The sequence below is a fragment of the Triticum aestivum genome, chromosome 7A (assembly GCF_018294505.1).
Source record: "Triticum aestivum cultivar Chinese Spring chromosome 7A, IWGSC CS RefSeq v2.1, whole genome shotgun sequence".
NCBI lineage: Eukaryota > Viridiplantae > Streptophyta > Magnoliopsida > Poales > Poaceae > Triticum > Triticum aestivum.
Genome location: NC_057812.1, coordinates 743,195,226 through 743,267,314, shown reverse-complemented (window position 1 = coordinate 743,267,314; position 72,089 = coordinate 743,195,226). Strand labels below are relative to the sequence as shown.

The window sequence follows — 72,089 nt, the reverse complement described above, 5'->3', positions numbered from 1 at the left end:
GATTCTGTCAATGACCGCGTCATCCGGGAGATTAACTCCCAGCTGAGTCAAGCGGTTATGCAACCCAGACATAGTGAGTATGTGCTCACTGACAAAACTGTTTTCCTCCATCTTACAGCTGAAGAACTTGTCGGAGACTTGATATCTCTCGACTCGGGCATGAGCTTGGAAAACCATTTTCAGCTCTTCGAACATCTCATATGCTCCGTGTCTCTCAAAACGCTTTTGGAGCCCCGCCTCTAAGCTGTAAAGCATGCCGCACTGAACGAGGGAGTAGTCATCGGTACGTGCCTGCCAAGCGTTCATAACGTCTTGTTCTGCAGGGAGAACAGGTGCGTCACCTAGCGGTGCTTGTAGGACATAATCTTTCTTGGCAGCTATGAGGATGATCCTCAGGTTCCGGACCCAGTCCGTGTAGTTGCTGCCATCGTCTTTCAGCTTGGTTTTCTCTAGGAACGCGTTGAAGTTGAGGACTACGTTGGCCATTTGATCTACAAGACATATTGTAAAAAATTTAGACTAAGTTCATGATAATTAAGTTCATCTAATCAAATTATTCAATGAACTCCCACTTATATACACATCCCTCCAGTAATCTAAGTATAACATGATCCGAGTTAACTAGGCCGTGTCCGATCATCACGTGAGACGGACTAGTCAACATCGGTGAACATCTTCATGTTGATCGTATCTTCTATACGACTCATGCTCGACCTTTCGATCTTCTGTGTTCCGAGGCCATGTCTGTACATGCTAGGCTCGTCAAGTCAACCTAAGTGTTTGCATGTGTAAATCTGTCTTACACCCGTTGTATGTGAACGTTGGAATCTAACACCCGATCATCATGTGGTGCTTCGAAACAACGAACTGTCGCAACGGTGCACAGTTAGGGGGAACACTTTCTTGAAATTATTATGAGGGATCATCTTATTTACTACCGTCGTTCTAAGTAAACAAGATGCAGAAACATGATAAACATCACATGCAATCAAATAATAATAGTGACATGATATGGCCAATATCACATCGCTCCTTTGATCTCCATCTTGGGGCTCCATGATCATCTTGTCACCGACATGACACCATGATCTCCATCATCATGATCTCCATCATCGTGTCTCCATGAAGTTGCTCGCCAACTATTACTTCTAATACTATGGCTAACACGTTTAGCAAGAAAGTAAAGTAATTTACATGGCGTTTCTCAATGACACGCGGGTCATACAAAAAATAAAGACAACTCCTATGGCTCCTGCCGGTTGTCATACTCATCGACATGCAAGTCGTGATTCCTATTACAATAGCATGAACATCTCATACATCACATATATATCATTCATCATTCATCACAACTTTGGCCATATCATATCACAAAGCACTTGCTGCAAAAACAAGTTAGACGTCCTCTAATTGTTGTTGCAAGTTTTACGGCACGTCCGAGTTTTAGCACACGTTCAGCTCGATGACGATCCCCGGACTCCGATCCAGCAAAGTGTCGGGGAAGAGTTCCGTCAGCACGACGGCGTGGTGACGATCTTGATGCACTACTGCTGCAGGGCTTCGCCTAAGCACCACTACAATATTATCGAGGACTATGGTGGCAGGGGGCGCCGCACACGGCTAAGGAATAGATCACGTGGATCAACTTGTGTGTCTCTAGGGTGCCTCTGCCTCAGTATATAAAGGACTAGAGGGGGGAGGCGGCCGGCCAAGGAGGGCGCGCCAGGAGAGTCCTACTCCCTCTGGGAGTAGGATTCCCCCCCCCCCAATCCTAGTTGGAATAGGATTCGCGGAGGGGGGGAAAGAGAGAGAGGGGCCAGCCCCCTCTCCTTGTCCTATTCAGACCAAGGGAGGGAAGCGGCGCGCGGCCCATGTAGGGCCGCCTCTTCTCTTTTCCACTAAGGCCCATCATGGCCCATTTAGCTCCCGGGGGGTTCCGGTAACCTCCCGGTACTCCGGTAAAATCCCGATTTCACCCGGAACACTTCCGGTATCCAAACATAGGCTTCCAATATAGCAATCTTTATGTCTCGACCATTTCGAGACTCCTCGTCATGTCCGTGATCACATCCGGGACTCCGAACAAACTTCGGTACATCAAAATGCATAAACTCATAATATAACTGTCATCGTAACCTTAAGCGTGCGGACCCTACGGGTTCGAGAACAATGCAAACATGACCGAGACATGTCTCCGGTCAATAACCAATAGCGGGACCTGGATGCCCATATTGGCTCCTACATATTCTACGAAGATCTTTATCGGTCAGACCGCATTAACAACATACGTTGTTCCCTTTGTCATCGGTATGTTACTTGCCCGAGATTTGATCGTCGGTATTCCAATACCTAGTTCAATCTCGTTACTGGCAAGTCTCTTTACTCGTTCTGTAATACATCATCCCGCAACTAACTTATTAGTTGCAATGCTTGCAAGGCTTTAAGTGATGTGCATTACCGAGAGGGCCCAGAGATACCTCTCCGACAATCGGAGTGACAAAACCTAATCTCGAAATACGCCAACCCAACATGTACCTTTGGAGACACCTGTAGTACTCCTTTATAATCACCCAGTTACGTTGTGACGTTTGGTAGTACCCAAAGTGTTCCTCCGGTAAACGGGAGTTGCATAATCTCATAGTTATAGGAACATGTATAAGTCATGAAGAAAGCAATAGCAACATACTAAATGATCGGGTGCTAAGCTAATGGAATGGGTCATGTCAATCAGATCATTCTCTTAATGATGTGATCCCGTTAATCAAATAACAACTCATTGTTCATGGTTAGGAAACATAACCATCTTTGATTAACGAGCTAGTCAAGTAGAGGCATACTAGTGACACTTTGTTTGTCTATGTATTCACACGTGTATTATGTTTCCGGTTAATACAATTCTAGCATGAATAATAAACATTTATCATGATTATAAGGAAATAAATAATAACTTTATTATTGCTTCTAGGGCATATTTCCTTCAGTCTCCCACTTGCACTAGAGTCAATAATCTAGATTACACAGTAATGATTCTAACACCCATGGAGCCTTGGTGCTGATCATATTTTGCTCGTGGAAGAGGCTTAGTCAACGGGTCTGCAATATTCAGATCCGTATGTATCTTGCAAATCTCTATGTCTCCCACCTGGACTAGATCCCGGATGGAATTGAAGTGTCTCTTGATGTGCTTGGTTCTCTTGTGAAATCTGGATTCCTTTGCCAAGGCAATTGCACCAGTATTGTCACAAAAGATTTTCATTGGACCCGATGCACTAGGTATGACACCTAGATCGGATATGAACTCCTTCATCCAGACCCCTTCATTTGCTGCTTCTGAAGCAGCTATGTACTCCGCTTCACATGTAGATCCCGCTATAACGCTTTGTTTAGAACTGCACCAACTGACAGCTCCACCGTTTAATGTAAACACATATCTGGTTTGCGATTTAGAATCGTCCGGATCAGTGTCAAAGCTTGCATCAACGTAACCTTTTACGATGAGTTCTTTGTCACCTCCATATATGAGAAACATATCCTTAGTCCTTTTCAGGTATTTCAGGATGTTCTTGACCGCTGTCCAGTGATCCACTCCTGGATTACTTTGGTACCTCCCTGCTAGACTTATAGCAAGGCACACATCAGGTCTGGTACACAGCATTGCATACATGATAGATCCTATGGCTGATGCATAGGGAACATCTTTCATATTCTCTCTATCTTCTGCATTGGTCGGGCATTGAGTCTTACTCAACTTCACACCTTGTAACACAGGCAAGAACCCTTTCTTTGCTTGATCCATTTTGAACTTCTTCAAAACTTTGTCAAGGTATGTGGTTTGTGAAAGTCCAATTAAGCGTCTTGACCTATCTCTATAGATCTTAATGCCTAATATGTAAGCAGCTTCACCGAGGTCTTTCATTGAAAAACTTTTATTCAAGTATCCCTTTATGCTATCCAGAAATTCTACAGAGCTCGCACTCACTTTCTTGTAAATACAGGCTTCTCCAAAAGTCTGTATAAAACCAAATGCTTTGATCACACTATCAAAACGTTTATTCCAACTCTGAGAGGCTTGCACCAGTCCATAAATGGATCGCTGGAGCTTGCACACTTTGTTAGCTCCCTTTGGATCGACAAAACCTTCTGGTTGCATCATATACAACTCTTCTTCCAAAAATCCATTCAGGAATGCAGTTTTGACATCCATCTGCCAAATTTCATAATCATAAAATGCAGCAATTGCTAACATGATTCGGACAGACTTAAGCATCGCTACGGGTGAGAAGGTCTCATCGTAGTCAATCCCTTGAACTTGCCAAAAACCTTTTGCGACAAGTCGAGCTTTGTAGACAGTAATATTACCATCAGCGTCAGTCTTCTTCTTGAAGATCCATTTATTCTCAATTGCTTGCCGATCATCGGGCAAGTCAACCAAAGTCCATACTTTGTTCTCATACATGGATCCCATCTCAGATTTCATGGCTTCAAGCCACTTTGCGGAATCTGGGCTCACCATCGCTTCTTCATAGTTTGTAGGTTCATCATGATCTATTAGCATGACTTCCAGAACAGGATTACCGTACCACTCTGGCGCGGATCTTACTCTGGTTGATCTACGAGGTTCAGTAGTATCTTGTTCTGAAGTTTCATGATCATTATCATTAACTTTCTCACTAACTGGTGTAGGTGTCACAGAAACAGTGTTCTGTGATGCACTACTTTCCAATAAGGGAGCAGGTACAGTTACCTCGTCAAGTTCTACTTTCCTTCCACTCACTTCTTTCGAGAGAAACTCCTTCTCCAGAAAGTTTCCAAATTTAGCAACAAAAGTCTTGCCTTCGGATCTGTGATAGAAGGTGTATCCAATAGTTTCCTTTGGATATCCTAAGAAGACACATTTCTCCGATTTGGGTTCGAGCTTATCAGGTTGAAGCTTTTTCACATAAGCATCGCAGCCCCAAACTTTTAGAAACGACAACTTTGGTTTCTTGCCAAACCACAGTTCATAAGGCGTCGTCTCAACGGATTTTAATGGTGCCCTATTTAACGTGAATGCGGCCGTCTCTAAAGCATAGCCCCAAAAAGATAGCGGCAAATCAGTAAGAGACATCATAGATCGCACCATATCTAGTAAAGTACGATTACGACGTTCGGACACACCATTACGCTATGGTGTTCCGGGTAGCGTAAGTTGCGAAACTATTCCACAATTTTTCAAATGTACACCAAACTCGTAACTCAAATATTCTCCTCCACGATCAAATCGTAGAAACTTTATTTTCTTGTTACGATGATTTTCAACTTCACTCTGAAATTCTTTGAACTTTTCAAATGTTTCAGACTTATGTTTCATTAAGTAGATATACCCATATCCGCTCAAATCATCTGTGAAGGTGAGAAAATAACGATATCCGCCATGAGCCTCAATATTCATCGGACCACATACATCTATATGTATGATTTCCAACAAATCTGTTGCTCTCTCCATAGTACCGGAGAACGGCGTTTTGGTCATCTTGCCCATGAGGCACGGTTCGCAAGTACCAAGTGATTCATAATCAAGTGGTTCCAAAAGTCCATCAGTATGGAGTTTCTTCATGCGCTTTACACCGATATGACGTAAACGGCAGTGCCACAAATAAGTTGCACTATCATTATCAACTCTGCATCTTTTGGCTTCAACATTATGAATATGTGTGTTACTACTATCGAGATTCAACAAGAATAGACCACTCTTCAAGGGTGCATGACCATAAAAAATATTACTCATATAAATAGAACAACCATTATTCTCTGATTTAAATGAATAACCGTCTCGCATCAAACAAGATCCAGATATAATGTTCATGCTTAACGCTGGCACCAAATAACAATTATTTAGGTCTAATATTAATCCCGAAGGTAGATGTAGAGGTAGCGTGCCGACTGCGATCACATCGACTTTGGAACCGTTTCCCACGTGCATCGTCACCTCGTCCTTATCCAATCTTCGCTTGATCCATAGTCCCTGTTTCGAGTTGCAAATATTAGCAATAGAACCAGTATCAAATACCCAGGTGCTACTGCGAGCATTGGTAAGGTACACATCAATAACTTGTATATCACATATACCTTTGTTCACCTTGCCATCCTTCTTATCCGCCAAATACTTGGGGCAGTTCCGCTTCCAGTGACCAGTCCGCTTGCAATAGAAGCACTCAGTTTCAGGCTTAGGTCCAGGTTTGGGTTTCTTCTCTTGAGTAGCAACTTGCTTGCCGTTCTTTTTGAAGTTCCCCTTCTTCTTCCCTTTGCCCTTTTTCTTGAAACTAGTGGTCTTGTTGACCATCAACACTTGATGCTCCTTCTTGATTTCTACTGCCGCAACTTTTAGCATTGCGAAGAGCTTGGGAATAGTCTTGTTCATCCCTTGCATATTATAGTTCATCACGAAGCTCTTGTAGCTTGGTGGCAGTGATTGGAGAATTCTGTCAATGACGCAATCATCTGGAAGATTAACTCCCGATTGAATCAAGTGATTATTATACCCAGACTTTTTGAGTATATGCTCACTAACAGAACTGTTCTCCTCCATCTTGCAGCTATAGAACTTATTGGAGACTTCATATCTCTCAATCCGGGCATTTGCTTGAAATATTAACTTCAACTCCTGGAACATCTCATATGCTCCATGACGTTCAAAACGTCGTTGAAGTCCCGATTCTAAACCGTAAAGCATGGCACACTGAACTATCGAGTAGTCATCAGCTTTGCTCTGCCAAACGTTCATAACATCCGGCGTTGCTCCTGGAGCAGGCCTGGCACCCAGCGGTGCTTCCAGGACGTAATTCTTCTGTGCAGCAATGAGGATAATCCTCAAGTTACGGACCCAGTCCGTGTAATTGCTACCATCATCTTTCAACTTTGCTTTCTCAAGGAACGCATTAAAATTCAACAGAACAACAGCACGAGCCATCTATCTACAAACAAGCATAAATGAGCAAGATACTTATCAGGTACTAAGTTTCACGATAAATTTAAGTTCAGTTAATTTACTTAAAGAACTCCCACTTAGATAGATATCCCTCTAATCCTCTAAGTGATTACGTGATCCAAATCAACTAAACCATGTCCGATCATCACGTGAGATGGAGTAGTTTCATTGGTGAACATCATTATGTTGATCATATCTACTATATGATTCACGCTCGACCTTTCGTTCTCCGTGTTCCGAGGCCATATCTGTATATGCTTGGCTCGTCAAGTATAACCTGAGTATTCCGCGTGTGCAACTGTTTTGCACCCGTTGTATTTGAACGTAGAACCTATCACACCCGATCATCACGTGGTGTCTCAGCACGAAGAACTTTTGCAACGGTGCATACTCAGGGAGAACACTTCTTGATAATTAGTGAGAGATCATCTTATAATGCTACCGTCAATCAAAGCAAGATAAGATGCATAAAATATAAACATCACATGCAATCAATATAAGTGATATGATATGACCATCATCATCTTGTGCTTGTGATCTCCATCTCCAAAGCACCGTCGTGATCACCATCGTCACCGGTGTGACACCTTGATCTCCATCGTAGCATCGTTGTCGTCTCTCCAAGCTTGTGCTTCTACGACTATCGCTACCGTTTAGTGATAAAGTAAAGCATTACATCGCGATTGCATTGCATACAATAAAGCGACAACCATATGGCTCCTGCCAGTTGCCGATAACTCGGTTACAAAACATGATCATCTCATACAATAAAAATCAGCATCATGTCTTGACCATATCACATCACAACATGCCCTGCAAAAACAAGTTAGACGTCCTCTACTTTGTTGTTGCAAGTTTTACGTGGCTGCTACGGGCTTAAGCAAGAGCCAATCTTATCTACGCATCAAAACCACAACGATAGTTTGTCAAGTTGGTGCTGTTTTAACCTTCGCAAGGATCGGGCATAGCCACACTCAGTTCAACTAAAGTTGGAGAAACTGTCACCCACAAGCCACTTCTGTGCAAAGCACGTCGGGAGAACCGGTCTCGCGTAAGCGTACGCGTAATGTTGGTCTGGGCCACTTCATCCAACAATACCGCCGAACCAAAGTATGACATGCTGGTAAGCAGTATGACTTATATCGCCCACAACTCACTTGTGTTCTACTCGTGCATATAACATCAACATATAAAACCTAGGCTCGGATGCCACCGTCGGGGAACGTAGTAATTTCAAAAAAATTCCTACGCACATGCAAGATCATGTGACGCATAGCAACGAGGGGGGGGGAGTCTGATCTACATACCTAGTAGATCGACAACGGAAGCGTTTGGTTGATGTAGTCGTACGTCTTCACGGCCCGACCGATCAAGCACCGAAACTACGGCACCTCCGAGTTTTAGCACACATTCAGCTCAATGACGATCCCCAGACTCCGATCCAGCAAAGTGTCGGGGAAGAGTTCCGTCAGCACGACGGCGTGGTGACGATCTTGATGCACTACTGCTGCAGGGCTTCGCCTAAGCACCGCTACAATATTATCGAGGACTATGGTGGCAGGGGGCGCCGCACACGGCTAAGGAATAGATCACGTGGATCAACTTGTGTGTCTCTAGGGTGCCTCTGCCTCAGTATATAAAGGACTAGAGGGGGGGAGGCGGCCGGCCAAGGAGGGCGCGCCAGGAGAGTCCTACTCCCTCTGGGAGTAGGATTCCCCCCCCCCCCCAATCCTAGTTGGAATAGGATTCGCGGAGGGGGGGAAAGAGAGAGAGGGGCCGGCCCCCTCTCCTTGTCCTATTCAGACCAAGGGAGGGAAGCGGCGCGCGGCCCATGTAGGGCCGCCTCTTCTCTTTTCCACTAAGGCCCATCATGGCCCATTTAGCTCCCGGGGGGTTCCGGTAACCTCCCGGTACTCCGGTAAAATCCCGATTTCACCCGGAACACTTCCGGTATCCAAACATAGGCTTCCAATATAGCAATCTTTATGTCTCGACCATTTCGAGACTCCTCGTCATGTCCGTGATCACATCCGGGACTCCGAACAAACTTCGGTACATCAAAATGCATAAACTCATAATATAACTGTCATCGTAACCTTAAGCGTGCGGACCCTACGGGTTCGAGAACAATGCAGACATGACCGAGACATGTCTCCGGTCAATAACCAATAGCGGGACCTGGATGCCCATATTGGCTCCTACATATTCTATGAAGATCTTTATCGGTCAGACCGCATTAACAACATACGTTGTTCCCTTTGTCATCGGTATGTTACTTGCCCGAGATTTGATCGTCGGTATTCCAATACCTAGTTCAATCTCGTTACTGGCAAGTCTCTTTACTCGTTCTGTAATACATCATCCCGCAACTAACTTATTAGTTGCAATGCTTGCAAGGCTTTAAGTGATGTGCATTACCGAGAGGGCCCAGAGATACCTCTCCGACAATCGGAGTGACAAAACCTAATCTCGAAATACGCCAACCCAACATGTACCTTTGGAGACACCTGTAGTACTCCTTTATAATCACCCAGTTACGTTGTGACGTTTGGTAGTACCGAAAGTGTTCCTCCGGTAAACGGGAGTTGCATAATCTCATAGTTATAGGAACATGTATAAGTCATGAAGAAAGCAATAGCAACATACTAAATGATCGGGTGCTAAGCTAATGGAATGGGTCATGTCAATCAGATCATTCTCTTAATGATGTGATCCCGTTAATCAAATAACAACTCATTGTTCATGGTTAGGAAACATAACCATCTTTGATTAACGAGCTAGTCAAGTAGAGGCATACTAGTGACACTTTGTTTGTCTATGTATTCACACGTGTATTATGTTTCCGGTTAATACAATTCTAGCATGAATAATAAACATTTATCATGATTATAAGGAAATAAATAATAACCGGGACTTCGAACAAACTTCCTAGAGGCAATAATAAAGTTACTATTTATAAATAATAATCGGGACTTCGAGGAGTTCCCAAATGGTCCGGAGGTAAAGATTTATATATGGGAAGTCTTGTTTTGGTCGCCGAAAAAGTTTCGCGCATTATCGGTATTGTACCGGGAGTGCCGAAAGGGGTCCGGGGTCCACCAAAGGGGTCCACCTGCCCCGGGGGGCCACATGGGCTGTAGGGGTGTGCGCCTTGGCCTATATGGGCCAAGGGCACCAGCCCCAAGAGGCCCATGCGCCAAGAGATAAGGGAAAGGAAGAGTCCTAAAGGGGGAAGGCACCTCCTAGGTGCCTTGGGGAGGATGGACTCCTCCCTGGTCGCACCCTTCCTTGGAGGAAGGGCCAAGGCTGCGCCCCCCCCCCCCTCTCCCTTGGCCCTATATATAGTGGGGGGAAGGAAGGGCAGCCGCACCTAAGCCCTGGCGCCTCCCTCTCCCTCTCCAACACCTCCTCCTCCTCCGTAGAGCTTGGCGAAGCCCTGACGGAGTACTGCAGCTCCACCACCACCACGCCGTCGTGCTGCTGCTGAAGCCATCTTCCTCAACCTCTCCTTCCCCCTTGCTGGATCAAGAAGGAGGAGACGTCACGCTGACCGTACGTGTTTTGAACGCGGAGGTGCCGTCCGCTCGGTGCTAGGATCTCCGGTGATCTGGATCACGTCGAGTACGCCTTTCTCATCCCCGTTCTTTGAACGATTCCGCGCATGATCTACAAAGGTATGTAGATGCAATCCGATCACTCGTTGCTAGATGAACTCCTAGATGGATCTTGGTGAAACCGTAGGAAAATTTTTGTTTTCTGCAACATTCCCCAACAGTGCATAATTGAAATTTGAGCTACAAGCACATGCTCCAGTGAAGCAAAATGGGTGGGAAATCTTACATGTGTCATTGGGTGCATGTTTAGGTCTGATTTAATGAAAGGAAATGAATTACAAACTTCTCGTCATCCTGAAACATTGAGAATCTCGGTTTTTAAATCCCAGTAAATCAAAAAGTCACCCAAAAAAGAGGAAACTTGGCATTGTTTCATGACATGGCACATATATGTCGTGGTAAAAAACTCATCCAGTTTGAGATAAGTCGCACACATTAATTGCCAACGAAGTCCTTTTTGAAACAAATAGCTGACACGTTAATATCGCAAACGGTTGTATTATATGAACCGTGTCAAAATTTAACCACACTCAATGGCATGCATGCAGCTGTTTGATTAGACGATACGAGCGCGAGAAGTCCACCGTGGAGGCTCGACGAGATGTGTGTGAGCAGTTTGCCATGCAGGCTCGACGGGACGCGTGCATCCTGTCCACCTCGTAGGCTCGACGGGACACGTGCGAGCAGCAAGGCCACCCATGCTCACCGGGAAGCGAGCTCTTTGACCTCCATGTACCTGCCCCCGCCCGCCTCCCTCACAACTTCTCCATTAATGGGTCAATTAAAGCACCTGGACGGAGGGTGTTTTCTTGTGATCCCATGGCAGCATTTGCTTTGGTATTGTTTTCAACTCATATTCTGGCCTAATTTAAATTGCAACATAGGGCTACGAATAATACGACCACAAATAAAATGGCAACGGATAATTCGTTGACAAATTTACAATGGCGCAGATAATAATTGTATTACATATTCCGAACAATTTAAAATGCCTCATGCGGCAAAGCCCCGAAAACAAGGGGCAAGAGAAGAAGGAAATCACAGACAACGATCTGGGTCACTACTGTCGCTACTCGTCGATGGATCGCTGGGCGACGACATCCTCCAGCTCCTTCTTCAATTCCTCACATTTTTTCTTGAAAGCAGCCACTGATTCCTCCACCTCTTTCTCGTGCTTGATCTGGAGCTTCCTCAAGTCACCCATCAGTTCCTCGATGACCGTTGTCAGCGTCATCCCCGAGGCACTGCTCTACTCATGCAGCATCTTCCGGCTGACGGCCTCCTTCTCCTTCTCGGCGAGCGCCTTGAGGAGCTTCGCATTGTCACCCATGAGTTGCTCGACAAGTCCGGTCGCCTTGTCAACTGAGACATCGCTGATCTTGAGCAGCTTCATCAAGCCATCGACCAGCTCCTGTTGCTTAATGACGCCAACGAGAATGTCATCGTCGCCGGCCAAGGAATTCAGGAAAGCTAACTCATCGCGATGGCCGACGCTGCGAGTGCGCTTGTGAGAGCCCTCGCATTCCTGTGAGAGCTCATTCGAGGGCTCCGTGGCATGTCGGGACATGTCTGCTGTGGCTGTGGCTTCATGGCGGGACCTCTCTAGTACTTCCGCAGCCTTGGTCTTTGTTGCCTGGTTATATGTCCACCCAAAACTCCTCCTACCGGTCATGGCGGAACGACTTGACAAGAAAGACTAGTTTTGTGGGTGATGAGGAGAGGAACTGTGAAGTAATTTTCGAGTGGGTAGTTTCTATAGCCCGATGCTAAGTGTGAACACATATTAGTTTAATAGATGTGAACAGATTTGCAATTACTTATTGCGTTGTAATCTGCAATGTGACGAGAAACAAGGTCAAAATTTATTGATAGCGGAAGATTGACTACGTGGTTGCTCGCCATTGAGGCAGCCGCGCCACGCTCGGCTTGCATCCGTCCACACGTTTTGCTCGCCATTGAGGCGGCCATGCCACGCTCAGCTCTGGCGGCCCTGTGCGCGCTGTGCTCGCCGTTGAGGCAAATTTACAATGGCAACGGTTAATAATTCTTAACAATTATCTTACATATTCAAGATAAATTAAAATGCCACATGCGGCAAGGTCCAGAACACTCACGACCTACGTATGCATTCAATTATAATAAAATATAGGCTAAACGGCTAAGTTGGCGGCCTTCCGATGACGGTCTTCTCGAACTCCATGATCAGCATAGCACCCTTGCGGCCGTTCACTCCAAGTGTCCCGACCTACCTCCGCCTACGGAGCTGCTGGCACTGGGAGGCTCTAGGGGCTGATGGGCCTCTTCCAGAAGAGCTTGACAGCGTGCAATCGCGTGCATGATATCTCCACGGAACCGCTCCATTTCCATGTCTCTGTCCTGGTAGCAAATTCTGTCCATCACCTGCATCCTCAAGATATCACGTTGGCGTTGTTGCGTTTCGTAGTAATTTCAAAAAATTTCCTACGCACATGCAAGATCATGTGATGCATAGCAACGAGGGGAGAGTGTTGTCTACGTACCCAACGCAGACCGACTGCGGAAGCGATGACACAACGTAGAGGAAGTAGTCGTACGTCTTCACGATCCAACCGATCAAGCACCGAAACTACGGCACCTCCGAGTTCGAGCACACGTTCAGCTCGATGACGATCCCCGGACTCCGATCCAGCAAAGTGTCGGGGAAGAGTTCCGTCAGTACGACGGCGTGGTGACGATCTTGATGAACTACAGCAGCAGGGCTTCGCCTAAACTCCGCTACAGTATTATCGAGGTATATGGTGGCAGGGAGCACCGCACACGGCTAAGGAATAGATCACGTGGATCAACTTGTTGTGTCTTTGGTGCTAGCCCTGCCCCTCTATTTATATGTTGAGCCCCGGGGTCGAAACTTGGAGCAAAAGCCTCCTCAAAGTCGGTTTTGCCCGAAAGGCAAGAGTCCCACTCGGACTCCAGGACCAAACGCCACAATCCTTGGCGTCTAGCCCAGACGCCATGGGCCTCGGCGTCTGGCCCAGGGCCAGACGCCAGGGTCTCCGGCGTTTGGCCCCCTGGCCTCCGCAAAACTACTTTTTGCACCGATCTAAAGCCTCATGGGCTTGACCTCTTCGCCTAACCATATCATCCAATATATGAATCTTTACGTCTCGACCATTTCGAGACTCCTCGTCATGTCCCCGATCTCATCCGGGACTCCGAACTCCTTCGGTTCATCAAAACATGTAAACTCATAATATAACTGTCATCGTAACCTTAAGCATGCGGACCCTACGGGTTCGAGAACAATGTAGACATGACCGAGACACGTCTCCGGTCAATAACCAATAGCGGGACCTGGATGCCCATATTGGCTCCTACATATTCTACGAGGATCTTTATCGGTCAGACCGCATAACAACATACGCTGTTCCCTTTGTCATCGGTATGTCACTTGCCCGAGATTCGATCGTCGGTATCCAATACCTAGTTCAATCTCGTTACTGGCAAGTCTCTTTACTCGTTCCGTAATACATCATCTCACAACTAACATATTAGTTGCAGTGCTTGCAAGGCTTATGTGATGTGCATTACCGAGAGGGCCCAGAGATACCTCTCCGACAATCGGAGTGACAAATCCTAATCTCGAAATACGCCAACCCAACATCTACTTTTGGAGACACCTGTAATGCTCCTTTATAATCACCCAGTTACGTTGTGACGTTTGGTAGCACCCAAAGTGTTCCTCCGGCAAACGGGAGTTGCATAATCTCATAGTCATAGGAACATGTATAAGTCATGAAGAAAGCAATAGCAACATACTAAACGATCAGGTGCTAAGCTAATGGAATGGGTCATGTCAATCAGATCATTCAACTAATGATGTGATCTCGTTACTCAAATAACAACTCATTGTTCATGGTCAGGAAACATAACCATCTTTGATTAACGAGCTAGTCAAGTAGAGGCATACTAGTGACACTTTGTTTGTCTATGTATTCACACATGTATTATGTTTCCGGTTAATACAATTCTAGCATGAATAATAAACATTTATCATGATTATAAGGAAATAAATAATAACTTTATTATTGCCTCTAGGGCATATTTCCTTCAGTCTCCCACTTGCACTAGAGTCAATAATCTAGATTACACTGTAATGATTCTAACACCCATGGAGCTTTGGTGCTGATCATGTTTTGCTCGTGGAAGAGGCTTAGTCAACGGGTCTGCAACATTCAGATCCGTATGTATCTTGCAAATCTCTATGTCTCCCACCTGGACCAGATCCCGGATGGAGTTGAAGCGTCTCTTGATGTGTTTGGTCCTTTTGTGAAATCTGGATTCCTTTGCCAAGGCAATTGCACCAGTATTGTCACAAAAGATTTTCATTGGACCCGATGCATTAGGTATGACACCTAGATCGGATATGAACTCCTTCATCCAGACTCCTTCGTTTGCTGCTTCCGAAGCAGCTATGTACTCCGCTTCACATGTAGATCCCGCTTCGACGCTTTGTTTAGAACTGCACCAACTGACAGCTCCACCGTTTAAAGTAAACACGTATCCGGTTTGCGATTTAGAATCGTCCGGATCAGTGTCAAAGCTTGCATCAACGTAACCTTTTACGGTGAGCTCTTTGTCACCTCCATATACGAGAAACATATCCTTAGTCCTTTTCAGGTATTTCAGGATGTTCTTGACCGCTGTCCAGTGATCCACTCCTGGATTACTTTGGTACCTCCTTGCTAAACTTATAGCAAGGCACACATCAGGTCTGGTACACAGCATTGCATACATGATAGAGCCTATGGCTGATGCATAGGGAACATCTTTCATATTCTCTCTATCTTCTGCATTGGTCGGGCATTGAGTCTTACTCAACTTCACACCTTGTAATACAGGCAAGAATCCTTTCTTTGCTTGATCCATTTTGAATTTCTTCAAAATCTTGTCAAGGTATGTGCTTTGTGAAAGTCCAATTAAGTGTCTTGATCTATCTCTATAGATCTTAATGCCTAATATGTAAGCAGCTTCACCGAGGTCTTTCATTGAAAAACTTTTATTCAAGTATCCCTTTATGCTATCCAGAAATTCTATATCATTTCCAATCAGCAATATGTCATCCACATATAATATCAGAAATGCTACAGAGCTCCCACTCACTTTCTTGTAAATACAGGCTTCTCCGAAAGTCTGTATAAAACCAAATGCTTTGATCACACTATCAAAACGTTTATTCCAACTCCGAGAGGCTTGCACCAGTTCATAAATGGATCGCTGGAGCTTGCACACTTTGTTAGCTCCCTTTGGATCGACAAAACCTTCCGGTTGCATCATATACAACTCTTCTTCCAGAAATCCATTCAGGAATGCAGTTTTGACATCCATCTGCCAAATTTCATAATCATAAAATGCGGCAATTGCTAACATGATTCGGACGGACTTAAGCATCGCTACGGGTGAGAAGTCTCATCGTAGTCAATCCCTTGAACTTGCCGAAAACCTTTTGCGACAAGTCGAGCTTTGTAGACAGTAACATTACCATCAGCGTCAGTCTTCTTCTTAAAGATCCATTTATTCTCAATTGCTTGCCGATCATCGGGCAAGTCAACCAAAGTCCATACTTTGTTCTCATACATGGATCCCATCTCAGATTTCATGGCTTCAAGCCACTTTGCGGAATCTGGGCTCACCATCGCTTCTTCATAGTTCGTAGGTTCATCATGATCTAGTATCATGACTTCCAGAATAGGATTACCGTACCACTCTGGTGTGGATCTTACTCTCGTTGATCTACGAGGTTCAGCAGTATCTTGATCTGAAGTTTCATGATCATTATCATTGGCTTCTTCACTAACTGGTGTAGGTGTCACTGAAACAGTTTTCTTCGATGAACTACTCTCCAGTAAGGGAGCAGGTACAGTTACCTCGTCAAGTTCTACTTTCCTCCCACTCACTTCTTTCGAGAGAAACTCCTTCTCTAGAAAGGATCCATTCTTAGCAACGAATGTCTTGCCTTCGGATCTGTGATAGAAGGTGTACCCAATAGTCTCCTTTGGGTATCCTATGAAGACACATTTCCCCGATTTGGGTTCGAGCTTATCAGGTTGAAGCTTTTTCACATAAGCATCGCAGCCCCAAACTTTAAGAAACGACAACTTTGGTTTCTTGCCAAACCACAGTTCATAAGGCGTCGTCTCAACGGATTTTGATGGTGCCCTATTTAACGTGAATGCGGCCGTCTCTAAAGCATATCCCCAAAATGATAGCGGTAAATCAGTAAGAGACATCATAGATCGCACCATATCTAGTAAAGTACGATTACGACGTTCGGACACACCATTACGTTGTGGTGTTCTGGGTGGCGTGAGTTGCAAAACTATTCCATAGTTTTTCAAATGTACACCAAACTCGTAACTCAAATATTCTCCTCCACGATCAGATCGTAGAAACTTTATTTTCTTGTTACGATGATTTTCAACTTCACTCTGAAATTCTTTGAACTTTTCAAATGTTTCAGACTTATGTTTCATTAAGTAGATATACCCACATCTGCTTAAATCATCTGTGAAGGTGAGAAAATAACGATATCCGCCACGAGCCTCAATATTCATCGGGCCACATACATCGGTATGTATGATTTCCAACAAATCTGTTGCTCTCTCCATAGTACCGGAGAACGGTGTTTTAGTCATCTTTCCCATGAGGCACGGTTCGCAAGTACCAAGTGATTCATAATCAAGTGGTTCCAAAAGTCCATCAGTATGGAGTTTCTTCATGCGCTTTATACCGATATGACCTAAACGACAGTGCCACAAATAAGTTGCACTTTCATTATCAACTCTGCATCTTTTGGCTTCAACATTATGAATATGTGTATTACTACTATCGAGATTCAATAAGAATAGACCACTCTTCAAGGGTGCATGACCATAAAAGATATTACTCATATAAATAGAACAACCATTATTCTCTGATTTAAATGAATAACCGCCTCGCATTAAACAAGATCCAGATATAATGTTCATGCTCAACGCTGGCACCAAATAACAATTATTTAGGTCTAATATTAATCCCGAAGGTAGATGTAGAGGTAGCGTGCCGACCGCGATCACATCAACTTTGGAACCATTTCCCACGCGCATCGTCACCTCGTCCTTTGCCAGTGCCCGCTTATTCCGTAGTCCCTGTTTCGAGTTGCAAATATTAGCAACAGAACCAGTATCAAATACCCAGGTGCTACTGCGAGCTCTAGTAAGGTACACATCAATAACATGTATATCACATATACCTTTGTTCACCTTGCCATCCTTCTTATCCGCCAAATACTTGGGGCAGTTCCGCTTCCAGTGACCAGTCTGCTTGCAGTAGAAGCACTCAGTTTCAGGCTTAGGTCCAGACTTGGGTTTATTCTCTTGAGCAGCAACTTGCTTGCCGTTCTTCTTGAAGTTCCCCTTTTTCTTCCCTTTGCCCTTTTTCTTGAAACTAGTGGTCTTGTTAACCATCAACACTTGATGCTCCTTCTTGATTTCTACCTCCGCAGCTTTCAGCATTGCGAAGAGCTCGGGAATAGTCTTGTTCATCCCTTGCATATTATAGTTCATCACGAAGCTCTTGTAGCTTGGTGGCAGTGATTGGAGAATTCTGTCAATAACGCAATCATCCGGAAGATTAACTCCCAATTGAATCAAGTGATTATTATACCCAGACATTTTGAGTATATGCTCACTGACAGAACTGTTCTCCTCCATCTTGCAGCTATAGAACTTATTGGAGACTTCATATCTCTCAATTCGGGCATTTGCTTGAAATATTAACTTCAACTCCTGGAACATCTCATATGCTCCATGACGTTCAAAACGTCGTTGAAGTCCCGATTCTAAGCCGTAAAGCATGGCACACTAAACTATCGAGTAGTCATCAGCTTTGCTCTGCCAGACGTTCATAACATCTGGTGTTGCTCCAGCAGCAGGCCTGGCACCCAGCGGTGCTTCCAGGACGTAATTTTTCTGTGCAGCAATGAGGATAATCCTCAAGTTACGGACCCAGTCCGTGTAATTGCTACCATCATCTTTCAACTTTGCTTTCTCAAGGAACGCATTAAAATTCAACGGAACAACAGCACGAGCCATCTATCTACAATCAACATAAACAAGCAAGATACTATCTGGTACTAAGTTCATGATAAATTTAAGTTCAATTAATCATATTATTTAAGAACTCCCACTTAGATAGACATCCCTCTAATCCTCTAAGTGATTACGTGATCCAAATCAACTAAACCATGACCGATCATCACGTGAGATGGAGTAGTTTTCAATGGTGAACATCGTTATGTTGATCATATCTACTATATGATTCACGCTCGACCTTTCGATCTCCGTGTTCCGAGGCCATATCTGCATATGCTAGGCTCGTCAAGTTTAACCTGAGTATTCTGCGTGTGCAAAACTGGCTTGCACCCGTTGTAGATGGACGTAGAGCTTATCACACCCGATCATCACGTGGTGTCTGGGCACGGCGAACTTTGGCAACGGTGCATACTCAGGGAGAACACTTCTTGATAATTTAGTGAGAGATCATCTTATAATGCTACCGTCAATCAAAGCAAGATAAGATGCATAAAAAGATAAACATCACATGCAATCAATATAAGTGATATGATATGGTCATCATCATCTTGTGCTTGTGATCTCCATCTCCGAAGCACCGTCATGATCACCATCGTCACCGGCGCGACACCTTGATCTCCATCATAGCATCGTTGTCGTCTCGCCAATCTTATGCTTCCACGACTATCACTACCGTATAGTAATAAAGTAAAGCATTACATCGCGATTGCATTGCATACAATAAAGCGACAACCATATGGCTCCTGCCAGTTGCCAATAACTCGGTTACAAAACATGATCATCTCATACAATAAAATTCAGCATCATGCCTTGACCATATCACATCACAACATGCCCTGCAAAAACAAGTTAGACGTCCTCTACTTTGTTGTTGCATGTTTTACGTGGCTGCTACGGGCTTAAGTAAGAACCAATCTCACCTACGCATCAAAACCACAACGATAGTTTGTCAAATAGACTCCGTTGTAACCTTCTCAAGGACCGGGCGTAGCCATACTCGGTTCAACTAAAGTTGGAGAGACAGTCGCCCGCAAGCCATCTATGTGCAAAGCACGTCGAGGGAACCGGTCTCGCGTAAGCGTACGCGTAAGGTTGGTCCGGGTCGTCTCGTCCAACAATACCGCCGAACCAAAGTATGACATGCTGGTAGGCAGTATGACTTGTATCGTCCACAACTCACTTGTGTTCTACTCGTGCATATAACATCAACATAAATAACCTAGGCTCGGATGCCACTGTTGGGTTTCGTAGTAATTTCAAAAAAATTCCTACGCACACGCAAGATCATGTGATGCATAGCAACGAGGGGAGAGTGTTGTCTACGTACCCAACACAGACCGACTGCGGAAGCGATGACACGACGTAGAGGAAGTAGTCGTACGTCTTCACGATCCAACCGATCAAGCACCGAAACTACGGCACCTTCGAGTTCGAGCACACGTTCAGCTCGATGACGATCCCCGGACTCCGATCCAGCAAAGTGTCGGGGAAGAGTTCCGTCAGTACGACGGCGTGGTGACGATCTTGATGAACTACAGCAGCAGGGCTTCGCCTAAACTCCGCTACAGTATTATCGAGGTATATGGTGGCAGGGGGCACCGCACACGGCTAAGGAATAGATCACATGGATCAACTTGTTGTGTCTTTGGTGCTAGCCCTGCCCCTCTATTTATATGTTGAGCCCCGGGGTCGAAACTTGGAGCAAAAGCCTCCTCAAAGTCGGTTTTGCCCGAAAGGCAAGAGTCCCACTCGGACTCCAGGACCAAACGCCACAATCCTTGGCGTCTAGCCCAGACGCCATGGGCCTCGGCGTCTGGCCCAGGGCCAGACGCCAGGGTCTCCGGCGTTTGGCCCCCTGGCCTCCGCAAAACTCCTTTTTGCACCGATCTAAAGCCTCATGGGCTTGACCTCTTCGCCTAACCATATCATCCAATATATGAATCTTTACGTCTCGACCATTTCGAGACTCCTCGTCATGTCCCCGATCTCATCCGGGACTCCGAACTCCTTCGGTTCATCAAAACATGTAAACTCATAATATAACTGTCATCGTAACCTTAAGCATGCGGACCCTACGGGTTCGAGAACAATGTAGACATGACCGAGACACGTCTCCGGTCAATAACCAATAGCGGGACCTGGATGCCCATATTGGCTCCTACATATTCTACGAGGATCTTTATCGGTCAGACCGCATAACAACATACGCTGTTCCCTTTGTCATCGGTATGTCACTTGCCCGAGATTCGATCGTCGGTATCCAATACCTAGTTCAATCTCGTTACTGGCAAGTCTCTTTACTCGTTCCGTAATACATCATCTCACAACTAACATATTAGTTGCAGTGCTTGCAAGGCTTATGTGATGTGCATTACCGAGAGGGCCCAGAGATACCTCTCCGACAATCGGAGTGACAAATCCTAATCTCGAAATACGCCAACCCAACATCTACTTTTGGAGACACCTGTAATGCTCCTTTATAATCACCCAGTTACGTTGTGACGTTTGGTAGCACCCAAAGTGTTCCTCCGGCAAACGGGAGTTGCATAATCTCATAGTCATAGGAACATGTATAAGTCATGAAGAAAGCAATAGCAACATACTAAACGATCAGGTGCTAAGCTAATGGAATGGGTCATGTCAATCAGATCATTCAACTAATGATGTGATCTCGTTACTCAAATAACAACTCATTGTTCATGGTCAGGAAACATAACCATCTTTGATTAACGAGCTAGTCAAGTAGAGGCATACTAGTGACACTTTGTTTGTCTATGTATTCACACATGTATTATGTTTCCGGTTAATACAATTCTAGCATGAATAATAAACATTTATCATGATTATAAGGAAATAAATAATAACTTTATTATTGCCTCTAGGGCATATTTCCTTCAGGCGTTGTTCTACTTCATCGGGGACGTCAACTCCGCCAAGGATGTGCTCGAGCCTGGCCAGCACATCATGGGATCAAGGTTGACACGGCTGTCGCGGGCAATGATGAAGCCGCAAGCTGCCTGTGTCTTGACTAAATCGCAGAGGTCCTCTGCCCATTCCTTGCAGGGCATTAGGCTCTCGATTAGCACTGGTGATGGTGGCTCTTCGGGTGGTTCGTCAATCATGTCACCGAGCAGCTCTGGATCTTTTGCACAATGGATGGCAAACAGCTCATCACACCTCCTCTACAATATGTTGATTGTGCGCCCAAGGATTTTCACGCCGATATCGCTGCCGATGGGCCATGATGCCTGCACTGGCTGATGAAGCTCTTGCTCCCCGACCTGCTCCGACTCGTTCTCCTCGCCGAAGATGTAACGCAGGTAGGCGTCGACGTCGAAGCTTTGGTCGTTGCCTGGCATGCTTGAAATAATTAATGGTAGATGGGTGAGGACTAGATCTGCGCAGAGTGTCACGACTGTGCGTTGCCGCCTAGGTTATATGCTACAAGCCATTAGCTGGTGGCGGGTAACCGATGAGGGAAGAGGCGTGGATTTTACAATTCACCCATGTGGAGCTCACACACAACCCGAATATTGTATCCGGTGCCACGTGTTATTTATCACACAAGTGTTAACATAAGGAAACGTATGTGTAACTTACTAATCATCGCACACGAGTACTCGCAGACGCATCGTGTGCAATACTCCTAGCCACCACAAGCAACTAGTTTGCATTTTTCAAAGTTTTTTGTATACACAGAATCGCACACGAACCAACCGTATTAACCGCTTGTGTTGTAATTTGTCATCGCAAATAGTTCATCCGAGTCAGTTGTTTGCCACGTACCACACACATCTTGTTAAGTTGAACCATTTCTGTTGTGTTCCCTAATCGAAAATAGGTCGTTCGACTGAACCATATGCCGTATATCACACACACCTTGATTTGAATAACCATTTCTGTTGCACTGCCTAATAGCAAACAGTTCATAGGAGCGAACTGCGTGCCGTATATCGCACACACATTGATATGGCTGCCCATTTGTGTTGTTCTGCCTCACTGCAAACAGTTCGAATGGACTAACCGTGTGCCCTCCATCGCACACGCAACTAAAATCTGAACCTTGTTTCACGGCTCCACCATCACAAACGTTTTGCACCTTTTTGACGGGCTTTTTACATCCCCGTTTGTGATTAATGCATCACACACAATTTCGTCAAAGGGTTTCTGATCGTAGTCTCGCGTTAGCAACATCTTGTAGTAGTGAATTGTGGATTTATGATCAGATTATCTATGAATATTATTTGAGTCTTTTCTGAATTCTTATATGCATGATCAAATATATTTGTATTTCTCTTTGCATTATCGGTTTGGTTTGGCCAATTAGATTGGTTCTTCTTACAATGAGAGAGGTGCTTAGTTTTGGGTTCAATCTTGCGGTGTCCTTACCCAGTGACATAGTAGGGGTAGCGAGGCACATATTGTACTGTAGCCATCAAGGGTAAAAAGATGGGGGTTTTCATCATATTGCTTGAGTTTATCCCTCTACATCATGTCATCTTTTTTAAGGCATTACTCCATTCTTATGAACTTAATACTCTAGATGCATGCTGGATAGCGATCGGTGTGTGGAGTAATAGTAGTAGATGTAGGCAGGAGTCGGTCTACTTCACACGAACGTGATGCCTATATTCATGATCATTGCCTTGGATATCGTCATAACTTTGCGCTTTTCTATCAATTGCTCGACAGTAATTTCTTCACCCATCGTATTATTTTCTTTCAAGAGAGAAGCCTCTAGTGAATCCTATGGCCCCCGGGTCTACTTTCCATCATATATTTGCAGATCTATAAACCAAAAAAACCCAAAAAATACTTTTCTGCAATTTATTTGTTTTTGCTTTGTTTTACGTTTTAGTAATCTTTTGTATCTATCTCTACCAGATCTCATCCTTGCAAGTGACCGTGAAGGGATTAACAACCCCTTTATCACGTTCGGTGCAAGTATTTGATTATTTGCGGAGGTGCATACATTGGAGACTTTTGTGTACCTCCTACTGGATTGATACCTTGGTTCTCAAACTGAGGGAATTACTTAACTCTACTTTGCTGCATCACCCTTTCGTCTTCAAGGGAAAAATCAAGCTTAAGAAGTAGCAGGAATAATTTCCGGCGCCATTGGTAGTGAGGTTCTACATCAAGCCTACCAAGTACCTATCATAAACTCTCATCTCTTGCATTACATTATTTGCAGTTTGCCTCTTGCTTTCCTATCCCTCACTTATAAAATGTTTTCAGAAAAATACAAAAATATTTTCCTTTTTATTCGCCCTTCTTCCGTTCGTCTTTTCGCTTGCCTTTTGTTTGCTCGAGTGCTAGATCGCTTGTCTTGCTATCATGGCTAGTCCTCCTATCATTATTAGTACTACTAGAAGTGAGGTTCTCAATTTGAAACAAAGGGAGGGAGAAAATTTAAAAGATGCTTGGTATAGAATTTGCAATGCTCAAAATAGATCTACTCGTAAGCAATCTACTACCGTTCTCCTTCGCAATTTTTATGTGGGTGTTACTACTTGGTATAGATATGTACGTCTGCAACGTTAATGTATCTATAAATTTTGATTGTTCCATGCTATTATATTACCATTCTTGGATGTTTTACAACCATTTTATAGCAACTTTATATCATTTTTTGGGACTAACCTGTTGACATAGTGCCCAGTGCCAGTTGCTGTTTTTGCTTGTTTTTTACTTCTCAGAAAATCAATAACAGACGAAGTCCAAACGCAACAAAAAATTGGAGATTTTTTCTAGACCAGAAGACACCTGTTGGGCCAAAGAAGTACCAGAGGGGCTCCGAGGGGAGCACAACCCACCAGTGCACACCTGGGGGCCCAGGCGCGCCCAGGTGGGTTGTGCCCACCTCGGTGGCCTCCCTCACCGCCTCTTTGCTCTAAAAATACCCCAATATTCCAAAAAACCTAGGGAGTTGACGAAAATCAATTCCAGTCGCCGCAAGTTCCAGAAACCACAAATCCAATCTAGACACCATCACGGAGGGGTTCATCATCCTCATTGGTGCCTCTCCGATGATGCGTGAGTAGTTCATTGTAGACCTACGGGTCCGTAGTTAGTAGCTAGATGGCTTGCTCTCTCTCTTTTAGTTCTCAATATAATGGTCTCTTTGAGATCTAGTTGATGTAACTCTTTTTGCGGTGTGTTTGTTGGGATCCGATGAACTTTGAGTTTATGATCAGATCTATGTTTTTATCCATGAAATTTATTTGAGTCTTTTAATCTCTTATATGCATGATTACTTATAGACTCGTATTTCTTTTTTGAATCTTTGGTTTAGTTAGGTCGACTAGATCGAGTTTTCTTGTCATGGGAAGAGGTGCTTGCTACCTCTTGAGCATGCGTTGGTTTTCCCTTAAAGAGGAAAGGGTGATGCAGCAAAGCAGCGTAAGTATTTCCCTCAGTTTTTGAGAACCAATGTATCAATCCAGTAGGAGGCCATGCGCGAGTCCCACGCACCTACACAAACAAATAGGAACCTCGCAACCAACGCGATAAAGGTGTTGTCAATCCCTTCACGGTCTCTTACGAGAGTGAGATCTGATAGAGATGATAAGATGATATTTTTGGTATTTTTATGATAGAGTAAAATTAAAGAAAGCAAAGTAAATAGCGAAGGTAATAGCTTGTCGATGGTAGATTAATATGATGGAGAATAGACTCAGAGGCCTTAGGTTTCACTAGTGGCTTCTCTCAAGATAGCATACGTATTACGGTGGGTAAACGAATTACTCACGAGCAATTGATAGAATTGAGCATATTTATGAGAATATCTAGGTATGATCATGTATATAGGCATCACGTCCGTAACAAGTAGACCGAAACGATTCTGCATCTACTACTATTACTCCACACATCAACCGCTATCCAACATGCATCTAGAGTATTAAGTTCAAAAGAACAGAGTAATGCTTTAAGCAAGATGACATGATGTAGAGGGATAAACTCATGCAATATGATATAAACCCCATCTTTTTATCCTCGATGGCAACAATACAATACGTGTCGTTTCCCCTACTGTCACTGGGATCGAGCACCGCAAGATTGAACCCAAAGCAAAGCACATCTCCCATTGCAAGAAAGATCAATCTAGTAGGCCAAACCAAACTGATAATTCGAAGAGACTTGCAAATCTAACCAATCATACATAAAATAATTCAGAGAAGATTCAAATATTGTTCATAGATAATCTGGATCATAAACCCACAATTCATCGGATCTCGACAAACACATCGCAAAAGAAGATTGCATCGAATAGATCTCCAAGGAAATCGAGGAGAACTTTGTATTGAGATCCAAAGAGAGATAAGAAGCCATCCAGCTAATAACTATGGACCCGAAGGTCTGAGGTAAACTACTCACACATCATCAGAGAGGCTATGGTGTTGATGTAGAAGCCCTTTGTGATCAATGCCCCCTCCGGCAGGACGCCGGAAAAGGCCCCAAGATGGGATCTCATGGGTACAGAAGGTTGCGGCGGTGGAATTAGGTTTTCGTGGTCGCTTATGATGGTTTGGGGTTACGTAGGTATATATAGGAGGAAGAAGTAGGTCAGTGGAGCCACGAGGGTGGAGGGTGCGCCTGGGGGGGGGGGGTAGGCACGCCCCCTGCCTCGTGGCCGCCTCATTGGTTTCTTGAAGTCCACTCCAAGTTCCCCGGATCACGTTTGTTCCAAAAATCACGCTCCCGAAGGTTTCACTCCGTTTCGACTTCGTCTGATATTCCCTTTCTTCAAAACACTGAAATAGGCATAAAACAGCAAATCTGGGCTGGGCCTCCGGTTAATAGGTTAGTCCCAAAAATAATATAAAAGTGGATAATAAAGCCCAATATTTCCCAAAATAGTAGATAATATAGCATGGAGAAATCAAAAATTATAGATACGTTAGAGACGTATCAAGCATCCCCAAGCTTAATTCCTGCTCGTCCTCGAGTAGGTAAATGATAAAAAAGATAATTTTTTATGTCGAATGCTAGTTGGCATAATTTCAATGTAATTCTTCTTACTTGTGATATGAATATTCAGATCCGAAAGATTCAAGGCAAAAGTTCATATTGACATAAAAATAATAATACTTCAAGCATACTAACTAAGCAATTATGTCTTCTCAAAATAACATGCCCAAAGAAAGTTCATCCCTACAAAATCATATAGTTTCGTCATGCTCCATTTTCGTCACACAAGAATGCTCTCATCATGCACAACCCCGATGACAAGCCAAGCACTTGTTTCATACTTTAGTAATCTCAAACTCATAAACTTTCACGCAATACATGAGCACGAGCCATGGATATAGCACTAGGGGTGGAATAGAATATAACGAGGGGGGTTATGTGGAGAAGACAAAAAGGAGAAAGTCTCACATCAATGAGGCTAATCAATGGGCTATGGAGATGCCCATCGATTGATGTTAATGCAAGGAGAAGGGATTGCCATGCAACGGATGCACTAGAGCTATAGATGTATGAAAGCTCAACAAAAGAAACTAGTGGGTGTGCATCCAACTTGCTTGCTCACGAAGACCTAGGGCACTTGAGGAGGCCCATCGTTGGAATATACAAGCCAAGTTCTATAATGTAAAATTCCCACTAGTATATGAAAGTGACAAAACAAGAGACTCTCTATCATAAAGATCTTGGTGCTACTTTGAAGCACAAGTGTGGAAAAAGGATAGTAGCATTGTCCCTCTTTTTTATTTTTTTTATTTGGCCTTTCTCTTTTTTTGGCCTTTCTTTTTTTATTTGGCCTTTCTTTTTTTTATTTTGGGACAATGCTCTATTAATGATGATCATCACACTTCTATTTATTTACAACTCAATGATTACAACTCGATACTAGAACAAAGTATGACTCTATATGAATGCCTCCAGCGGTGTACCGGGATTGCGATGAATCAAGTGTGACATGTATGAAAAATTATGAACGGTGGCTTTACCACAAATACGATGTCAACTACATGATCATGCAAAGCAATATGACAATGATGCATGTGTCATGATGAACGGAATGGTGGGAAGTTGCATGGCAATATATCTCGGAATGGCTATGGAAATGCCATAATAGGTAGGTATGGTGGCTGTTTTGAGGAAGATATAAGGAGGTTTATGTGTGACGGAGCGTATCATATCACGGGGTTTGGATGCACCGGCGAAGTGTGCACCAACTCTCGATGTGAGAAAGGGCAATGCATGGTACCGTAGAGGCTAGCAAGGATGGAAGGGTGAGAGTGCGTATAATCCATGGACTCAACATTAGTCATAAAGAACTCACATACTTATTGCATAAATCTACAAGTCATCAAAAACCTCGGTACTACGCGCATGCTCCTAGGGGGATAGATTGGTAGGAAAAGACCATCGCTCGTCCCCGACCGCCACTCATAAGGAGGTCAATCAAATAACACCTCATGTTTCAAATTTGTTACACAACATTTACCATATGTGCATGCTACGGGACTTGCAAACTTCAACACAAGCATTTATCAATTTCACAACTACTCAACTAGCACGACTTTGATATTATTACCTCCATATCTCAAAACAATCATCAAGTATCAAACTTCTCTTAGTATTCAACACACTCATAAGAGAATTTTATTATTCTTGAATACCTAGCATATTAGGATTTTAAGCAAATTACCATGCTATTTAAGACTCTCAAAATAATCTAAGTGAAGCATGAGAGTCTATCTATTTCATCAAAATAAAACTACCACCATGCTCTAAAAGGTATAAGTGAAGCACTAGAGCAAATGACAAACTACTCCAAAAGATATAAGTGAAGATCAATGAGTAGTTGAATAATTATGCAACTATGTGAAGACTCTCTAACATTTAATAATTTCAGATCTTGGTATTCTATTCATGCAGGAAGCAAATCAAAATAAAATGACATTCTAAGAATAGCAAACATCATGTGAATAAGCAAAAACTTAGGATCAACCGATACTAACCGATAATTGTTGAAGAAGAAAGGTGGGATGACAACCGGGGCATCCCCAAGCTTAGACGCTTGAGACTTCTTGAATTATTATCTTGGGGTGCCTTGGGAATCCCCAAGCTTGAGCTTTTGTGTCTCCTTAATTCCTCTCATATCATGGTCTCCCTAAATCTCAAAAGCTTCATCCACACAAAACTCAACAAGGACTCGTGAGATAAGTTAGTATAAACCATTGCAAAAACCTTATCATACTCTACTGTAGAAAATTACTAAAATTATTATTATACATTGCATACTAAATGCCTCTGCATATTTAATAGTCCTATCCTCAAATAGAATCATTAAATAAGCAAATAGTGCAAACATAACAGCAATCTGCCTAAACAGGATAGTCTGTAAAGAATGCTGCAACATCCATACTTCCCTAGCTCCAAAAATTATGAAATAAAATTCCCACTGTAGTAAATTTATCGGAGCTTAATATGAAAAAGGTTTCAACATTTTATCACATTCTGACTTTTCTAGGGAATTATTGCAACAGCGGTAAACTTTCTGTTTTCAAACAGCAACATGCATACTTGTAGCATAGGCATAGTAAAGGCTATCAATGCCACTTTTATTGAAATAAAAGATGCAAAACATTGTTATAAATAACAGCAAGAAAATCCTAACAAAATAAATTGATGCTCCAAGCAAAACACATATCATGTGGCGAATAAAAATATAGCCCCAATTATTTACCGATGAACAAAGACGAAAGAGGGGATGCCTTCCGGGGCATCCCCAAGCTTAGGCTATTGTTTGTCCTTGAATATTACCTTGGGGTGCCTTGGGCATCCCCAAGATTAGGCTCTTTCCACTCCTTATTCCATAGTCCATCGAATCCTTACCCAAAACTTCAAAACTTCACAACACAAAACTTAACAGAAAACTCGTAAGCTCCGTTAGCGAAAGAAAACAAAACACTACTTCAAGGTACTGTAATGAACTCATACTTTATTTTTATTGGTGTTAAACCTACTTTATTCCAACTTCTCTATGGATTAAAAACTATTTTACTAACCATAGATTCATCAAAATAAGTAAACAACACATGAAAAACAGAATCTGTCAAAAACAGAACAGTCTGTAGTAATCTGGATCAAATGTATACTTCTGGAACTCATAAAATTCTCAAATAAATTTCTGGACCTGAGGAATTTATATATTAATCCTCTTAAAAATAATTAACTAAATATCACTCTCCAATAAAAAAATGGCAGCAATTTTTGTGAGCACTAAAGTTTATGTTTTTAAAGCATGATCACAAAGACTTCCCCCAAGTCTTCCCAAAGGTTCTACTTGGCACAAACACTGATTAAAAGTATAAAACCACATATAAACAGAGTCTAGATGAATTATTTATTACTAAACAGGAACAAAAATAATATTGTGTTGCCTCCCAACAAGCGCTATCGTTTAACGCCCCTAGCTAGGCATGATGATTTCAATGATGCTCACATAAAGGATAAGAATTGAAACATAAAGAGAGCATCATGAAGAATATGACTAGCACATTTAAGTATAACATACTTCCTATGCATAGGTATTTTGTGAGCAAACAACTTGTGGGAACTAGAATCAACTTGCATAGGAAGGGAAAACATGCATAACTTCAAAACTTTAAGCACCTAGAGAGGAAACTTGGTATTATTGCAATTCCTACAAGCATATATTCCTCCCTCATAATAATTTTCAGTAGCATCATGAATGAATTAAACAATATAACCAGCACCTAAATCATTCTTTTCATGACCTACTAGCATGCAAAACTTACTACTCTCCACATAAGCAAAATTCTTCTCATGAATAGTAGTGGGAGCAAACTCAACAAAATAACTATCATGTGATTGAAAATTAAGATCAAGATGACAAGTTTCATGGTTATCATTATTCTTTAAAGCATACGTGTCATAACAATAATCATCATAGATAGTAGGCATGCTTTCATCATAGTGAATTTGCTCGTCAAAGCTTGGGGGACAAAAAATATCATCTTCATCAAACATAGCTTCCCCAAGCTTGTGGCTTTGCATATCATTAGCATCATGGATATTCAAGGAATTCATACTAACAACATTGCAATCATGCTCATCATTCAAATATTTAGTGCCAAACATTTTATAGATTTCTTCTTCTAGCACTTTAGCACAATTTTCCTTTCCATCATAATCACGAAAGATATTAAAAAGGTGAAGTGTATGAGACAAACTCAATTCCATTTTTTATAGTTTTCTTTTATAAACTAAACTAGTGATAAGACAAGAAATTAAAAGACTCGATTGCAAGATCTAAAGATATACCTTCAAGCGCTAACCTCCCCGGCAACGGCGCCAGAAAAGAGCTTGATGTCTACTACACAACCTTCTTCTTGTAGACGTTGTTGGGCCTCCAAGTGCAGAGGTTTGTAGGACAGTAGCAAATTTCCCTCAAGTGGATGACCTAAGGTTTATCAATCCGTAGGAGGCGTAGGATGAAGATGGTCTCTCTCAAGCAACCCTGCAACCAAATAACAAAGAGTCTCTTGTGTCCCCAACACACCCAATACAATGGTAAATTGTATAGGTGCACTAGTTCGGCGAAGAGATGGTGATACAAGTGGTATATGGATGGTAGATAAAGGTATTTGTAATCTGAAAATATAAAAACAGCAAGGTAACGAATGATAAAAGTGAGCGTAAAGGGTATTGCAATGATAGGAAATAAGGCCTAGGGTTCATACTTTCGCTAGTGTAAGTTCCCTCAACAATACTAACATAATTGGATCATAAAAATATCCCTCGACATGCAACAAAGAGTCACTCCAAAGTCACTAATAGCAGAGAACGAACGAAGAGATTATGGTAGGGTACGAAACCACCTCAAAGTTATTCTTTCCAATCAATCCGTTGGGCTATTCCTATAAGTGTCACAAACAGCCCTAGAGTTCGTACTAGAATAACACCTTAAGACACAAATCAACCAAAACCCTAATGTCACCTAGATACTCCAATGCCACCTCAAGTATCCATGGGTATGATTATACGATATGCGCCACACAATCTCAGATTCATCTATTCAACCAACACAAAGGACCTCAAAGAGTGCCCCAAAGTTTCTACCGGAGATTCACGACGAAAACGTGTGCCAACCCATATGCATAGGTTCCCAATGTCACGAAACCCGCAAGTTGATCACCAAAACATACATCAAGTGAATCACGTGATATCCCATTGTCACCACAGATATCCACAGCAAGACATACGTCAAGTGTTCTCAAATCTTTAAAGACTCAATCCAATAACATAACTTCAAAGGGGAAACTCAATTCATTACAAGAGAGAAGAGGGCGAGGAGAAACATAGGATCCAAATATAATAGCAAAGCTCGCGATACATCAAGATCGTGCCAAATCAAGAATACGAGAGAGAGAGAGATCAAACACATAGCTACTGGTACATACCCTCAGCCCCGAGGGAGAACTACTCCCTCCTCGTCATGGAGAGCGCAGGGATGATGAAGATGGCCACCGGAGAAGGATAGCCCCCTCCGGCAGGGTGCCGGAACGGGTTTAGATTGGCTTTCGGTGGCTACAGAGGCTTCTCGCGGCGGAACTCCCGATCTAATCTCCGTTCTGGAAGTTTTAGGGTACGACAATACATATGGGTGCAGGAAGCACATCAGGGGAGCCACGGGGGCCCCACGAGGTAGGGGGGCGCGCCCTAGGGGGGTGGGCACGCCCCCACCCTCGTGGGCAGCTCCCGTATCTTCTGATGTGAGGTCCAAGTCCATCAGGTGTGTTTCCTTCCAAAAATAACTTCCCCAGTTGATTTTGTTCCGTTTCGACTCCGTCTGATATTCCTTTTCTTCAAAACACTGAAATAGGCATAAAACAGCAAATCTTGGCTGGGCCTCTGGTTAATAGGTTAGTCCCAAAAATAAATTAAAAGTGGATAATAAAGCCCAATATTGCCCAAAACAGTAGATAATATAGCATGGAGCAATCAAAAATTATAGATACGTTGGAGACGTATCAATGCCCTGGATGGCATCCCCTCTTTCGACTTTGTTCCATCAGTAAATTTACTTGAGGCTATATTTTTAGTTACCACATGATATGTGTTTTTCTTGGAGCGTCTTGTATGATATTAGTCTTTGCTTTTTAGTTTGCCAAAATCATCCTTGCTATACACACCTTTTGAGAGGGACACGCATGAATCATGAATTTATTAGAATCTCTATGTGCTTCACTTATATCTTTTGAGCTAGGCAATTTTTCTCTAGTGCTTCACTTATGATGAACTCTCATGCTTCACTCATATTATTTTGAGAGTCTCTAACCAGCATGGTGATTTTCTTAGGTTATGAATTTAGTCCTAATATGATGGGCATCGCGGAGGGATATAATAAAAACTTTCATATAAAGAGCAGTGAATACTATGGGAAGTTTGATTCCTTGTAATTGTTTTGAGATATAAAGATGGTGATATTAGAGTCATACTAGTGAGCAATTGTGGATTGGTAGAAATAATTGTGTTAAAGTTTGTGATTCCTGTAGCATGCACATATGGTGAACCGTTATGTGATGAAGTCAGAGCATGATTTATTTTATGATTGTCCTCCTTATGAGTGGCGGTCGGGGGCGAGCGATGGTCTTTTCCTACCTATCTATCCCCCTAGGATCATGCGTGTAGTACTTTTTTTCGATGACTAATAATTTTTTTCATTAAGTATGTGAGTTCTTTATGACTAATGTTGAGTCCATGGATTATACGCACTCTCACCCTTCCACCATCGCTAGCCTCTCTAGTACCGCGCAACTTTCGCTGGTGCATTAAACCCACCATATACCCTTCCTCAAAACAGCCACCATACCTACCTATTATGGCATTTCCATAGCCATTCCGAGATATATTGACATGCAACTTCCACCATTCCGTTTTACTATGGCACGCACCATCATTGTCATATTGCTTTGCATGATCGTAAGATAGCTAGCATGATGTTTTCATGGTTGTCCATTTTTTGATGTCATTTGCTACACTAGATAATTGCACATCCCGGTACACTACCGTAGGCATTCATATAGAGTCATGTTTTGTTCTAGTATGGAGTTGTAATTCTTGAGTTGTAAGTAAATAAAAGTGTGATGATGATCATTATTAGAGCATTGTTCCATGTGAGGAAAGGATGATGGAAGCTATGATTCCCTCACAAGTTGGGATGAGTCTTCAGACATTATTAAAAAAAATAAGAGGCCAAAGAAGCCCAAATAAAAGAAAAGAGGCCAATGAAGCCCACCAAAAACATGAGATAAAATAGAGAAGGGACAATGTTACTATCCTTTTTCCACACTTGTGCTTCAAAGTAGCACCATGTTCTTCATGATAGAGAGTCTCCTATGTTGTCACTTTCATATACTAGTGGGAATTTTTTGTTATAGAACTTGGATTGTATATTCCAATGATGGGCTTCATCAAATTTCCCTAGGTCTTCGTGAGCAAGCGAGATGGATGCACACCCACTTAGTTTCTTTTTGAGCTTTCATAAACGTATAGCTCTGGTGCATCCGTTGCATGGAAATCCCTACTCACTCACATTGATATCTATTGATGGGCATCTCCATAGCCCGTCAATACGCCTAGTTGATGTGAGACTTTCTCCTTCTTTTTGTCTTATCCACAACCACCATACTCTATTCCACCCATATAGTGCTATATCCAGGGCTCACGCTCATGTATTGTGTGAAAGTTGAAAAGGTTTGAGAATACTAAAGTGTGAAACAATTGCTTGGCTTTTGATCGGGGTTGTGCATGATGAAATATTTTGTGTGATCAAGATGGAGCATAGTCAGACTATATGATTTTGTAGGGATAACTTTCTTTTGCCATGTTATTTTGAGAAGAGATGATTGCTTTATTAGTATACTTGAAGTATTATTGTTTTTATGTTAAACTTTTGTTTTGAATCTTATGGATCTGAATATTCATGCCACAATAAAAAAGATTACATGGATAAATATGTTAGGTAGCATTCCACATAAAAAATTATATTATTATCATTTACCTACTCGAGGACGAGTAGGAATTAAGCTTGGGGATGCTTGATAGTCTCCAACGTATCTATAATTTTGGATTGTTCCATGCTATAATATTATCTGTTTTGGATGTTTCGTATGCATTAATATGCTATTTTATATTATTTTTGGGACTAACCTATTAACCTAGAGCCCAGTGCCAGTTTTTATTTTTTCCTTGTTTTTGAGTTTTACAGAAAAGGAATATCAAACGGAGTCCAAACGAATAAAACTTTCGCGATGATTTTTCTTTGACCAGAACATCCGCGAAGCTTCGAGCGGGGCCCAGAAGAGTCCCGGGGACTCCATGAGCCCTCGGGGCGCACCCTAGGGGTGGGGGTGCGCCCCTGACTTGTGGGCCCTCCGGGACTGCTCCAACCCTAATTTTTGCTCTATAAATTCCCAAATATTTCCAAACCACCAGAAGCGTCCACCAAAATACTTTTCCGCTGCCGCAAGCCTCTGTTCCTGTGAGATACCATCTTGGGGCCTTTTCCGGCACCCTGCTAGAGGGGGATTCGATCACGTAGGGCATCTACATCAACTCTATTGCCCTTCGGATGACGTGTGAGTAGTTTACCACAGACCTACGAGTCCATAGCTAGTAGCTAGATGGCTTCTTCTCTCTCTATGATCTTCAATACCATGTTCTCCTCGATGTTATTGAAGTCCTATCTGATGTAATATTATTTTGCGGTGTGTTTGTCGAGATCTAATGAATTGTGGATTTATGATCATATTCATTCTTCTTGCAATGGGAGAGGTGCTTAGTTTTGGGTTCAATCTTGCGGTGTCCTCATCTAGTGACATAGTGGGGGTAGCGAGGCATGTATTGTATTGTTGCCATCAAAGGCAAAAAGATGGAGTTTTCATTATATTACTTGAGTTTATCCCTCTACATCATGTCATCTTACTTAAGGCGTTACTCCATTCTTATGAACTTAATACTCTAGATGCATGCTGGATAGCGGTCGATGCGTGGAGTAATAGTAGTAGATGCAGACAGGAGTCGGTCTACTTGACACGGACGTGATGCCTATATTCATGATCATTGCCTTGGATATCGTCATAACTTTGCCTTTTCTATCAATTGCTCGACAGTAATTTGTTCACCCACCGTATTATTTTCTTTCAAGAGAGAAGCATCTAGTGAAACCTAGGGCCCCTAGATCTACTTTCCATCATATATTTTTAGATCTATAAACCAAAGAACCCAAAAATACTTTGCTCCAATTTTTTTACTTTGTTTCATGTTTTAGTAATCTTTTATATCTATCTCTATCAGATCTCATCCCTGCAAGTGACCATGAAGGGATTGACAACCCCTATATCGCATTGGGTGCAAGTGTTTGATTGTTTGTGTAGGTGCATAAATTGGAGACTTGCATGTACCTCCTACTATATTGATACCTTGGTTCTCAAACTGAGGGGAATACTTATCTCTACTTTGCTGCATCACCCTTTCCTCTTCAAGGGAAAAACAAAAGCAAGCTCAAGAAGTAGCAGTCTACTTGTCTCAGGCATGATGCCTATATACATGATCATTGCCTTGGATATCGTCATGATTATTTGCTTTTCTATCAATTGCCCAATATTAATTTGTTTACCCACCATATGCTATTTTCAAGAGAGAAGCCTCGAGTCAAAACTATGGCCCCCAGGTCTACTTTTATCGTATATTAAAATTTAAGAATAGCTTGCTGCAATTTTATTTACTGTAGTTTATTTTGTATTTTTGTTCTATCTATCTATCACTATGAGATTTGATCCTTGCAATTAACTGTCGAGGGATTGACAACCCCTTGTTCGTGTTGGGTGCAAGTATTTGTTATTTTGTGTATAGGTGCTGCTAACGAGGTGTTGCGTGGTTCTCCTACTGGATTAATAACCTTAATTCTTAACTGAGGGATGTACTTATCTCTACTGTACTGCATCATTCTCTCCTCTTCGAGGAAATCCCAACGCAACTCACAAGTAGCAGCTATCATCCCTACACCGAGCGTGAATACAGGAGAAACCCCGCCTAAAGGGACAACCAAGACTAATGAATAAGGATGGAATTCCGCCTCCTTGAGAAACCACCAGACACCATTTTACCAATCACACCAAGCCATCTTTTAAGAGGGGCAACTGCCCTCTCGCTCCTGGGCATGGAGCGCTCATCTTACCAGGAGACAATGAGGACCGAGAACGGTGACATTGGGTACATTTATATATGATAGGAGACCATCAGCAGTACCCCACACTCGAGTGAAGGACATTACAGGCTGATACGTCTCCAACGTCTCTAAATTTTTTGAATGATCCATGCTATATTATCTACTGTTTTGGACATTATTGGGCTTTATTATCCACTTTTATATTATTTTTGGGACTAACCTATTAACTGGAGGCCCAGCCCAGAATTGTTGTTTTTTTTGCCTATTTTAGGGTTTCGAAGAAAAGGAATATCAAACGGAGTCCAAACGGAATGAAACCTTTGGGAACATGATTTTCTCACCGAACATGACCCAGGAGACTTGGACCCTACGTCAAGAAACAAAGGAGGAGGCCACGAGGTAGGGGGCGCGCCTCCCCCCCACCCAGGCGCGCCCTTCACACTCGTGGGCCCCCTGTTGCTCCACCGATGTACTCCTTCCTCCAATATATACCTACGTACCCCCAAACGATCAGATATGGAGCCAAAACCCTAATTCCACTACCGCAACTTTCTGTATCCACGAGATGCCATCTTGGGGCCTGTTCCGGAGCTCCGCCGGAGGGGGTATCCATCACGGAGGACTTCTACATCATCACCATAGCCCCTCCGATGAAGTGTGAGTAGTTCACCTCAGACCTACGGGTCCATAGTTATTAGCTAGATGGCTTCTTCTCTCTTTTTGGATCTCAATACAATGTTCTCCCCCTCTCTTGTGGAGAACTATTCGATGTAATCTTCTTTTTGCGGTGTGTTTGTTGAGACCGGTGAATTGTGGGTTTATGATCAAGTCTATCTATGAACAATATTGGAATCTTCTCTGAATTCTTTTATGTATGATTGGTTATCTTTGCAAGTCTCTTCGAATTATCAGTTTGGTTTGGCCTACTAGATTGATCTTTCTTGCAATGGGAGAAGTGCTTAGCTTTGGGTTCAATCTTGCGGTGTCCTTTCCTAGTGAAGGTAGGGGCAGCAAGGCACGTATTGTATTGTTGCCATCGAGGATAACAAGATTTGGTTTCATGATATTGCATAAGTTTATCCCTCTACATCATGTCATATTGCTTAGGGTGTTACTCTGTTTTCATGAACTTAATACTCTAGATGCATGCTGGATAGCGGACGATGAGTGGAGTAATAGTAGTAGATGCAGGCAGGAGTCGGTCTACTTGTCTCGGACGTGATGCCTATATACATGATCATACCTAGATATTCTCATAACTATGCTCAATTCTGTCAATTGCTCAACAGTAATTCGTTCACCCACCGTAAAATACTTATGCTCTTGAGAGAAGCCACTAGTGATACCTATGGCCCCCGGGTCTATCTTCATCATATTAATCTTCCAATACTTAGTTATTTCCTTTGCTTTTTACTTTTCTTTTATTTTACTTTGCATCTTTATCATAAAAATACCAGAAATATTATCTTATCATATCTATCAGATCTCACTCTTGTAAGTCGCCGTGTAGGGATTGACAACCCCTTATCGCGTTGGTTGCGAGGATTTATTTGTTTTGTGCAGGTACGAGGGACTCACGCGTAGCCTCCTACTGGATTGATACCTTGGTTCTCAAAAACTGCGGGAAATACTTACGACTACTTTACTGCATCATCCCTTCCTCTTCGGGGAAAACCAACTCAGTGCTCAAGAGGTAGGAAGAAGGATTTCTGGCGCCGTTGCCGGGGAGTCTACGCAAAACTCAATATACCAAGCACCCATCACAATCCTTATCTCCCGCATTACATTATTTGCCATTTTCTCTCGTTTTCCTCTCCCCCACTTCACCCTTGCCGTTTTATTTGCCCTCTCTCTCTATCCTCCCTCTCTTTCTCTATTTGCCTTTTTTTGCCTGCTTGCTTTTTGTTTGCTTGTGTGTTGGATTACTTGCTTGTCACAATGGCTCAAGATAACACTAAATTGTGTGACTTTACCAATACCAACAACAATGATTTTATTAGCACTCCGATTGCTCCTCTTACCGATGCTGAATCTTGTGAAATTAATGCTGCCTTGCTGAATCTTGTCATGAAAGATCAGTTTTCCGGCCTTCCTAGTGAAGATGGCGCTACCCATCTAAATAGCTTCATTGATTTGTGTAATATGCAAAAGAAGAAAGATGTGGATAATGATATTGTTAAATTGAAACTATTACCTTTTTCGCTTAGATATCGTGCTAAAGCTTGGTTCTCGTCTTTGCCTAAAAATAGTATTGATTCATGGAATAAGTGCAAAGATGCTTTTATCTCTAAGTATTTTCCTCCCGCTAAGATCATCTCCCATAGAAACGATATTATGAATTTTAAGCAACTTGATCATGAACATGTTGCACAAGATTGAGAGAGGATGAAATTAATGATACAAAATTGCCCTACTCATGGTTTGAATTTGTGGATGATTATACAAAAAATTTATGCGGGTTGAATTTTTCTTCTAGAAATCTTTTAGATCCGGCCGCGGGAGGAACTTTTATGGAAATCACTTTAGGAGAAGCTACTAAACACCTAGATAATATTATGGTTAATTATTCTCAATGGCATACTGAAAGATCTACTAATAAAAAGGTGCATGCGATAGAAGAAATTAATGTTTTGAGTGGAAAGATGGATGAACTTATGAAATTATTTGCTAGTAAAAGTGTTTCTTCTGATCCTAATGATATACCCTTGTCTACTTTGATTGAGAATAATAATGAATCTATGGATCTGAATTTTGTTGGTAGGAACAATTTTGGTAACAACACGTATAGAGGAAATTTTAATCCTAGGCCTTATCCTAGTAATCCCTCTAATAATTATGGTAATTCCTACAACAATTCTTATGGAAATTATAATAAGATGCCCTCTTATTTTGAATCTAATATTAAAGAATTTATTACTTCGCAAAAGAAATTCAATGCTTTGATTGAAGAAAAATTGCTTAAGATTGATGAGTTGGCTAGGAACGTTGATAGAATTTCTCTTGATGTTGATTCTTTGAAACTTAGATCTATTCCACCTAAGCATGATATCAATGAGTCTCTCAAATCCATGAGAATTTCCATTGATGAGTTCAAAGAAAGAACCGCTAGGATGCGTGCTAAGAAAGATGCCATTATAAGAGCGTGTTCTTCTAGTTCCTATGAAAATAAAGATGAAGATGTAAAAGTTATTGATGTGTCCCCTATTAAATCTTTGTTTTGCAATATGAATCTTAATAATGATGGTACTGAATTTGATCCACCTTTACCTAGAAGGCGTTCCAAGAATTCGGAGTTTTTAGATCTTGATGCTAAAATTGATGAAAGTGGGATCAAAGAAATTAAAACCCTAGATTTTGCTAAACCCACTATTTTGGATTTCAAGGAATTTAATTATGAAAATTTCTCTTTGATTGATTGTATTTCCTTGTTACAATCCGTGCTAAATTCTCCTCATGCTTATAGTCAAAATAAAGCGTTCACTAAACATATCGTTGATGCCTTGATGCAATCTTATGAAGAAAAACTTGAATTGGAAGTTTCTATCCCTAGAAAACTTTATGATGAGTGGGAACCAACTATTAAAATTAAAATTAAAGATCATGAGTTCTATGCTTTATGTGATTTGGGTGCTAGTGTTTCCACGATTCCAAAGACTTTGTGCGATTTGTTAGGTTTCCGTGATTTTGATGATTGCTCTCTAAACTTGCATATTGCGGATTCCACTATTAAGAAACCTATGGGAAGAATTAATGGTGTTCTTATTGTTGCAAATAGGAATTATGTACCCGTAGATTTTATTGTTCTTGACATAGATTGCAATCCTTCATGTCCTATTATTCTTGGTAGACCTTTCCTTAGAACGATTGGTGCAATTATTGATATGAAGGAAGGAAATAATTAGATTCCAATTTCCGTTAAGGGAAGGCATGGAACACTTTCCTATAAAGAAAATTAAATTACCTTATGAATCTATTATGAGATCCACTTATGGATTTCCTACCAAAGATGGCAATACCTAGATATATCCTTGCTTTTTATGCCTAGCTAGAGGCGTTAAACGATAGCGCTTGTTGGGAGGCAACCCAATTTTATTTTTATTCCTTGCTTTTTTCTACTATTTAGTAATAAATAATTTATCTATACTCTCTTTAGGTTGTGTTTTTTGTTTTTAATTAGTGTTTGTGCGAATTAGAACCGTTGGGAAGACTTGGGGAAGTCTTGATATCTTGCTGTAAAAAACAGAAACTTTAGCGCTCACGAGAACTGCTGCCATTTTTATTTGGAAGGTGCTATTTAGTTAGTTATTTTTGAAGATGATTAATAGATAAATTACTCACGTCCAGAAATTTATTTTAGAATTTTTGTGGTTCCATATCTGGCTCTAGCTACAGATCACTACAGACTGTTCTGTTTTTGACAGATTCTGTTTTTCGTGTGTTGTTTGCTTATTTTAATGAATCTATGGCTAGTAAAATAGTTTATAAACCATAGAGAAGTTGGAATAAAGTAGGTTTAACACCAATATAAATAAATAATGAGTTCATTACAGTACCTTGAAGTGGTCTTTTGTTTTCTTTCGCTAATGGAGCTCACGAGATTTTCTACTTTAAGTTTTGTGTTGTGAAGTTTTCAAGTTTTGGGTAAAGATTTGATGGATTATGGAACAAGGAGTGGCAAGAGCCTAAGCTTGGGGATGCCCATGGCACCTCCAAGATAATCTAAGGACACCTAAAAGCCAAAGCTTGGGGATGCCCCAGAAGGCATCCTCTCTTTTCGTCTACTTCTATCGGTAACTTTACTTGGAGCTATATTTTATTCACCACATGATATGTGTTTTGCTTGGAGCGTCTTGTATGATTTGAGTCTTTGCTTTTTAGTTTACCACAATCATCCTTGCTGTACACACCTTTTGAGAGAGCCATACATGACTTGGAATTTGTTAGAATACTCTATGTGCTTCGCTTATATCATTTGAGTTATATATTTTTGCTCTAGTACTTCACTTATATACTTTAGAGCACGGTGGTGGATTTGTTTTATAGAAACTATTGATCTCTCATGCTTCACTTAGATTATTTTGAGAGTCTTAAATAGCATGGTAATTTGCTTAAATAATCCTAATATGCTAGGTATTCAAGATTAATAAAATTTTCTTATGAGTGTTTTGAATACTAAGAGAAGTTTGATGCTTGATGATTTTTTTGAGATATGGAGGTAATAATATCAAAGTCGTGCTAGTTGAGTAGTTGTGAATTTGAGAAATGCTTGTGTTGAAGTTTGCAAGTCCCGTAGCATGCACGTATGGTAAACGTTATGTAACAAATTTGAAACATGAGGTGTTATTTGTTTGTCTTCCTTATGAGTGGCGGTCGGGACGAGCGGTGGTCTTTTCCTGCCAATCTATCCCCCTAGGAGCATGCGCGTAGTGCTTGGTTTTTGATTACTTGTATATTTTTGCAATAAGTATGTGAGTTCTTTATGACTAATGTTGAGTCCATGGATTATACGCACTCTCACCCTTCCATCATTGCTAGCCTCTTCGGTACCATGCATTGCCCTTTCTCACATTGAGAGTTGGTGCAAACTTCGCCGGTGCATCCAAACCCCGTGATATGATACGCTCTTCACACATAAACCTCCTTATATCTTCCTCAAAACAGCCACCATACCTACCTATTATGGCATTTCCATAGCCATTCCGAGATATATTGCCATGCAACTTTCCACCATTCCGTTTATCATGACACATTCATCATTGTCATATTGCTTAGCATGATCATGTAGTTGACATAGTATTTGTGGCAAAGCCACCGTTCATAATTTTTTCATACATGTCACTCTTGGTTCATTCCATATCCCGGTACACCGCCGGAGGCATTCAAATAGAGTCATATCTTGTTCTAAGTATCGAGTTGTAATTCTTGAGTTGTAAGTAAATATAAGTGTGATGACCATCATTCATAGAGCATTGTCCTAAAAAGAGAGAGAGAAAGGCCAAAAAAAGGCCAAATAAAAAAATAAAAAATAAAGAAGGGACAATGCTACTATCCTTTTTCCACACTTGTGCTTCAAAGTAGCACCATAATCTTCATGATAGAGAGTCTTTTGTTTTGTCACTTTCATATACTAGTGGGAATTTTTCATTATAGAACTTGGCTTGTATATTCCAACAATGCGCCTCCTCAAGTGCCCTAGGTCTTCATGAGCAAGCAAGTTGGATGCACACCCACTTAGTTTCTTTTGTTGAGCTTTCATACATTTATAGCTCTAGTGCATCCGTTGCATGGCAATCCCTACTCCTTGCATTAACATCAATCGATGGGAATCTCCATAGCCCATTGATTAGCCTCGTTGATGTGAGACTTTCTCCACATAACCTCCATCATCATATTCTATTCCACCCATAGTGATATATCCATGGCTCACGCTCATATATTGCGTGAAAGTTTATAGGTTTGAGATTACTAAAGTATGAAACAATTGCTTGGCTTTTCATCGGGGTTGTGCATGATGAGAGCATTCTTGTGTGACGAAAATGGAGCACGACTAAACTATATGATTTTGTAGGGATGAACTTTCTTTGGCCATGTTATTTTGAGAGGACACAATTGCTTAGTTAGTATGCTTGAAGTATTATTATTTTTATGTCAATATGAACTTTTATCTTGAATCTTTCGGATCTGAATATTCATACCACAATTAAGAAGAATTACATTAAAATTATGCCAAGTAGCACTCCGCATCAAAAATTCTGTTTTTATCATTTACCTACTCGAGGACGAGCGGGAATTAAGCTTGGGATGCTTGATACGTCTCCAACGTATCCATAATTTTTTATTGCTCCATGCTATATTATCTACTGTTTTGGACAATATTGGGCTATATTATCCACATTTATATTATTTTTGGGACTAACCTATTAACCGGAGTCCCAGCCCAGAATTGCTGTTTTTTTGCCTATTTTAGGGTTTCAAAGAAAAGGAATATCAAACGGAGTCCAAACGGAATGAAACCTTCAGGAACGTGATTTTCTCACCGAACATGATCCAGGAGACTTGGACCCTACGTCAAGAAACAAAGGAGGAGGCCACGAGGTAGGGGGCGCGCCTACCCCCCCCCCCCAGGCGCACCGTCCACCCTCGTGGGCCCCTTGTTGCTCCACCGACGTACTCCTTCCTCCTATGTATATACCTACGTACCCCCAAACAATCAGATACGGAGCCAAAACCCTAATTCCACCGCCACAACTTTCTGTATCCACGAGATCCCTTCTTGGGGCCTGTTCCGGAGCTCCCCCGGAGGGGTATCCATCACGGAGGGCTTCTACATCATCACCATAGCCCCTCCGATGAAGTTTGAGTAGTTCACCTCAGACCTACGGGTCCATAGTTATTAGCTAGATGGCTTCTTCTCTCTTTTTGGATCTCAATACAATGTTCTCCCCCTCTCTTGTGGAGAACTATTTGATGTAATCTTCTTTTTGTGGTGTGTTTGTTGAGACTGATGAATTGTGGGTTTATGATCAAGTCTATCTATGAACAATATTTGAATCTTCTCTGAATTCTTTTATATATGATTGGTTATCTTTGCAAGTCTCTTTGAATTATCAGTTTGGTTTGGCCTACTAGATTGATCTTTCTTGCAATGGGAGAAGTGCTTAGCTTTGGGTTCAATCCTGTGGTGTCCTTTCCCAGTGACAGTAGGGGCAGCAAGACACGTATTGTATTGTTGCCATCGAGGATAACAAGATGGGGTTTCATCATATTGCATGAGTTTATCCCTCTACATCATGTCATCTTGCTTAAGGCGTTACTCTGTTTTCATGAACTTAATACTCTAGATGCATGCTGGATAGCGGTCGATGAGTGGAGTAATAGTAGTAGATGCAGGCAGGAGTCGGTCTACTTGTCTCGGACGTGATGCCTATATACATGATCATACCTAGATATTCTCATAACTATGCTCAATTCTGTCAATTGCTCAATAGTAATTCGTTCACCCACCGTAAAATAGTTATGCTCTTGAGAGAAGCCACTAGTGAAACCTATGGCCCCCGGGTCTATCTTCATCATATTAATCTTCCAATACTTAGTTATTTCCTTTGCTTTTTACTTTGCTTTTATTTTACTTTGCATCTTTATCATAAAAATACCAAAACTATTATCTTATCATATCTATCATATCTCACTCTCGTAAGTGGCCGTGTAGGGATTGACAACCCCTTATCGCCTTGGTCGAGAGGATTTATTTGTTTTGTGCAGGTACGAGGGACTCGCGCGTAGCCTCCTACTGGATTGATACCTTGGTTCTCAAAAACTGAGGGAAATACTTACGCTACTTTACTGCATCATCCCTTCCTCTTCGCGGAAAACCAACGCAGTGCTCAAGAGGTAGCACAGGCCAGGACCAGGCATGTCCAGAGCCGTTAGTCTACTGCAACCAAAAAAGGAATGGTGTTTTACGACGACGCCACATACCCCTGCCGTCGACCTCGAAAGGAAAGACTAGGCTTTTCACCCGTAGCCCTACCTACATGAGGGAACAACAATGACGCCTCCAAGAGGGAAGTTACACTCTCGTAGGCTTCGCTGTAGTCGTCGTCTTTCACACAGAACCTCACACGTGCTACCCTTGGAACCAATGTTGTTGAGCTAACCCACGAGAGCGCCGCCACCTTGTTCCTGAGGCCCCCAAATCTAGAGGAGTCGCCTCCGCCAAAACCACGACAACACCAGTGTCACCCCCCTGCTAATTGAGTAGGCAAGACAGGGCGCCACCGCCGGTGCAACATTGCTCACCATGGTCCACCACGCAATCTCACCATTTGGGGCCGCTGCCCTAGCTGGCAAGAGCGACATGCCACTGTCGTCATATCATCATACTGCCAAAAAGGTAGGCACCTTGGTACGGACAGGGCTGAATCGCCGTGCCGAAGAACCACCACACAATCAGGACTGGCCATCACAAATGTTGGCCCACTCGTAGTAGACAACCGGTAGCAACAACTTGTTGGGCAATAAACTGCAGGAGTTTGTAGCAACCGATAGCTTTCCCTCAGTGAGAAACCAATAGGTATAAATCGGCATAGGTAGTTTCCCTCAATGGCGTGGTTGTTAAAACCCCAAAAGGCGACACCCTCTATCGGTGTCAAAACCGGCGGATCTCGGATAGGGGGTCCCAAATTGTGCGTCTAGGAGGATGGTAACAGGAGGCAGGGGACACGATGTTTACCCAGGTTCAGGCCCTCTTGATGGAGGTAAAACCCTACGTCCTGCTTGATTGTTCTTGATGATATGAGTAGTACAAGAGTTGATCTACCACGAGATCAGAGAGGCTAAACCCTAGAAGCTAGCCTATGGTATGATTGTATGTTGTCCTACGGACTAAAACCCTCCGGTTTATATAGACACCGGAGGGGGCTAGGGTTACACAGAGTTGGTTACAAGGAAGGAAATCTACACATCCGTACTGCAAGCGTGCCTTCCACGCCAAGGAGAGTCCCATCCGGACACGGGACGAAGTCTTCAATCTTGTATCTTCATAGTCCAACAATCCGGCCAAAGTATATAGTCCGGCTGTCCGGATACCCCCTAATCCAGGACTCCCTCAGTAGCCCCTGAACCAGGCTTCAATGACAATGAGTCCGGCGCGCAGATTGTCTTCGGCATTGCAAGGCGGGTTCCTCCTCCGAATACTTCATAGAAGATTTTGAACACGAGGATCGTGTCCGGCTCTACGAAACAAGTTCCACATACAACCGTAGAGAGAATAATATTTTCACAAATCTAATCTGCTGACGTACCCCGTAGTGTGACATCACACCACAGCCAGGTCTTTATTCGAATCGTTTTTCATAACCAATCTCAGCGTGTTTCGCGAGGCGGTTTCCTTGGCACGTCTTGTCGAAGCAGAGATCGTGTCCCCTTTATTACGGGATTCTCATCAATACGGACGTGGGTAACCCAACCGTGCCTATTGGTAGGACTCCTAGATCTTAGGCAAGTCCCAAACGGCCACGAGGAGGACGCTTGATATTCACCCTCTTTATAAAGGGGACAAGGCCTTTTCCTCTCGATCTTAATCGAATCCGCCTCCCGCCTCGAGTTCCAACACCCAAAGCTCAGGTTTAGGCACTTCGGACCTTCAACTATGTCCGGATCCAACCTTCAAGGTCGGTGGATGCCTTCCTCCGTCATGGAGGAGGACATCAAGAAGTTGAGAGAGGCCAGATATCTGACCGCCGAAATTTCGCATCGGCTGCCTGCCCGAGGGCAAGTCGTCCCTACTCCCGAACCCAACGAGAGCGTCGTGTTCGTCTCCCACTTCCTCCGAGGACTAGGCCTCGCTCTGGATCCCTTTGTTAGGGGTCTTATGTTCTATTACGGGCTAGATTTTCACGATCTGGCCCCGGATTCCCTTCTTCACATCTCGACATTTATTGTCGTATGTGAGGCCTTCCTCCGCATTACCCCTCACTTCGGCCTGTGGCTCAAGACCTTCGATGTGAAGCCGAAGATGATCGAGGGGCAGCACGCAGCGTGCGGAGGCGCTTCAATAAGCAAAATTGCTGACGCTCCATGGCCTGAGGGTTACTTCCCAGAGGTGTCCGGATTGTGGCAGCGGGAGTGGTTCTACATCACAGCTCCCCGAAGTGCCAAGTGGGTAGCTGCCCCCACCTTTCGCTCAGGCCCCCCACCACAACTGATGTCATGGATCAGCAGGGGGCTGAGCTGGGGTCCAGCCAAGGACGTGCCAATACTGCAAAGCCGTATCCGAGATCTCTTTGAGAGAGATTCCAGTCTGGTTATGGTAGTGCAAGTCATGCTAGTTCGTCAAGTCCAGCCTTGCAAACGCGGGCCCCTTCGCATGTGGTAATTCAACCCGGAAGGACCGCGAGCTATTCAACATTTCCTCGGCATGACGCACGAAGAGATGTACAAATTGTTCTTCGGACCACAAATAATGTGTCCGGACATCACTGAGGATGCAGGTCTGAGCTGCAATCGCCCGGATACCCAAGTAAGTAGCCCCGCATCCGAACACACTGTCCGTTTATTTATGGCAACATGGCCCTAAAAAAGCCGCTCTTTGACCAGGATTGGATAACAAAGGCAAAGTTGATCAGGTGTCCGGCCCCCCTCCCTGAGACTTCACCAAATCCCGTGCTAACCAGGATGCTGGAGATCGTGCCGTATCAAGCGCCCTCAGGAGAAGATAAAGGGGGAACAAGGAGGCTAGCGCCTCCGCGAAGGAGGTTAGCCGGGGGGAGGAACTAAAACTTCCTCTCCCCAGGGACGGAAAAGAACCGCCTATGAGGACCCAGAGACAACGGTCTCCAAATGGGGGAAGAAATCTCCGCCGGAGGGTCCTGCCCAAGGGGATACCCTGGCCGCACTATGCCCTCAAGGGGATCAGCCCTCCATCGAGCTATAAGTAAAAGGGTAAAAATATCTCGCTTTACCTCTGAGGAAAATAATTGAGGCATTTATCTTGCAGTTCGGATCTTAGCCCTTCTCACCAGAGCTCGTCTTCAGGGGATCTTCTTCCAGAGATGATGGAGAGAGAAACGCCTCCCCCTGCCACACCGCCTCACGAGGCGGGCGACCTCGAGGTGTCCTCACGGAGGGTTTATCCTGATCTGGCAAGGTCAGAAGGTAATCCTATGGCCACCCGAAGTCCTCAGTATCCGGCTCTTGAAGGGAGCAATCAAAAGAGTCCAGCACCGTCTGGTGTGCGGTCGGACGTACTAAGGGATCTACTAGAGCAAGCGGCTATCTCAGAAGAGCACCGCATATTGATGGATACGGTGATTGAAAGGATTTCGTCCGTCGAAAGCGGGTTGCATGAAGCCTTTATGAGTCTACTGACGGGTTTTGAGGTACACGAAATGATGTACATTTTTGACAGTACCGCACATTTTTAGATGTGCCCTGTGTAGATAGTAGCCCCTGAGACTCTGGTTGTCGTCGAAAGCGGCGGCAAACAGAGGATCATAGTCCCAGGTAATAACCAGACCGCCTTTATGTGCAGGTGGTTGAAGCTCCGGTGGCTAGCCGGACTGATGGGTTTGCCGAACTAAAGCGGCAGCTAGATGCGGCAGATGCCGACATCATGCTTGTTAACAAGCGGCTTGACGAGGCACAGGGTAAGTGATTTTTCTGGTGATTGTCACATAATAAGAGCAGCATGATGCAAGTATCTTTAATATGTTGTGACTGCAGATGGAGTTGCCACCGTGGAGACCCTTCGGGCAGAGCTTGCCCAAGCCAAGGAGCAAGCAAGGAGTAGTAATGCGACCGCTTTAAAGGCGGCCGAAGAGTTAAGGGCCGAACAGGCCGCGCATTGCGAGAGCAAAGAAAAAATAGCCAAGATGGTTGTAGAGTTAAACGATGCTGCTGACCGTTACCATCTTCTTGAAGAATAAAACCGGGCGAAAGTGACCGACCTGGAAAAGGCCCGGGTGGCTGCCAAGGAAGCCCGCTCCAAAATTAGAGCGACGAAGGAGGAGCTGCATCAAGCTGCGGATATTGTATCTGGGAAGCCCTTCTTGTTGCGGACTAAGTTCGGGGATCCGAAGTATGCGCCTCTGGACCGGCTATGGAGTTCTGCGGACGAGTACATGGATTTGGCTGCAAGTGCTGCTGATGCGGCCGAGTACTTCAAGGATCAGAAAGGTCCTGAAGTGGAGAAGCTGTTCTGGTCACAGTTTCACGCTCCAGTCCGTCCGCTGTTGCTGAATGAGCGAATTGACCGGTTGGGCCGAGCTCCATAGATTATCCGGACTTGCCATGAGGTCCGTTGTGGATCATCTGTGGCCAGGAGGGCCAAGGCCGAATAGCTACTTTAGCTTAGTGCAACAATTCCTTGGTGTTGTGCCACGCATCGATGCTGTAAAGAGGTCGGCGTGCATAGAAGGCTCGCGGATGGCCCTTGCCCGTGTCAAAACATACTGGGCGGAGATGGATGCCACCACTGTTGCGGCACAGGGTTCGGCCATAGGCCGAGTGGCTGCCGAGCACTACTTTGAAGAAGTTCTTGAAGGCGCTCGTTTGATAGAGGCTCAGTGCTCGAAGAATATTATGTTTAAGTGACATGTATTCCCATTGTAAAAACAATGTTTTATTGAGTTTATCAAGGCTGTATTTATACTTTTGCCCGAAAGTACTATGATGCCTCCTGTGCGGCCGTTTATGTATATATGTATATAACCTGAAAGATGGCAGTCGTCGGCTTCAGCCCCCACGCATATAATGCGGGGGTGTTCGCAGAAGACGCATGTTCACACTTGATCCAACGTCTTGGTCCATTAAGGAGGTGATAGCGCAGCGAACTAGGCAATCGGACTATAATGCTTTAACACTTTCACTTAGCCAGAGGAGTTTGACAGTGGGGCTACTATATAGCCCCTGGTGGCTCCGCGCTCATCCGAATTCGGGGCGCGTACATGCCTGGCCGGGAAACGGCCCTTCGTTAAGGCGGAGGAATCCCGAAGATTCCGCTAGGTCATCGAGTGGTTGACCAGTCTCACGCTATATCATGACAGTCAGTTTTCGGCTTTCTCTACTGAGGTGCTCGTCCGGATGAACCAGGGCACAATCGCAGTAGTTCTCCTGGTGCCGCCTTAGCCGATAGAGCGGAACGTAAGGCAGCAAAACACAGGAGCCGGGCAAACCCAACATTTGACCAAAGACATGATTCGGAGCTGATGCATATAAGGCCAAACTCGCGACGCCGAACACTCCCTAAGGTATTCGGTCTTTATGATGTAAACCGGGCTAAACAGTGCCCTTTGTAATAAGCCCCTGGTGTCCAGGTACGTGCAATATTCTGACGTGGCCACATGCCAATACGTCAGCATCCTTCTCAATTGTACTGAGAATCCGGGGATGTGTATCAACAAGAGACAGTAAAAAAGGTTTACGCAGGGTCTTAATCTAAAAAGAATCCTTGGAACGGGTCCCTGTTGCACGTCTGCGCATGTGTCTTCGTTGTGCTGTATCCTGGACGGGTATAGCACGATGGTCATCTGTAAAAGAGAGGAACTTAGTTGAAAAGTTGTCATGCAAAAAAGGTAGGTTATACTAAATAAACCATGTACAGTTCAAGATAAGTAAGGTTGAGCCTAATTGTCACTTGTTTACACGCGTTGAGCCCCTTGTATTGTTATAGGGGTATAGCCATCAAACATGTATCAATTATATATAGCTGCACCGGACTCGTCTAACCGCGTCCGTGGTCTTAATGACCTGTCAGATGCTCTAGTTGGTGAGGCCGTTTAGTGTGCGGCTGCCAAGGCAGCCGCACGGTCTTCCATGCGCAAGGAGCGCTCAATATTTCCATTTACTGTAATGATGCCACGTGGACCGGGCATCTTAAGCATGAGGGAAGTCTAATGTGGTATTGCGTTAAAGCGAGCGAAAGCTTCGCGTTCGAGTAGTGCTTGATAGCCACTTTGGAACGGATCGATGTGGAAGATTAACTTTTCGCTGCGGAAGTTATCGGGAAAGCCGAATATAACCTCTAGTGGTAGGGAGCCCGTGCAATGAGCTTCTGGGTCTGGCGTTACTCCTTTAAAGGTAGTATTGCTATGGCTGATTTTTGTTGGGTCTATCCCCATTTTGCGGACTGTGTCCTGATATATCAGGTTTAAACTACTGCCGCCGTCCATGAGGACTCGTGTGAAATGGTATCCGTCAACTATCGGGTCTAACACCAAGGCAGCCCATCCTGCATGCCGGATACTTGCCGAGTAATCCCGATGATTAAAGGTGATCGGTTGAGACGAATAGTGGCAGAACTCCGCGGTGATAGGCCCTGGAGCACGTGTCTCTAGGAGTGCCGCTTTGTTTCTCCCCTTCATCACGTGTAACACATTTACTGTTTTGATTTCTGGTGGGAATTTCTTCTGTTCCCCAGTGCTTTGCTTGCGAGGCTCATCCTCGTCTTCGCTTGGTGTATCCTGCCCCTTGTGTTCGGCGTTGAGCTTGTCGGACTGCTTGAAAACCCAATATTCTCTATGGGTATGATTTGCAGGTTTATCGGGGTGCTGTGGATCTGGCATATTTTGTCCAGAATCTTGTTTAGGCTGGACAGTTCGTCTTTGTTGCCTTTGGAGGGCAGCTTTTGCCGACCTGGCCGAGAGCTTCTGAATCCGGCGTTTACCGCCGTGCTCTTCGGGTTGTCTTCTTTATTCCGGCACTTGTTTTTGCTGCGTCGTGGTTTCTCATTTCTGTCCCTGACTTCGGATGTAATTGGGTCGCTGGTGCTGCATTGGGCTAACCAGCTGTCCTCGCCCGCGCAAAAGCGGGTCATGAGGCTTGCTAATGCTACCATTGTTCTCGGCTTTTCTTGGCCGAGGTGTCTGGCAAGCCATTCGTCTCGAACGCTGTGCTTGAAAGCTGCTAAGGCTTCGGCGTCCGGACAGTCGACTATTTGGTTCTTTTTAGTGAAAAACCTGTTCCAAAGCTTTCGGGCTAACTCTGCGGGCTGTTGAGTTATATGACTTAAATCGTCTGCATTCGGTGGTCGGACATAGGTCCCTTGAAAATTTGCCCGAAAAGCGTCTTCGAGCTCTTCCCAGCTTCCAATGGAGTTTTCGGGGAGGCTTTTAAGCCAGTGCCGAGCTGGCCCTTTGAGCTTGAGGGGTAAGTACTTGATGGCATGGAGATCGTCTCCTCGAGCCATGTGGATATGGAGGATGTAGTCCTCAATCCAGACCCCAGGGTCTGTCGTTCCGTCGTACGCCTCTATGTTTACGGGTTTGAATCCCTCTGGAAATTCATGGTCCAGCACCTCATCGGTGAAACATAGGGGGTGTGCGGCACCCCTGTATTTGGGTGTACCGTGGTGTTCGGATTTTTGTTGTGTTGCATTGCGTGCTGGAGCGCGCTTGCTTGGCCCGTAGATGGATCTGGTTGCGCCGTCCTTTTGATGCGAGACCTCACGTGGATCGCGTACTGGCTTGTGTGCGGCGTCGTTTGCCGCTCTATGTTGGCCACGAGGTCGTCTATCCGACCGGATGGCTGTTTTGTTTTTTGATTGCGGGGGATCTAAGGCCTCCTCATCGAATTCAGGTAGCAGCATTCGCTTCGGGTAGCTCTTTGTGTGGCGACTACCGCCGTATTTTGCTACAGTGTTGAGTACTTCACTCCATCTAATTCTGAGTGTGTCTTGTGTAGCCCTGAGCCTTTGCTTCTGCTTTTTCAGACTCCTCGCAGTGGCAACAAGCCTTTGATGTTTATTCTGTTGCTCCGGGTGCTTGTCCGGTGTGATGTCGTCCGGACTATTATCTTCGACGGAGTCGGGTTGTTCGGTTTGATTCTCCGTGTTGCCGTGGTCGGACGATGGTTCAATGACGTGTTTGTCGTCCGTTGGCTCACCCTGCTCTATCGTTGGGTCTATATGATCGCTGTTTCTGCCGAGGCGGGATTTGGAGCGGCGCTTATGCCGCCACTTTGACTGCTTCTCGGGGGAACGATCCTCCGCTGCGTCCTTCCGTTCCTCGTCGTCGTTTTCTTTGGGTGTGTCCACCATGTATACATCATATGATGAAGTGGGCGTCCAGTGCCCCGTGGGCAGTGGTTCCTGTTCGTTCCTGCATCATCGTCCATACCGTCAATGTCTTCGGAGTCGAAGTCGAGCATGTTGGTCAAATCATCGACAGTGACTACTAAGTGGGTGGTGGGTGGGCGGCGAATTTCTTCGTCATCCGCATCCCAATCCTGCCGGACATAGTTCGGCCAGGACTCTCCTGACAGGGAGAGAGACTTTAATGAGTTCAGTATGTCGCCGAAGGGCGAGTGCTGAAAAGATATCCGCGGAGGTGAACTCCATGGTCGGCGCCCAGTCGGATTCGATAGGCACAGGCGCAGGCGGTTCGGAGTCCGTGGCCGGGGAAGAATCCGGCAGTTTGGTGTCACGGCTCTCATGAAGGGTAAGGTTGATACTCGGCTCGATCGCTGATGAGAATGCGGCCTCCATGGCGGGGTCTATCCACCCGTCCCTAGATGGCGCAATTGGCTCCAAATTGAGGGTCGGAGCGGTCGTCGGTGCGATCCCCCGAACACTGTCCGATGGTGGAGCTAAATCATGCTCATCGTGACCGTGCGGCGCACTCGGCAAGGGCTCGAATCCGTCGAAGATCAAGTCTCCATGGATGTCGGCTATGTAGTTCAAGTTTCCAAACCTGACCTGATGGCCAGGGGCGTAGCTCTCGATCTGCTCCAGATGGCCAAGCGAGTTGGCCCGCAGTGCGAAGCCACTGAATACAAAGATCCATCCGGGAAGAAAAGTCTCACCCTGGACTGCATCGCTATCGATGATTGAAGGAGCCATCAAGCCTAACGATGACGACGCGGAGGAACTCTCAATGAAAGCACCAATGTCGGTGTCAAAACCGGTGGATCTCGGGTAGGGGGTCCCGAACTGTGCGTCTAGGCGGATGGTAACAGGAGGCAGGGGACACGATGTTTACCCAGGTTCGGGCCCTCTTGATGGAGGTAAAACCCTACGTCCTGCTTGATTGTTCTTGATGATATGAGTAGTACAAGAGTTGATCTACCATGAGATCAGAGAGGCTAAACCCTAGAAGCTAGCCTATGGTATGATTGTATGTTGTCCTACGGACTAAAACCCTCCGGTTTATATAGACACCGGAGGGGGCTAGGGTTACACAGAGTCGGTTACAAGGAAGGAAATCTACATATCCGTACTGCCAACCGTGCCTTCCACGCCAAGGAGAGTCCCATCCGGACACAGGACAAAGTATTCAATCTTGTATCTTCATAGTCCAACAGTCCGGCCAAAGGATATAGTCCGGCTGTCCGGATACCCCCTAATCCAAGACTCCCTCACCCTCATTGACAACCTATGGGAAACATCATGAATCAGCATGCCTTAAACATCAAGCTAAATGTCAAAGCTCTCGAAGCTCGGCGTCTCCCAACACAGAATTAAAGCCAATCCAGACAAGGTCAATGTGGTCTTATAGTTCGGCATTCCGACCAAGCTACAGGAAATCCAAAGGATAGCAAGATGTGTCGATCCCCAAGCCGGTTGATCTCCTGGCTCAGGCAAATGGTGATGCCCTTATGTTAGCTAGCGAAAAATACTTTAGGATCTCTTTTAACAGATATTTTTCACTAATGCTTTGTTCTAACCTACATTGGTATCATAACATTAGACAAAGAGGGATCTGATATATCGTAAAATCTTTTATTCTCCTTATATTTTATGAGTAGTACCCTTCTCATCTTACAATTTTATTTCCATAAAGATATTAAGAGCGGGTACATGGCTTTTGTATGCCACAAATACATCTAGTGGGAGAACCAAATGATTCACCCTTGGATATCGGCTTCAGCATGTCGACAACCTTAATAATCACTACAAAGAGCAACCTATATATTACAATCATACCACATAACACTGCAAAGTCCACCCATTTTGAGTGCCCCATTTCTGTCTCAAATAACTTAGTTATCACTTGTTCACCAGTTATTGTTTTCTCACCAACTCCTGGGTTGTTTTGGAGCACCAAACCCATGAATTCATTCTTGTAAAATCCCTGAAGAGCATACTTGTGGAAAGAGATGTAGAACATCGGGTACTTCCATACTATCTTTGGCAGTTTACTAGGTATTTGGAAGAACCCAGAGTTGAGCATCATGATAGCTTGTATTCCAGCACCTGTGATGATGCCCATCAAAAAATCTGGCACGATAGCAGCTATGGTCATCATAAGGCCTTCAACTAGCATTGTGCACGAACAAAGCACAAGCGTAAAATATGCAAACTGGTCTACTCTTCTCCTTAGACCAGACAGGTAGTAGGCTATTGCACCAGGTAATAAAGCAAGAAGGACAAGATATGGTGTGGCTGACAACCAATTGGAGATCACAAATACTGACACACCATAATGGCCATTTAGCCGCTCTCTCGTGAATATCTGGGTACCATGAACAAGACTACAAGTGAGAAGAGCTTAATTAAATTTTATACTACATAATGTTTGTGGACATCACTGATTTCAGGAACTCCTCACCTCAAGTAGTGACCTATAAAAAACTTTATAAATAGGCTACTTCGAAAAGTATATTTATTTGTGTTAAAAGATATACCAACTTATGGTGATATAAGCTGTATGTGCCATTACAATTGTCTTGTTGGGTGAAAACATCTGCCAACTCATACTATTAAAAATTCCTAAGTAACAGCTAGAAAATTAGAACCAAACTTCTAGTGACAACAAAGAAAACATGGATAACCTATATATGCTAGTAAATTCTAGGGTAGTTTTTTACAGCACTGCAAAGATAATTGTCATATAAATTGGTCAAATATTCAATTCTATGATAATATACAGGTAGAGCAGGCAAATGTGCAATTTTCAATTTGGGTATTTTCTTATTAATGTATTTCAGATATTTTGGTAGGTAATTTCATTGGCAACTATGTTGGTAAAGATTATGCTTTACAACCTCGAGTTCATTTGGGTCTATATAATAAGTATTTTCTTATTTGTCTTTTGCCCGGTTCATAAATAATAAAATAGTAAACTAGGTATGCAGATAACAATAAATCAGGTGATTAACCTACTATTTTATATACTTGATTCACATTCAACAACTTCGTTCTGGAGGCCAAGAAGTAACTAAATCAAGGATTTTTTATTAATTATGGAAATCACTCCTACTAGGTCAGTGTGGTTGACGTAATTTTATATATCACTTCATGATCAAGCTAAGTTCATAAGTTTATATCCATTATACCAGGTTGTGGTGTTTTTGCACAATCAAGTTTACTTAATCATAAGTGTTTTCCTATTTTCTTCGTGCACAAAATTAGTTCCATATATACAGTATAACATAAAGGGTTGATACCTTCATTTCCTCCACAAAGGAAGGGAATCCTCCAATTGCCATGAATGTTAGAAGGCTACCGGTGAACATTAGCATTGATGATCTAGACTGAAATAGTGGAGCATTAACATTAGTGACTTTTACAATTATCCTAGTGTATATGTGACAATAATGCAAGATATAATCATCGACTTACACGAATAGAATCGTATCCATAGCCAAAATTGTAATATATGGTACCAAGGCATACACCAATTGAGATATAGATGCCAAGTCGTAGCCAGTAGTATCCGACATCTCTGTACATGTTCACAAACGATCTTCTGGTGAGTACAAATACCTTTGTCAGGAAACTGGCTTGGTTTCTTCTGATGATCACTCCGCCCTGGGTTAGCAAGCCAAATAATATCATATCTCATCTCGCGTAAATAACATGTTCATGCAAGTTTAAACAAATTAAATACCAAGTAACACTAACCATTTCATTTATGTCGTGCATTTCCTTTTTGGCATTTTCAAAAGTATTGGAGGATTTGTAGGCATTTACCAAAACATCTATTGCTTCATCTGCTGGAGATGGCTTGGACGATATTGTTATTACTCCACTTTCCTGTATGTTACTATGTTAATAAAATGCTGTTGTTGCATGAACAGAAATGCCTCTCAGTCATACTGTAGTATGATGCATGGACAAGTATTTCATTCTAATCTAAACATATCTTTCCCTAATTCCTTACATTTAATGATCGAAGCATAATAAGTGCCCTTCGATATAATAAGTGGGTTATGGTATAAATCTTCCATACCAATTCAAAATCTCTGTTTATTGTCCGCAAGAAATGATCTGCAACATTTCTCATTGGTGGGCAAGGGTAGCCATTTGATGTGAAGAACTGCAAATATCACGTATTGTGCAGGAAAATTGTTAGCAAACTAAATATATGCTCACCCATCTCATCATCGAAAAGGAAAGGAAGACGCCAATTACCTCGATGGCATTAGTGGCTGGGCCAAAGTAAATGGTCTGTCCACAGGCGAGCAAGCAGAGGCCATGAAAGATCTCGAACACCTCGCTGCATGGCTGGTGCACTACGGCGACGGTGGTCATGGACTCCCTGGCGGCAAGGTCGGCGATGCGGTTCATCACATGGAAGGAGGCAGCGCTGTCTAGCCCGCTGGTAGGCTCGTCCAGGAATAGCAGCCGGGGCCGGGTGAGGATCTCAAGGCAGATGCTCAGACGCTTCCGCTGCCCGCCGCTGATGCCCTTAGTTGTGCGCCCGCCCATGCGCGTCTCCAGCGCGCTGGTGAGCCCCACTCCTGGATGGCTTCATCAGCACGGGCCAGCTTATCAGAAAGCAGCATGGTATCGGGCAGTTGGATCTGTGCTGAGTAGTAAATGGCTTCACGCACCGTGAGTGTGGCCATCAGCACATCCTCTTGCGTCACATACGCCTGAATTCATCACTAGATATTATTAATACTAGCACATATGTCCGTGCGTTGCAAAGGGAGAAATATTTTTTCGACAAACAACGAGATATATAAATTATGTGTTCACCAAAAACGGTATCAGCGGTATCCACAATGGTGGTGCGACAGAGCGAGGAACTGTGGTCTTTTCACGAGTCATGTTTTTCCGCGAGATCTTGATAGTGGTGACATTAGTCGGCATGGCGGCGACCAACCAACTTGTGTTTTTTTCCTTTAGGTTCACCTCCGTGTTAGGGTAGTGGCTGTCTTCTCATTTGGTAGCTACATGGCGACCCTCGGGGCACGGTAGCTTCGACCAGTCTCTTCGACGATAACATAACCGGATGAATTACACATAAATCCCGTTTTATTAGCTTAATCCATGCATAACTAGACAATACCTTCTTTATCAGGGTCTGTTCTCTTTTTCAAAGCTCACGTGCCCACAATTCTTCAAAATTAGAGCCAAACCAACATATTCTTTTTTATTGACACCTACTCACATTATATTTCAATTATAGCAAACAAACATATTCTCTTTTATCGTCAAATAGCATGTGGGACGCCCAACAGTTCACATCTGGGGCGGCCCATTGACAGGCACCAAAATGACCTATGTTTGTAAGCATAATATAAATTTAAAAAATGACATCTTGAAGGATCGGAGTCGCAACCTCAAAAAATCATCCACGGGCTGCTAACCCACCAATTAATATTTAACAATATGTTGCAGCGTCAGATTCAAAAAAATGTGTTTTTTCTGATTTTTTTCGAAAATAATTAACATTTATGAATGCCAAATATTTTTGAAATCATGAACAAATTGCTTAACCCCAAACAATTTTCAAAAATGCAAACCATGTTTAAAAATGTCATTCATTTTTGGAAAAAATATGAACATCATACGAAACAGGTAGATTTTTCTTTAAAATTATTAAACATTTTTTGACAACATGAACCTTTTGAAAAAACACGAACATTTTTTGAATGTGTGAACATGTTTTGAACATTTAGAACAAGTTCAGAAATTGTGTTTTTTTACCACAAACGTTATTTTGAATTTGAAATATTTCACGAAAACAATTTTTAAAATCTGTAATATTTTTAAATGCAACTTCTTTTGAAAATCTTAATTTGTAATACACACACATTTTATGAAAAAGTGGAAGAACAATTTATATTTTGAACACATTTTGGAACTGGATTTTTTTCGAAAAACATTTGAACAGTTTACAAGAGAGGAATAAAAGAATTAAATTCCGATTTTGTCTAATTCTAAAATATGGAAGAAAATTGAAACATTGAATGATTTTTTAAATATTTTAATTTTCAAGAAAAGGGCAAATAATCTAAAATTGGTAGGAAAAAAAATCATGAAAGAAAAAGAGAAAAGAACAGGAAAAAACAAAAAATAACACAGAGAAAAAGAAAATGGGCCAGTCCAGTTTTGGGCGAGCTGTGTGAACTTCCAACTATTTGGCGCTGCATGCGGAAAATAGGCTTTCTCTAAACTAACAAAAAGACGTATTGAAAGATCGAACTCGCGACATCAAAAACTCCACTATGGACTGCTAGTCACTCAAACAAATGAGTCCTGCTAACAAATTAATATTTAAGAATATATGTTATAGCATCAGATTCATGTTATTTTTGTTTTTTCTGAATTTTTAAATTCAAATTTATGAATAGCCGAATATTTTTGGAATCATGAATAATTTTTGAAACCCCGAACAGTTTTAAAAAATACGAAGCATTTTTTAAAATTTCATTTATTTTTGGAAAAAGGCTAACATCACTTGAAATAGGTAGATTTTTAAAAAATTCTTAAACATTTTTTGACAACATGATCCTTTTGAAAAAACCCAAACATTTGTTGAATGTGTGAACATATTTTGAACATTTAGAAAAAGTTCAGAACATATTTTTTTTTGAACCACAAACATTATTTTGAATTTGTGAATATTTCACTAAAACAAGAATGTTTTATAAATCTGGAATATTTTCTAAAATGCAACTTATTTTGAAAATTTTGATTTTTTATTGCGATTCACAAACATTTTTGAAAAATGGGAAAATTTTAAATTTGAACACATTTTGGAATGGGAACAAAACTTATTAATGGTTTGAACATTTTACAAGATAGGGATAAAAAAATTATATTCTGAATTTTTGTCTAAATATGGCTAAATTGAAATTTTGGACGATTTTTTTCAAGATTTTAATTTCTGAGAAAAGGGAAAATAATGTAAAATTGGTAGGAAAAAATAATCATGAAAGAAAAAGAGAAAGGAATAGGAAAAAATAAAAACAGAACACATAGAAAAAGAAAATGGGCAGGCCCAGTCTTCGGCGTCCTGTGAGAAGCTCCAACTATTTAATGCTGCGTGCGGAAAATAGGATTTCACAGCTGTCTGGGCAGATAAATATTTGGGCTGGCTTCGCCGGGCCACAGCGCGTGTGGCCCATGTACGAAAATTATTTTATCTTTTCTAGCAGACGGATGCACAAAAATTTTAGTACCACCTCGGATAGAAAGAAAAAACTTTACGTTGGTGAACGGATGAAAAAATCGGAGAAACACACCTTGCTTTATTAGTAGGTATAGATATAGATATAAATATATATATATATATAGATATAGATATAGATATAGATATAGATATAGATATAGATATAGAGGTATAGATATAGATATCTTCTTCTTTTTTTACGCTTACTATTAATATACCTTCTTAAATACATATGGAAATTTGAAATTAGGCAAATTTTAACATCCTCTCTCTTACCCTTCTTTTTACATATGAAGAAGGTAGAGTTAATCATACCACTAATTAATGAGGTCAACGGCTCAGATTTAATAGATACTCTTACCTCTCATATGAAAAGAGGAGGTAAGAGGGAGCACGTTAAGAAATTAAGGTAAAAATCTCACAGAGGTTCCGAAGGCGAGCCTCTGTCTCCGGCCATTGATCCGAATATCTCCTTTACTTCTCAGGTCCGTGTCCAGTCTCCCTGTGTATGTACATAGATTGAAACAGCTACTGTTAGTTATAAAAACATCTCTAATAGTACTGACAATATGTTAAACTTCCAAATTTTGCAACTGAATGTCAGTGAGGTTTGAGAATTAATCAGAAGAATACCATTTTTTATCAAGACGACATTCTGTTTCCTTTTCAAGTTCTCCATTTCAATATCTTCTGAAATTCAGGCATGATAAGTGACTGCTGGGAGTACATTTTATCTTGGAATTCATGTCGAAAGACAAAAATAGTTCCTAGATATATATATATATATATATATATATATATATATATATATATATATATATATATATCTGATATGGGAAAAATTCATAATTAAAAATGAAAGTAAAAAGGTATAGAATTTTTTATAGAATAAACTTGACTTTATTTAGCCCTAGTATATAAGTTTTCATGAATAAATAACCAGCGTTGATTTCAAGTTTTTTTTTTGCTATTATAGGTCACTATTCATACTATTTTGACCCAAAATTTTGTCTTTTTTGAAAATAATTAAACGGGCTTTTTTATTTTTGTGGATTTTTTTACAATTACAATTGAAGGTCAAGTTTATTTAAATATATTTCAGAATTTTTAGACTTTTTATTTAATTATTAATTTATTTTTCCATACATGGTGTATATACACCCATAGACCAAACGTTCTTTTCCGTATAAAATGTCTTATATTTGGGACGGAAGGAGTAAATACTAAGCTTTTGAGCTCGTGATTCGGTATAAATGCCATATAGTTTTATGCTTTGACGTAAATGCTCCAGAATTTGTGTTTTATCTTTTTTTGGAAAAGAAGGATAAACACCAGGCTTCTAATAGATTTGATGCACACAATCATCTTATTAGTTATTGATAATGCCTAGAAAATCGGGCGAAGGGCCCCGCCGATATATATACACGCTTGGCGATGACGAGGAGAAGGGAAGGGAGGGGAGAGAGCTTGTGTGCCGGCGGCTGGGGTTCCGTCCTGATGCTCGTGGGAGTGTCAGGAGGACGGTAAGTTGGGGATCGAATCAGGAACTAATGGGCAGGCATAAATTTCTGTCATCTCGTTGGGACGGTGAAATTAGGGTATTAGTTATGTGGCAAGATTTGATGTCAGATGCTTCATTTTTATGCAAGGATTCAATTGCTATGACTCATCTTCACTGCACTGGTCCTTAGGTGCCTATGCATGGAGACTTCCCGGCCATCATCAACAAGGTCAAGCCGGCTCCAGTAGAGGAGCGGCGACAACAATGAATCGGCGGCTCATTCTTGCAGCAACAGTGGTTGTTTGATGGCTTGAAATCTCGATGTAATTTTCATTATGTTTAATATGCTTTGTACTTCCAGCGAATTATTATGATCTAATGTTTTTCAGAAGGAAAAACTCACGGGCAGGTTTTTGTACTGTGTGGTAGGTTAGAAGTATTTTCTTTTTAGTTTACTTTTGCTCAAAGATCTTCTTTCTAGAGGGTACATACATCATATAGTCAGACGAATGCACTCATTTGTGCAAACAAACCACATTTGTGTAAAAAGATTGGAGGCCTGACCTGACATGGTATGAACGCAACAAAGTGCTAGACCTAGAATAAATTGCATAAAATCTAAAAAAAATCGAGAAAAACGGAGCACCAATGTCCGAGTCTTAGGATTCGAGCCCGGATAGAAATATTCCATCGCAGGATCCCTAACCAAAGTTAGAATATCCATATGTTGTAGTGCCAATAGTAATAGGGAGGCATGAAGATAATAGCAGGCATAGCTACATAGCCCTCGTGGTTGTTGGAAACATCAAGAGAACTGATGGTTGACGCAGGGTGTCGTGTATCGCTAATGATATTATCGGTTTTCTGCATATACAACTACAATCTACATCCATAGATCTGAGCAGTTTATCAGTTTCTTTTAATATTATTTTGGCTTATGAAGGGGCCACGGGGCAGCTAATTAATCCGGCTAAATGCAGCATTTTGTTTGGGAAGCATTGTCCTGAGATCTATAAGGAAAATGTGCGTATGACTCTACAGGTTCAGCTCACCACTTTTGAAGAAAAGTACTTGAGGTTGCCGACGCCTGAAGGTAGGATGTCCAAGGGTAAATTCCAAAACCTACAGGCACACTTAATGAAAAGGATTATTGCTTGGGGAGATACACTTTCTCTCGCAGGGAAGGAAACAATGATCAAAGCTGTTCTCCAAGCTATTCCCACTTATATGATGGGGATCTTCAAGTTGCCCATGTCTGTATGTGATGACCTGAACAGAATGGTTAGAAATTTCTGGTGGGGTTTGAAGGAGGGTAGGCGGAAAACACACTGGATGGCTTGGCCAGAGATCCAAAAGCATAAACAGTGCGGTGGTCTGGGATTCCGTGACTTCAGGGTGTTTAATCAGGCCCTGCTAGCGAGGCAGTCTTGGCGTCTTCTAATTAAACCCAATAGTCTTTGTGCGCAGGTGTTAAAAGTTCGCTATTACCCCGACGGACGGCTAGAGGACACAGTGTTCTCTGGGAACTCATCTGTTACCTGGCAAGCGATCCAACACGGCCTCGAACTCCTCAAAAAGGGGCTGGTGTGGCGGGTCGGCAGTGGGACACAAATTCGCATTTGGCGGGATCGATGGCTGCCTCGGTCACCCTCAAGCCAGCTCATTACCTCGCAAGGCACGTGTAGACTTCGAAGGGTCTCGGACCTGATGGATGCGAGAGGTGCTTGGAGGTTGGACCTTCTTCGTCGTCACTTCCTGCCAGTCGACATCGACATCATCACAAGCATCAAGACCTCTCCACGCGCCACGGAGGATGTCCTAGCCTGGGCTCCGGAGAAATCTGGTGTCTTCTCCGTTCGGTCAGCCTACCGCTTTGCCATGGACGAGCGTGAGCGTCCATCGGCAAGCACCTCGAGCAGGGCACCGGATGGTCGTCGCGCCATCTGGAAGACCATATGGGGGTGCCCTGCTCCCCCAAAGGTACGAGTGTTTGCATGGCGGCTGGTCTCAAACTCCCTTGCTACTTGGGCTAATAAATTTTCTAGAACTTTGGAGCCTAATGATATGTGTCCACTTTGTGGTGTGGAACGCGAGGATGTCTTCCATGCTATGTGCAGATGTCCACGGGCAAAGGACCTATGGGGCGCGATGGCGAAGGACTGGATTCTTCCGGACATCAGTTTGATCCAGAACACTGGGCCGGAGTGGTTATTCGGTGTTCTGGAGCCCCTCTCAGATACTTCTCGCATGGTGGCTCTAATGATATTCTGGAGATCATGGCACGTTCGTAATGAGATCATTCATGACAAGGAACCGCCCCCCCACAGAAGTTTCCTGCAGATTCTTGCATAGCTATATTTCTTCACTTCTCTGTATTCAGCAGCACCCAATGGGAGATGTTGTAAAAGGCAAAATGGTGCTCACAGACCCGGCATGCCTAGCTGGTGTAGTTGCTGCGCCGGCGCCGAGCATGAGAGGCGCAGATCCGCGACCAACAGAGAAGTGGGAGCCTCCCCCTGATGGATGGCTAAAGCTGAACGTCGACGGTGCCTTCTCCGAGCACGCAGGTAATGGTGGAGCTGGTATGGTCCTGAGGAACAGCGACGGCAACATTATCTTCACTTCATGCAGACACTTGTTTGCATGTGGTAATGCACTACGAGCTGAGTTGGAGGCGTGCAAAGAGGGAATTTCTCTTGCGCTGGAATGGAGTTCGTTGTCTTTTATCATTGAAACAGACAGCTCAGTGGCTGCAATGATGATCAGCCAAGCTGCTGTTGATCGATCTAAGGATGCTGCACTAGTCCAGGAGATCAAAATGCTAACCAGGGGTGATAGGAGGGTCCAGGTGAAGGCTATTAAACGTGAGAGAAATCAGGTTAGTCACGAGCTTGCTCGTATAGCTCGTACAGACATAAAAACTGCAGTTTGGCTGGGTTCTGGCCTTGAAGGGATTGTAAATCTTTGTGTACTGGATCAGCTTGATTCAGGTTGATTGATACAAATCCTTTTCCCCCGCAAAAAAAAAAAGTTTCTTTTAATTAATGCTACCAAAAATAATAATTTAAAGGAAACAAACTTCTTCCGGCTAAGATACGACTGGAATGAGCTGTTGAGTGTAGATAAGTTACCGGCCAAGGTGTCGAGCAGTGTGGTCTTGCCACACCCGGAGGGTCCCATGATGGCCAGCACTTGGCCGGGTCTCGCGCTGCCGCTGACGCCGTGCAGAATGGTGGCCCCGCCGTCCGCCGCCGTCACCCACACGTCCTCCCACGTTATGGACACGCCACCATCGCGAGGGATGTGCTCCAGGCGGCCATCACGATGATCAATGCTATCAAACCCAGAATGAATTCCGCGGCGGCTACCTACGGCGCCTCCCACCTCGGCGGCCGGTGGTTCCGGCTGCTCTACCTTCCCTGTGAGGGCGGCAGCTGAAGAACCCCACCGCGGCTGTGATGGGCTCGGCGTCGGTGCCCAGCATGGTAGCGGCAAGGTCGCCATGCTGATGCCGCCAGCTTTTCTCTTTGTCTCTACCTAGCGGATTCAAACTCTATGATAGACAGAATATTTACCATCGACTCGACGCGCACACATGCTTATGTGTTTACGCTTCAACCAATGGTGGTATAAATAGTGCCTTTTGTCGTGCCTCATACTAGGTCATAGCAATCTATTAAGTATGAGGCTCCGTTCCTGTCCATCTAATTTACCTGGTTGTAAATGGTAGGAAATAGCAATCTATATGTCTTCTATTTTCTATACAAATATACTAGCAAAAGTGCCGGTGCGTCGCAACGAGTGAAGATAAAAGTCATAATTTATAGCCCGCAAAATATAACAATTCCAGTTCACTCAAGTTGTACGAAACTGTCATTATTTTAGATCTATAATTAATAATAACTCATCCAAGAAATTCAAGAACAACAGATATCCAATTTGTGACCAAGGGAAAAGAAATGGGAAACACTTATCATCAACCGGCGGATAACTGGGCCACGTCCATCACCTTCCCTGCGTGACACGCGCCCCGCATACCATCCTTCAACAAACTCGCTTTTGCAATAGGAGCTATGCTTCGGAAACATATGTAGTGTTGCAATACTCTATGACAGGTCTATGTTTTACAACAAAACTTCTCTTGCGAATTATTTCTGCAACAAGAGTCACCGTCATCCGACCAAAGATGGACAAGGATATTCCCTTGGCACGCATGCTCCACCTCCGTAACACCACCGATCGCCAAAACTTCGGTCACCACAGCTTCCAAACGGCCATAGCAACCAGCCCGTACCTCGGCCACACGCCCCGCCCTCAAGCACCGCGACTCCCACCACTAGGACTGCCAGTCCAGCATACAACACCAACCCTCGCCCGCCACCACGGCATACGAACATCGCCGGCCAATGAAGGGCAGAAAGACCCTCCTTCCACCAAAAAATGAACCATTGGGCGGGATGGTGGCCTAGCCAGCCAGGACCAAGTAGGGTAGGGTCATCGGCATCCGCCAGCCATGTTGCAGCCACCCACCCATCCTTTGGGGAAAAGGGCCACCGCATGACCCGTTTGCTTTCCAAATCTTAGTGTTGGTATGGCCGAGACGCCCCTGCCTCCCTCCCCAGGTTGCCCCTGCCACCGCTGCACTAGTAGAAACTATTTGGCATTCTTGCTTATCAGTTTGATTGACCTCTATTTCTTGTAAAGTGGTTGTGGCAGGAACAAGGGAATGATTTCTGTGGATACTACATTTGCGAGTCCATCCGCCACACGACCTGTGAGCGGGGCTACACCGACGAACAATATGAAGTGCGTAAATAACAACATTCACAATTTTATTTTATTACCATCATTTGTGTTGAGTTTCATTCATATTAACAATGATAGATGGGTATAATCAATGCGTACGAGAGGTATATTGAGGATGGGAGTACATACTCCAGGGAGTACAAAAAAAGAGTCCTATATATGTGTGTGTGTGTGTGTGTGTGTGTGTGTGTGTGTGTGTATTGACCCCCTTCTTCAAATTAGATGTTTCGGAAGCGGGATGAACTCCTAGCACCAGCTCGCATGCGAGCAATTCAAGAGGAATTGGCGGCATTCTTTCTTGACCACATGATCGCTGAAGACGGAGAATACTATGTGGACCATGAGTCTGTATGTTAGGAGATTATATTTTTAAGAGATAATTATTGTATATATGTAGCCGGTAGTGTCGGATAGATATACGAGAACTTGTTGTTCGACCAATCTCTCGGAGAAGGAGAGGTGGTCGATATCACTTCTCTCTGTATGCATATATGTTCATGACGGTCTTCTGTTTCCTTCGTTTGCTTACTAGCTAGCTAGCGTGTCTAGTCCTCTCTATACATATGTATAGTACGTAGCGTCGACCAAGCACGGACATAAGAGAGGACACTTCTCTCTATTAATTATAGCTAGTTAACACAATATATGAAACACCTAAATTAACCCCCCAAAACCCCCAAACCCCCTGCCTCCCCTTTTAAAAAAAACCCCAGCCACAGAATGCTGACGCGTGGATGCCTATTGGTCCCGGTTGGTGCCACCAATCGGGACCAAAGGCCCTCCTGCCTGGGCTCCGCGCATAAGCCACGTGGAGGCCCATCTGTCCCGGTTCTGGATTGAACCGGGACTAAAGGGACAGGGCATTAGTACCGACCCTTTAATCCCGGTTCAGGAACCGGGACAACAGGCCCTTTTTCTACTAGTGATGGCAAGCCATCAATGCCCCGCGCCATGCCGCTGGCACCACCAAAAAGGGCCACTACTGACTGTCGTGCCAATGCGAACGTGAAGTGGAGGGGCACGACCACCGCTACCACGCCACCCTCCCCCCACCAACTGAAAGCGACGACAGGGGATGCCGCCTGTGAAATAGGCCTCCATAAAAACAATTCACATTTTTTTGGACTCTTCCTTATTTCTCTCCGAGTTTGGGTGAATTTTCCTAACTTTTCAGCATTTTGTACCTAAAATAATAAATGATAGACGAATAAAGAAGAGGTAAAGTTACTATCCTTTTACCACACTTCTGCTTCAGAGTAGCACCATGTTCTTGATATAGAGAGTCTCCTTAGCTATCACTTTAATATACTAGTGGAAATTTTTCATTATAGCACTTGGCTTGTATACTCCGATGATGGGCTTCTTCAAATGTCAGAGGTCTTCATGAGTAAGCAAGTTGGATACACACCCACTTAGTTTTCATTTAGTTTTCGTACACTTATAGCTCCTAGTGCATATGTTGCATGGCAATCCCTACTTATTGCATTGATATTGATTGATGGGCCTCTCCATTGCCCGTTGATCCGCCGAGTTGATGTGAGACATTCTTCCTTTTAGACTACTCCTATTGATCGTTGTCATTACATTCTATTTCACATATATTGCTATATCCATGGCTCACACTCATGTATTGTGCGTGTTAGAAGTACGATCCAATTGTCTGGTTTGACGCCGAGGTGCTCGTGATTTATATTTATGTGGTGAAGGCGGAGTCATGCCATGCTAACATGATAAAATGAGTTGGGATAACATTCGTTAAGAATCGTATATTTCCAAAAGGTATTGATTATGTTTCTTATATTCATGGATATTATTATGTTTATATCAATTACTTCATCATTTCTCAATATTTATACCATAAAGAGATTACATGATAAATATGCTAGGTAGCATTGAACATAAAAAATTCTGTTTTTGTCATTTACCTACTCGAGGATGAGCAAGAATTAAGCTTGGGGATGTTGATACGTCTTCAACGTATCTATAATTTTTCTTATTTCATGCTATCATATTATCACTCTTGGATTCTTTATTATAGTATTTTATACCATTTTTTGGGACTAACCTACTAACTCAGTGCCGAGTGCCAGTTGTTGTTTTTTACTTGTTTTTAACTTTTTAGAAAATAAATACCAAACGAAGTCTAAACATGATGAAACTTCATTGTTTGTTTTGTAGACCATAAGGGATAGTAGAATGTTCTGGGGGATGCCAGAAGACCTACGGGAGAGCGACGAGCTCACCCGGCGCACCCTAGGGGGGGGAGCTCGTGCGACCCATGCAGCTCCGTTTGACCTAATTCCAAGCCTATAAATTACCAAATACTACACCAACAGTGAGACAGCCGAAAACTTTTTTCCACCACCGCAACCTTCTCTTCTTACGCGATAACATTTGGAGGTCTTTCCCGGTAGTCTGTCGGAGGTGGAACCGGTCACAGAGGGCTTCTACATCATCCTTGTTGCCTTCCGATGATGCGTAAGTGGTGCACCACACACCTACGTGCCATAGCTAGTAATTAGATGGCTTCTTCTCCCTCTTTGACATTCAATACAATGTTCTCCTCGATCTTCTTGGAGTTCTATCAATGTGATCTTCTTTTGCGGTGTGTTTATTGGGATCCGATGAAGTGCAGGTTTAACATCAGATTATTCATTGAAAGTAATTGAGTCTTTTCTAAAGTTAATTATCCATGATTATTATAGCTTCGTAGTTCTCTATGATCTATCTGTTTGGTTTGGCCAGCTAACTTGATTTATTTTCAGTGGGAGAGGTGCTTTGTGATGGGTTCAATCTTAAGATGTCCTCACCCAGTGACAGAAAGGGTAGGGAGGCACGTATTTATATTGTTTCCATTAAGGATAAAATGATGGTCTTTATTCTTATTGCTTGAGTTTACTTTGTCTACATCATGTCATCATACTTCATTCATTATGCTATTTGTTATGAACTTAATACATGTAGAAGCAACCATAGAAGTGCTCTCGAAGTGGATTTATAGTAGTAGTGCAGAATCGTTTCGGTCTACTTGTCACGGATGTGATGCCTTTATACATGATCATTGTCATGAATTACTTCATACTATGCGTTTTTCTATCAACTGGCCAACAGTAATTGGTCTAACCACCATATGCTATTGTTTCGAGAGAGAAGTCTCTAGTGAAAACTATGGCCCCTGGGTCGCCTTTAATCATATTAGTAAAACCAAAAATACCTTGCTGCAATTATATTCCTTTTATTATACTTTTCCTTTTATCTATCTACCCCTATCAGAATTAATCTTTGCAAGTAACGAGATCAAGGGGATAGACAACCCTCTCTTGCGCGCATTTGGTGCAAGTATTTGCTTTTCTGTGTGCAGGTGTTGTTCTCTAGGATTTGTGTGGTTCTCCTACAGGTTCGATATAAACCTTGGTTCTCACCACGAAAAATACTTATCAGATACTATATTGATTCGCCCTTACTCTGGGGGGAAATCCCAACACAGCTCACAAGTAGGACTCCACTAGGAACAAGGGCCACCGGCACGACCCTTCTGCTTGCCAAATCTTGGTGTCAATGCCACTTGTGAAATAGGCCTCCGTTATTATTTTTTTCCACATTTTTTGTACCCTTCCTTATTTCTCTCTGAGTTTGGGTGAATTTGCCAAAATTTTCGGCATTTTGCACCTAAAATTCTTATCCTTTTACCTGTACGCTTAAACCATCTGTGGCCATGTGGTCATGCCCTTTTAAGCCATAGTCACAGTAGTCATTACAGTGGTTGTGGGTCAAATTTTCCGCAGTCTCAATGTTCTTTAATTCTCCTTCGAATTATCTGTGCTTACGGACTTTGAATTTTATTGCACTTGAGGAGAGAAATGTTCAATCTTCTACAGAAAACCAGGTTTGGAATGACGCCGAGGGGATGTGTTGCTTTCCACAAAGGTTGGAAAACAGGCCTTCATAGAACAATCCAGATTTTCTTGGACTCTTCCTTATTTCTCTTCTGAGGTCGTGAACATTCCTAACTTCTCTGCATTTTGCGGCAACCTTTTTTTGTGATTTCTCCAAATTTCTCGAGCTTTTGTCTCCTCTGCAAATTTTCGCTAACTCCCAGCGTACAACCATTGGTCACAACAAATTAGCAAATCACTATTACAAACAATTACACCCTGGTGCGCTGGAATTGACCCCTATGGTTGGTCATCGGTCCTCCACGCCGGTGTGTGTCGTTGTTTTGGTCCTTTGCTACAGTAACAGATTGGACGTCTTTGTATCGTACATATGCTGTCACTCCAGAAGGCATCGACAGCTCACTCTGGCTAGTCGGGAGAGAAGATTTTTCGTACCAGTGTGTCAATCCAATTAAAACCCCCGTGCAATGCTCCAAAAAGTGGGCCCAAGAATGCATGGACACCATGTCTCCGTCTAAATTTCTGATGCTCTCTTTCGAAAAAAGTGGTAGCCGTTAATTTTTTCCATGCCATGCTGCACTCAGGCAGGAGTAGAAAAGTCTAATCCGAGCAACATTACAATCTCGACAGAGGGTGATAAGCTTGGCCGTGCTTGACAAGGCACGCAAGAAGCAGTGTGCTCGCATCTCAAACATCAAAGAGGGTGATGCTAACACCAAATTCTTTCATAGACGGGTCAATGCGCGAAGGAGGAAAAATCATATCCACAGAATCATGAATGATCATGGATGGGTGACCGAGCACGAAGCAAAGGAGAAGATATTCCATGAGCACTTCACGCATGCAATGAGAAGAGGGGATAGGAGTACCAAGGACTTCAACTGGGAGGAGCTTAACTTGGAGAAGCATGAGTTTCAAGGGCTTGACTACCCCTTTACCGAGAAGGAGGTAATTGAGGCGATCAACGACATGCCTAGTGACAAGGCTCCCGGGCCGGATGGTTTCACGGGTGCTTTCTTCAAGAAGTGTTGGGACACCATTAGGCATGATTTCATGAGGGCGATCGACCGTTTCGACTCCCTCCACTCAACAAATCTGCATTGGCTCAATTCCGCAAACATTGTGCTCCTACCGAAGAAGGAAGGGGCG

The 72,089-nt window shown here is 43.1% G+C and overlaps 1 pseudogene; it reads right to left on the bottom strand.

Moving 5' to 3' along the window:
- Positions 1–45,594: 45,594 nt before the first annotated feature.
- Positions 45,595–65,742, bottom strand: LOC123153984 (ABC transporter G family member 1-like; annotated as a pseudogene).
- Between the last annotated feature and the right edge of the window lie 6,347 nt (positions 65,743–72,089).